Raw genomic sequence first — 71,516 nt, forward strand, 5'->3', positions numbered from 1 at the left:
CAAGACACATTATCTCATGATAACAAAGTCAAATAAATACTGAGGATGCATCCCACACTGCAGCCTTTCCTTCTCAAGAACACATCTGAAGAGATACCTCAAACTGAAACATCACTAGAAAAGATTTTCAAACAAACTGATAAAATGAATAAGACCAATCTGCAAGACCGGACAGCATTCACCCAAGAGCTCTATGGAAATCCAAAGAGGAAATTGCTGAATGGTTATCCATGGTGCAGAGCCAGCCAGCTGTTTGAATCAGCCTATGCCAAAAGAATAGAAGTAAATGTGATGCAAAATGAAAAAGCACTTTCCAGAGAAGGACTGAATAGAGACAAGTGTGATTCCATGTAAGACAAACTGATAAACATTCTAAAAAGAACATTAGAGACATCAGAGAGCAAGGTGTAATGGGGAAGAGTGAAGCATTATATCTGTAGAACAAAATTCTGATTCACAAATTGAGTTTCTTGGGGCTGTCACTGAGAGTATTTGATGTGAGTGATGCCATTCACTTGGCTTTACAAATGTGAGAACCTATGAAAAATTTCATGGTAAGAGCTACCCTGGATGATTTTCTAAAAATGAGAATATAGTGTTCCATGGGAATTTAAAAAAGCAAAGAGGAAATTAAAAATTAGTAGGAAAATGCTTCAGAGCAATATCACAAATTTTTGCACATAGCTCCAATGCACCAATCTCACAAAGGATAGAGCAGAACTACAAAAGGCAAGACAGGGCAACAAGACATCAGAGACAGGGAACAGTTTCCAGACAGAAGAGGCAGAATAGGCTGAAACCCTTCATCTGGGGAGAAAAAACAGCAGAGGGGATCTGAGAGAGGTCTGTGAAGTCATGACTTGCATGGAGAAGGTGAACAGGAAATAACTGCAAATTATTATCCAAAATAAGGGCACCATTTCTCAAAACTTCAAGGAACAGACAGACACTAACTAATGAAATTATGAGACACCAAGTTAAGAACAGAGAAAAAAAGGACATTACTCTCACAAATGAGTTATGGGACTGTCATGGGCACTAAAAATCACAAATTAGTACAAATGGGCTTAAAACAGTAATGGTGGCTAGCTCCAGCAGGGCTGTTACACACCCTAATCCAAATTCAACTCAGGAGATCCCCTAGCTGCTGACTGCCAGAAGTGGAATGATGTTCCACAGGTAGCACCACTCTGCACTCAATGTGCCTCTTATTTTCTAAAACTATTTTTCCCAGTTTCTTAGAATCTTTCTATTTTACGATTTCAAGATAAGCCACAGCAGCATGACCCTGGACCCCATGTCCTTATTCACTAATATGCCACTATGGAAATGTGTCCCAACATGAAGTTCAAACTTAACCAGAGACAAGGTACCACATGAGATTTTATGGAAAAATACACAATTGGTATACTCAAATAATAAATTCAGCCTTTCTGATGAGTGATTAATAGAAGAAAATAATGAACTTTAGCAGATGGTAAGATCTCAATGAAGAGGAGCCTCTCTAAGCATCCTCTACCTTTCCAAAACCTCAATTTCTCCACCATGGTGGGAACAGCCCAGTGGATATGTGGGCACATTAGCTCATGTAAGTGGAGCTGTGAGTGATAGTACTCTTCCTTTTTCACCATTAAAAACTCTTTTACACTGAGAGAATCTGACCAGGATTCTCCAGGTGTAAAAGAGCTTTTAATGGTGAAATAAATATGGAGTAATAAATAAATAATTTGGAATGAATACGCCTCTAATTGCACACTCTTTACATAACCACTAAGAGTCACTGGGAGTTCTTGGGACCTTGCAGACCACAGTCAACAGCCACCATTGAAAAATCTGGCAAACAAATGTTTGCATTGCCCTCACCCACAAAAGTAAACTTCCACCCAAAATTTATGGGTTTTAACTAACAGAGAGTCTGTACTGCACCTATGTCCTATTTAAGGTCAACTGTCCTTTTTCTAAAACAAAAGAGTAGCAAGTGAAAGACTTTAATATGTTCAGACCTCATCATTTTCACTTTTCTGCTTGTTTTTTTGGTTGTGTTTTTTTTTTTTTTTTTCAGGGGACCTGAAACTTCAAAGGAGAAAAGCCTAAAGAATGCTGTGTGCACATGGGGTAACTGACTTTGAGCTAATGTTGATATTGGGCATCTTGTTGGGGCTGTAGGGGCCTGGGAGCACAGGGAGGAGGTGGGCTGGGAAGGAAGGACAAGTTACTGCTGCTTGCCAGGATCCAGGAGACCAGGGACACTGCAGGGAGCAGCCCACTAGGGGATTTTGGCAGAGCTGGGACTACACCTCATGTCCATCTCCACCCACAACCCCTCTCCTGACCACAGGAACAACCTCCCAGCCTCAGACAGGTCCTAAGCAAACAAACGGGAGGATTTTTATTGGTTTTAATGATGTATGAGGTCAGATGGAGCTGAAGCCAGACCAGCTGCCAGTGCAACTGTGCATAAATCAGTGCATTGGCTCACAGATGCAGAAACACTTGAGGTTTCTGCAGGTCCTTACCCAGCTATTCAACCTCCCATACATCTCACACCCAAGCAATTTCGGAGCCAGCACTGCTCTTGCAGAGCTGTCCTTGGCCTCGATGGCCCCAGGGTCACTGGCAGAGCTGGCACAGCTCACACGTCACTGGAGACTCTTCTGCTGCCCTGCCTTAGCTGGAGGGACACCAGTTTGGGTAACTTCCACTAGGGCTAGGATGCTTCTTCATAAAACTGAGCCTCTCCACCTGCAGCAGCATCCAAACTGATTTGCAGCACTGCCAAGGACCCAGTATCTCCCACCAAGGAGTTTGGTGATGCATCAGTGACTTGGTTTAGGGTAAATTTGGGAGAGAACATTTTAAAGCTTTTTTTTTTTAAGCAGATTTAATTGGTTCTTTTTCTTAATTAGTTTGGAAGAAAATACTGTTTTTGGAGAAGAGTGGAAAAAATGTTTATTAAACAATAAAACCTAAATAATATTAAACAATTAAATCTTTTGTTGTTTTAAAAGAGATTATAAACTTAGAAAAGTTTCTTTTTTGGGTTGTAGCTTGGTTTATTTAGTTTTTTATTAGTGTTTAGTTTAGAATAGCTTTAAATAGGTTTAAAGAAAAGGGGGGAAAAAGTCAGATACCTGTTGGGGATTCAGTGATAGCAGGGCAAGAGGGATCCTGTATGATTGTTTAGTCCAGCTTTCCACGCAGATTCATACAGTAACTCCTGCATCATGTCCCCAGCTTAAAATGTAACATCTATTTTTGAAATGTGTCCAGTTTTTATTCATACAATTCCAAAAGTATAGACTCCACTATTCTTTTATGTATTGCATTGCAAAGATCATTATGTTTGGTACAACTGCATTGGTCTTGTCACAAGGCTCATTTGTTGTGCCTGGGAATCATTGCACTTCCATCTGATGGACAGGAAAGCCATGGCACAGCAGCAACATCCTCTTCATGGGGGTGTGGACAGGCAACAAGAGCATCTCACCCTCTGCTCTTTGCTGAAATGAACTGACAAAAGAGATTTTTCAGACCTGAGATCACTGCTACAGCCGAGGAGAGGAGAGGAGAGGAGAGGAGAGGAGAGGAGAGGAGAGGAGAGGAGAGGAGAGGAGAGGAGAGGAGAGGAGAGGAGAGGAGAGGAGAGGAGAGGAGAGGAGAGGAGAGGAGAGGAGAGGAGAGGAGAGGAGAGGAGAGGAGAGGAGAGGAGAGGAGAGGAGAGGAGAGGAGAGGAGAGGAGAGGAGAGGAGAGGAGAGGAGACTTAAATCTCATCATTCAGGCTAAGAGAATAAAATTAAGCTGCAGACTGTCATAAGCACTTTTTTCCTCTAAATGTATATTGACTGTGTCAAGTAAAAAATAAGCATTTAAAAAGAAATACAATTTCAAGTCAATGACAGATATGACTCCAATTTACATTGTGTGTGAATAAATCTCATTTCCTATCTCATTTCACTATCCTTTCTCAGTTTCATTTTATTCAAGAGGACTCCCATAATCCTGCCCATGCACATTTGCCAAGTCTCCAAATAGCTTTTATAAAACCCACTGATGAGAGACCACCAACTTTACGGGTTCTTACAACTCCCACTGTACATTTTATGGGTATTTAGAAATGCTACAGGGTTTTCATAATGCTGGAGAAATTTCACTTCTCTTCACTAATAATAGACATGTGTTTCAGCAGCCTTTCCTCACTTTTCCTCTCCTCACCTCCCTATATTCTCAAATTGCTGCTTTTTAGGATGTATTTTTCATAGAACTATAAAACCAGAGACACTTTTTTTCTATTTCTTTTCTTTTTTTCTTTTTTTTTTTTTTTTATCGTCAGATTAAGGACTGGACAAAACTTTCAGCCTGCCAAGCTTATGCTTTCTTTTTTTTTTTTTTTGGTTGTTATTTAAATACTTCACAATAAAAGAATGTGCTCCCGATGGAATTTTTACTGCAAAAAGAAAAGTTCTCCCTTTCTTCTTTCTTATATCTTGTACATTTTGAAACACACACTGAAACTCTGAAACCTCCTGAGGAAGACGGCTGCTCACATGCTGTCAGACTATTAATGATAATGTCAGACCGCAGGACACATATTTAAACATTAAAAGAAGAAGGATTAAGGCTGCATCTCAGCCTCACTTTGATGATTCAACTTCACATTGATATCCTCAACATGCCACTTGCAATCAGACTTCTGGTTTTGCTCTTCAACAGCATTTTAAAATAATTCCTCTTGCCTAAGGAGGATGTTGGAAACTGTACATGAGAGTAGATGTTTCTTTTTAACAAGTGCAGAGCTATGTTTTTTCACGGGGTTTGGAGTGTGTTCTGGTTTTCAGAAGTGCAAAGCTGTCACCAGCTGAATGTTCAGGATGCTTTCCTGGGGAAAATGTCCTTTCCCTTGGACCCTGCTTTTGAGACATCTCCCAGGCACCCACCTGCAGCATGTTTTTCCTGGGCTCTGAAAACAAGCCTTTCCAACATCCCAACTGCACCTACAACTAATTATTGCCACCTAGTAGATTATTTCCATTTCCTTTTTCTTCCTATTTTTTTTTTTTGAAAAATATATTGTCTGAAAACACAATCTGGGGTTTCACAGTAATTTCTTACAAACACATTTGTTTTATCAGGGCAGAGAGCCACCCAACAGGGTGTGTCACCCACTGCCCAAAGGCAGAGTCTGATTTAGGGGATGGTGCTGTGACAGGGAGAGCTTGACCCTGTATGGGTGGAGTTAACCCTGAGTAGCTCCCTGACAGAGGATGCTGGGAGGAGAGATTAACAATTGTCCAGTGATTTTTACTCAGGACTCTTATGTTCTTCGCAGGGGACTGGCAAAGGGTTTGTCTCCTTATTTCCAATGCCTGACAACCCTTTTGGTCACAACATTTTTCTTAATATCCAACATAAATCTACCCTGGTGTAATCTGAGGCCATTGTCCTTTATTCACCCTTGAAGGCAGAGGTAGCAGCATGGCAAGTGGTGCTGGTTCTTATGCTGAAGTTATTTTCTTAGTTGGTCTCAAAACAGAGGAGCAACCCCTTTCCCACCTCACCAGTGTGTAGCCATGGCCACATCACCACATCAAAAAATGCCAGGCATATCAAACAGGGCTGGGCTGGGTTAGCTTTGCTCAGCCAAGCACAGAGAACCTCAGAGCTGGCAAAGGGATGAAATGGGAGCACAGCAAGAAGGACAAAGAACAATGGAATAGGACAGTGGCACCATCAGCTTGGCTCTGGCAGACATGAAATCTTCCCTGGAGTGTGTCTATGGCCTGCAAGCACCTGCTTACCCATATCTGTAAAAAATGGACCCACAGGACACAGCAGGACTGCTAAAATGATACAGCTCTGAGTGCAGACAGGGCTGACATAGTGTGCAGAAAGGAGAGGTCAAAAGTTTCACTACAAGTCATAGCCATGGCCCTGTCACTCTGCATTACTCCTCCACAGCCAGGTAATTCCCTCCATCTGCTCTTCACCTCTTGCCATCATTTTGGCATGTAGGCACTACGCAGCAGAACGAGCTGCTGCATTCATATGGCACAGAGCAGTCAGCTCCACCTGCAGATTTTTTTGCATTTTCTCCCAAAAGCCACATTCCTCTGGTGGCACTGCACGAGGACACACTGCTCCCAGCCCAAATTCCAATGCCAGCACAGCCACAATGCTTTTTTTCCCAGAGGCCAGGTGGTGAGCTCAGGCATCACTGCCCATCCCCATTGCATGTGGAAGGCACACCAGAGGCTCTGGGGCTACCATGAAGGGATGGGTTTGCTCTCCAGGAAACTCACCCTTGTCTAATTGAAAGAGTAAACCTTCATCTAAACAGCTTAAGCCAGTAGAAAAAGTTGCATGAACTCTTTCACTGCAGTTTAAATCTCTCTCCCTTCAGTCTAGTCCCAAGCACGTCCTAGTTTCAATCTCTGTTAAGGCAAACAGGAGCAACCCAACTGGATGGTGACAGAGAGTCCCCACCCAGTTTGCCCTGCTTTAACTATGGAAGCAAAGGAAGGTGAGCACGGTGGGAGCAGGTTTGTGCTCAGGCTGTGCTCTGTGGCTGGCAGCTGTCACTGCTGTCCCCTCTGGGAACGGGGACAGGGACGGGCCGCGTGCGCCGCTCCGTGCGTCACGCTGAGCGACGAGGCCCATCGTGACTCAGCCCTGGGCTGGGCCACCCCGGCCATCCTGTGACACCCATAACCACCAGGATACTAAAAGGAGAGAAGGGGAAGGTCTGACAGGGGGTTATGTGACTAGGGACACTCAGGTTTAGGTTTCTTCTTGGAAGCGCTCTGTAGCGCAGCGACCGCCAAGGGAGCAGCTACATAACCAGCACTGAGAAGATAAACATGCCTTAGGGGCAAAATGAGGGGGGAAATGGTGTAAATGGCTGCAAATGCCTTTGGTTTTAATGGTCTTCATCTGTTTAGTGCCCAAATGGATTTGGTTCATTGAGTCAAGCTGGAAGAGTGAGGGGATTTTAGGGAGGCAGAATTTAATGGCTGAGACTGCAATTTAGGGCCAAGGTGAAGACCTTGTGAGAAGAGCCACCAAATGTTCAACAGAGGCTCCCAATGAAGGATAGACCCTGCTGGAGGGGCTGGTGCTACTGCCACTCACTGGGATGCTTGGAAGAAACATGGTCAACTGAAAATCCCTTTGCTGGCTCTCAACTTTGAGAGTTAGAGGAACTAAGACGAAAGATGGAGAAAATAGTCATTAAGGCATGCCCTAGCATTAGCAGCAATAATTCACAGGCTCTAGCTGAGGACATCAGGGCGGTTTGCCAGCACCACCACAAGGCAGGGGGGTGCTGCTACCCACACTGGGCAGTCAGGCACTTCTGAGTTCAAATGACTCACCTAAAGTCCTTCTGCAAAGGAAAATCAAACCGCAGGGACATGGGATGTAATGGGGGAGGCAGCACCGCTGTCACAGATGCGGTGCTGAACCAGGACCCAGCACATCTTCTCCAGCACTTTCTCCACAACCTCTGCTTTCTCCACATGAGGAAACCCTTTCAATGTTTGCTCCGGGGCAGCCTGGCCACAGTAGCAAGAGGAAATTAGTCATCGGGCAGAGCTTGTCTTGCACCACGGACCTACACAAGGTCAATAGAAGCTCCTTCTCCTCACCCCTCACAGTGCTGATGGCTGCTAGGTTGGCATACCTTGGGAGGAAGAGGAGGAGGAGGAGGGTAAGGAGCTAACATCCCTTTCGCTGCTATGAATTCAAGCATCTCACAGCTTGCATCCCATTGATTCTCAGTACAACTTAATGTCTAAGGGGTTTAGACGGCTTGAAAAGCACTGGCTTGAAAAGCCAGGTGCCTAAATAACAGAGATACCTTTAAAAATTACAAAGGATCTCCTGAAGCCCCTTCCACCCCAAAATTTTCCTACAATACCAATAAATTCAGTTTATTCCCAGCTGTGCCACAGCTCTGACTGTGAACTGCACCTCTCCATCCCTCCCTCCCACCCTGTCTGCCCACTCTGCAGAGACCCCTGATTCCCCCGAGGCTGAGGTAAGGGGAATTGAGGGTTTTTGGGCGCCAGCAGAAGGCAGCCCAAAGCTGATAGCAGTTACCCACGCGTGCAGACTCTCTTGTTAGCCCTGTGAAAACCAGGGCACACTGTTGCTGAGGAATAATTCTTCCTAGTGGGTCCGAGTCGGTGGCGGAGCAGCAGCCGAAGGATTCCGCGAGCGGCGGGAGGGATGTGCGAGAAGCTCCCCAGTTTCCCATCCCGCCGCGGTGCCGGCTGTGCTCCCGGGCACATTCAGGAAGGCAACGTGAAGTCAGGCACCCCACGCCTCGCAGATGAGGGTCTTGACGCGGAAAACCAGTGATAAGGGAGGAGAAGCGGAATGAAGTGGGTTGGAAACCAAAGCAAATCCCAGATTTCCCTGGGGAAGCAAGGCAGGGGGCTGGGGGAGAAGCGCACACGGTGGGTCGCGGCGAGTCTCCGGGGGGCAGGATTTCTCTTCCATCGCATGGAAGAGCGAGATTAAAGAAGAAAGTGGGAGTGGGGTGGGAGGGGAGGGAAGGGAAGGGGGGGTAGGGGGGGATGAACAAAGGAGATTGGCAGCACAGCTGTTTTGGGAAGAAAAAAAAAAAAAAAAAAAAAAAGAGGCCAGCCTTCCTGTTTCTTTAAAGCCGCTCATCTGCGCGGCGGCCGGCTGCCGGCGGCGGGAGGCGGGCGGGCTGCGCGGAGCTGCGCGGAGCTGCGGCCGGGCGCACGGCTCGCAGGACAGACAGACGGACGGACGGAGCCGGGCGGGCGCAGATGGGCGGCAGCGCGGCGGCGGCAGCAGCGGCACCAGCAGCATCGGGAGCGGCGCAGCGGCGCGGCTGAGCCTGGCCGCGCAGCGCCCCGCGCCATGCGCAGCGCGCCGCTGGCCGAGGGCGAGCCCTGGCCGCGCCTCTGCCCCGCCGAGCTCGGGGGGCTGCGGCGGCTGCGGCGGAAGCACGGCGGCGGCTGCAAAAGTTTCCGCGTGGAGCTCAAAGTGCTGAGCGGGCGGCGGAGCGCGCTCCGCGCACCCCCCGCGCCGCCCCCCGCCGCCGCCGCCGCCGCCCCGCCGCCCGCCTGGGAGCCGCGCAGCGCCGCGCTCGGCCCCGCCGCCGCCGCCAGCGCCTTCCCCGCCGCCCCGCCGCCGCCGCCCGCCGCTTCCCCGCGCCCGCGGCCGGGCGAGGCGTCCGGCGTCTCGCCGGAGATCAAAGCGCTGCAGCAGACGCGGCGGCTGCTGGCCAACGCCCGGGAGAGGACCCGCGTCCACACCATCAGCGCCGCCTTCGAGGCGCTGCGCAAGCAGGTACCTGCCGCCGCCCGGGCACCCGACAGCCGGCAGCGCCTGGGCGGCCCGTGCCGGGACCCCGCCGGGGCTGCGGGGACGGGGCAGCGCCCGCGCTGCCCCCGGGGCCAGGGGAGGTGAAGGGCAGGAGCCGAGCGGCCGGCTGACAGGAGGGGAAGTCGGTTCAAAATGCCTGGAAGTACCAACCCTAGAACTGTGCTAACACTCAAGATAAATAAATAAGGGCTTCTAATTTGCTTGCAGTTAGAAAGTTTTGGACTTTTTTTTTTTTTTCCTCCTGGAGGGAGAGCGGTGTAGAGAGCGAAAAATAAGACAAACCCGATAAATCCTTCCAAGGGAGAACAGAGTAGTAAAGAGGCACTTGGTCAAGCTGGGAGCTGGGGTGATGCTCCTGTACCTAAAGCACGTGTACTGGCCAGCTGTCCTGCTGCGGTGAGCTGCCCCAAAGGCATCACCGGGAATTTAGGCAGCACCGTCTCCTGTTGACTTTGCTGCAGGGTGCCTGATCCCTCAGAGCCCCTGGGGTTCTTGCAGCAGCCTCTGAAATGTTCTATGTGCCCTGTGTGCTAGGGACAGCCAAGCTGAGCTGTGGTCCTCTGCCAGTTAGCTTCTCATGGTTTTTACTGTCATGTGTTTGAAGTGTGTCTGGTGCTGGGCTTTCTTGCTGGGAGGACTTGAAAATCCTCATGGTTGTCAGAGTGACACTTTTGAAAGGTAAATGAAGAGTTTTGGTCAAAACCCTTCCATTACCTCCCCAGGGTGAGGTGAGATTCACAGAAGCTGCAAAACTCTTTTTGCACAAGGATAAATCAGTGCCCTGGCCCCTGCACTCAGCCTTCTCTGCATGTAGGCACCATGTAGAGTGCAGTGATAGACAAAGATGTGCTGTCACATTGTGCAAGCCCAGCTGTGCTGGCTTTTCTGCCTTTCTGTTCAATGTTGATGGGACTGTTCCAGGTGTGCAGGAAGGAGGAGATGCACAGGGCTCAGAGGGTGGTAAGCTGCAGATGAGTCTGACTGTGAGGGGTGTTAAGCATCACCTTTCCCAGGATGGTCCCTCCAGCCTGGTGGAGCAGCATGCTCTGCTTGCAGGGGAACTCACACACAGGCTTTTCCCTACCATCTTCTGGACATTACTAATCTGAGACATTCCCCAAGTGGACTCACTTTAGGACTCAATCCTCTCTCCTGCTTGGAGGAAATCTGTTTGTTCCTATCTTCAGCATGCTGCCTGGAGCCCTTCTCAATGACTGCTGTGTCTTGGGAGTTAATCCTTTCCCATCATCTACTTTGACAAACAGATTTCAGGGGCTGAGACCAGGGCTGCATGTCAGCAGAGAATCCCTGATGAACAGCTAAACTAGAGCATTTTTTATCACTGTGCAGTGGTGGGATCTCACTGCTCCTGTTACAACCCCTGCTGGGTGCTGTCCCCTGGTGCTGAGAGGCCACCCCTTGTAGATGCAAACTCCAGACTTAGTATATTTTGTTTCTGTGAGCTGCTTCCATATTTCAGTTGTTTGGTGACTGTGTGTAGCACGCCTGGAAGTGTCAGTCTGATTCTCCATGGACAGACATCTACACCACCAAAACCGCAAGGGGAAGTAGCACTGATTTCCCAAATCACTGGCAATCTTGTTCTAGGCTGAGCCTCAAGCAGAAGTCAGGCAGGCAACAAATTAAAGCTGCACTCTTTTGGGAAATGGGCAACTCTTGAAAAGCCTCAGATTCCTGGCCTTGGCCCTGTCTCTATAAATCACTTCAGCTGTGGACTCAGCTGGGAGCCCAAGGAGCCTGGAGAACAAGTTGCCATCCTCTCTTCCCGGGAAAGCTGTCTCTGGGGTCAGCACAGGAGCGTACTGGCAGAGCTGTGTTCACTCTGCAGAGAGAAAGAAATCATTCTCTGGGAAATGTTTGCCGCGAGGTTTTCCTAGCAATTTGCTGAGGGGTGGGCTGGCTGTCCCGACCATCATTGGATGACATTTGTATTCATTTCTTGTTGGGCTGCCAGCGGCGTGCCTGGTGCCGTACGTGACATCAGGTGACAGTCAGCTTCATTGCACACAGCACGGCGCTGCCTTGTCACTCACGTCATTCGCGGCGGTGACGGCACAGGGGTTTCTGGGGTGCAGCTCAGATCAGGGGACGCTAGGTTCCTTTCTGTCACACCTTGGCCGGCGGGAGGGAAGCAGGGGTATGGAGATGTCCTGCTGGACGTACATGCAGTAGGGAAGCTTTCCCAAGCCAGCACCCTCTTCCCACATGCCAGGCATACAAAGGGCCTTCAGCCCCTTGAGAGAGGCAATCCCTGTGTGCTGTCTGCTGCAGGCCTCCCTTCTTGTTCCTTGGTTAGTCCTCCGTCCTCTCCTTGTCATCACATATCAGGCTCTTAAGCAGCTGGGAGGCTTTTCCTGAGGCACTGAAACTGATACGTCCCCGCAGACAGGCGGGCGAGGAGCAGGGGATTGTGCCGTGCTTGCACGCAGCCCACCCTGGCCCCACGCTCCTTGGGGTGCTGGATGTGGAGCTGCTGGAAGCAGGAGCCTTCCTCAGCCACTGGTACCCAACACCCACAGGTGTCATCCCCATCTCTACCCATCCTCACTGGCACGTGTGAGATAGAACCCCATGGCTTGCAGGATCACTGTAGGGAGCCCATCCATGCTTGCTGAGGAGGAGCAGGAAAGGGAAGTGAAGCCTCTCTGCAGGACACTCTCCCTGTCCCAGCAGCCCACCCGAGGGCAGGCGGCTGGCACGCAGCGCGCCGGACAGATGGGCTCCACAGCTGCCTACATATGGCACACACGTTTTGGCTTGTGTCGACTAACTCTCCAGATGGCAGGAAGGGGTGTGGGTGCTTTTTTTTTTTCTCCCAGTTCTTGGTGGAGGAAGAGCCAAGCACAGTTGTTTCACACAAGGAGAGGCTAACCCAGCCATGTCCCTGAGGACTGAGCTGTCCCCAGCTTGCCTCGGAGGCCAGGGTCACCTCAGAGGTGGGAGGTAGGCGGGCAGCTGCCAGCTCTGGGGAGCTGCCTGCTGTTGGGAGAGATGTGTCCTTGCCATTGTGTTCACCCTTGGTGTCACAGCCACCAGGAACAAGGATTTCTCTCCCTCTCTGCATTGAGCCTTTGCCATACGGCCATAGCACTGAAGTGGGACTGAAGAGCAGATGCTCCTGAGACACAGCTTCTTCCCCCTGGTCCTGGTTTGTGGTCTTCAGCTATTAAGTCTGGAAGAGATTTCACCCCCTTAGTCCTCAAGTATCATTTGTCCAAGTGATCCTTCCACTGACAGCAGACTCCTGAGGCAAGCAGTGTAGTTCTCCTTGGAAAACACTGACCTGCTCTGAACCACTACTTGGCTGTCCCTCTGCTGCTTCCTTTCTGGTGTCCCTGCTGGGGGCTGCTCCTGTCCCTGTGACTGGGCAGCTCCTGTCTGGAGCACTGGGATCCTGCCCTCAGATGTCCTGGGAGCTGCTGCTCAGTGAGTTCTTGCACTGCCGCGGCTGCTGCAGGACCCTCCACACGTGACATGGGGGATTGTCACTTCCATCCTTTTCATCTTCCTCTCCCTGCCATGGTGGGTGGTCAGCAAACCCAAACATGTCTGATGCAGAGACATAGCACTGAGTTCACAAGGACCTGGGGTCACCTTGTCCTCCATGTGAAGACTCCTACCCATCCTTTTGCTCAGATTCATGGAGTGGTGCAACTCTCTGGAGGAGACAAGATGTGACAACAACATTGCCTATCTTCAAAGCAACTGTTCTCCAAGCAATGCAATTCTGTCTCTTTTTTTGTCTGCAAATTCCTATTGGCAGCAAGAGACTCATCCTCCAGCAAATCCCAGCTGTGAAACGGAACCATTGTAACTTTTATTACAGTATGGCCTTAGCCACCAGGTTTCCTGCTGGAGGCCTTGGCCAGAAGGGAATTGTGCTCTTCACCATGAGACTGCATGGACAGCCAAGCAAACCAGTTCCCAGGAGCTGGGATTGAGCTTCTTAGCTGTGCTGACAGACCCTAAGGTGGCAGCAAACTCTCCCTCGATGGATGGAGACAACCACAGCAGCCTTCCTGATCTGGAGCCTGCCTGGGCTTGCACATCTGGTTTCTCTCTGGAGCACTGCTGTCCAGCTCCTCCTGAAGAAAGTGATGCATCGAGCCACAGTGAGCTGCAGTCTGTGCCGGGAGCAAATGTGTCCACAGACATTTATCTTCCCTTGAAGTGCACTGGCGTTTTCCTAAATCTTTTCACCACCACGTTGCCAGGACATTCTCTGCCTCAGCAGCTGACAGCCTCGCTCTCTGCACTCATGTGGGTTCTGGAGATTCTTTAGGGTTTTATAGGGCTTTTTAGCTGCTGGAATGGAGGTTTTCCCCACACACACACCAGTATCCTTTCACTTTGTGCCGCCGGCATGCACATGGCTGCTGTGGCTTGGTGTTAAATCAGTGCAGAAAAGACCCTGCTCGCTCCCATTGGGAGCGCGGTGGGACATCAGGAGCAGAAGGCTACAGGAGATTTTGTGGCTGCGGGGACAAACTGTCTGCAGGGGTTTGAAGGGACAAACCAGGCAGTAAATGGAGGCAGGAGCTGTTCTGCGGATGCGTCGTTCCGTGCTCGCCCTCTTTGTGTGTCATCCCAAGGGTGGCTGTGGTTTGTCACCTCTGCAGGCGGGACCCTGCATGTGACCAATGTCGCTGACGTGTCCTTTCTGTGTGGTGGGGAGGCTGAGAGCTATCCCTGGTCACCTGCTGGCATCTCCCAGCCCTATTCCCAGTGATTCATCCCTCTGTGATCCCACCAGCAGGAAACCCTAAGATGCCTTAAAACCCAGCTCCTGAAGACAAACCACCCATTAAGCTCTCGGGGGGTGAAGGCTGAGCGGGAAGATTTGGCTGTTGGAGAGATGCAGCTGGACTTCAGGAGAGCAGGAGCATCTTCCAGACACAGTGTGCAGGGCCACTGCTGCGTGCTGTCACTGAACAGCCCAGTGTTACCCAGAGCATCTCCATGGCTGCTGCCAGCCCCAAATGACACTGATGGATATTTAGAACCCAAAGTGTGGCAGCCCTGTGGTTTAACAGCTAAAGAAGATGACAAAATACTGGCCTGAAGCAACACAGGAGGAAAGAAAATAAGAGAGAACCAAACAAAAGGACAAAAATCCTGAAAACAATGGCTGTGTGTCACCAAGAACAGGGCTTTTTTGCTCCCATGGCTGCTGTCTAGCTGATTTTATCCTTTTCTACAAATCCTGCTCCTGTCGGGAGGTATTTGCTCTGCCTGCTGCAGCCACCCTGAGTTAACCTCTGTGTTTTCTTGTGACTCCCACTGAAACTGGAGAAAAGAGTCTGCTTTTCTCCATCAGGCTTTGAATCCAGCCTCTGCTCCCTGCCTTAATCCACTGTCAAATTCCTTCCCAGGCTGCAGTGGGGAGGTGGGACACTTTTCAGTACCTTGCAGCAGAGCTCCCCGGGCTCCTTGTCCCCAGCCTGCATCACCTTTGGTCTATGCCATGTGTATTCCCCAGGTGATATATCCCATCCTGGTCCTGGTTTGCACTGTCCCCTGTGCCATGCAGGGATGCAAGCAGAGCCACGTGTGTGCTGTGGGAGGTTGTGCTCCTTTGCAGCTGCCACGGGCTCATGACAGCTCCTGGGGCTCAGCAGTGACAGCGAGGGAGGGGAAAATCCCGTGGTGTCCAGCAGTGGCTGGTGACTGAAGAGTCACCGAGGCCAAGCTGGGGTAATGCCATTATCTCCAGTGGAGTTTGCTCTTCTATTTACCAGGGGTTTTGGATCCACTGGACTTCAGAGATGTAGATGGCCGTAACAAAACTACCACCCAAAAAAAGTGTTTCCCCATTATAGTGTTGGAAGGCATCCCCTTTCAGTGGAGATTTTCTGTGCCCAGTAGCCCTGGGATTTCTCCTCTGATAATCCCAGTAATTGTCTGTCTAGTTACTATTTTGGGAAGTGGTTCAAAGAACCAGCAATAAGGTGAGAGCATTGCTGCAGCCCAGCAGTGTGATATTTTTCAGGCGTGATACTGAGGGGGTGTGCTGTGTGCCCTGAGGATGTGCAGGAGGCTTTGGGGGCGCAGAACCTCTGCGGGAAGTGCAGGACAACTGTCCAAAAGGGAACAGAGCCAGGCCTGGGGCAGCATTAACCAGACTGCCATTTGGAAGAGATTCCGGGGGTGAACTCACCCAGCACCACACCTAGGTTTTGTTTGGAGGAAGCCAATTCATTCGCTCCAAGGAGTGAACTCATGTTTTTGTAATGCGAGCGATGGGGGAGCCAGGAGCTGGGAGGGAACCAGGAGCTGGGTTGTTTGACAGCGTGGACCCACCCAGGAGGCAAAGGCACCTCGGTCAGGACTGGGGCTGCTGCCTGAGCAGTGCTGCTTTTGTTCTTGTTGGCGTTTTTCAGCTGGGTTTGGGCCTGGGCTGAGCACTTTGCTCCCCGTGGTGAGGCTTGCTTTCAAACTGCTGGGATTGCAGTTCTAGCACTGGGCTGCCCCTTTTTGCCACTGCATTCTGGGGCAGAGAAAACAGAAGCCTCTCAGACTCATGGCACTGGCTGGAATGGAGCTTTGTGGAGCATCTGACACTGTGACACCTCAGATGGTCAGGGGAGGTGATTCTTCCCCTCTGCTCTGCTCTGGTGAGGCCCCACCTGCAGTGCTGCATCCAGCTCTGGAATCCTCAGGACAGGGAAGATGTGGATCTGTTGGAGCAAGCACAGAGGAGGCCACCAAGCTGATCAAGTGAATGGCTGGGAAAGTTGGGATTGTCCAGCCTGGAGAAAAGAAGTTTCTGAGAGATTTTTTCAGCCCTCTCACCCCTTCCCCTTAGTGGAGGACTATAAGAAAAAAGAGGACAAGCTGTTTAGTACACCCTGTTGTCATAGGACAAGGCATAATGGTTTTAAACTAAAAGAGGGTAGATTTAGACTAGATATAAGGAAGAAGGTTTTTGCAATGAGGCTTGTAAAGCACTGGCACAGGTTGCCCAGAGCGGTGATACCTATCCCATCCCTAAAAACATTCAAGGTCAGGCTAGACAGGTCTCTGAGCAACCTGATCTGGTTAAAGATGTCCTTGCACACTGCAGGGGGTTGGACTAGATGACCTTTAAAGGTCCTTTTCAACTCAAACTATTCTGTGATTCTATGGGGCCCTTTTCCAGCAGCAGTCCCCTGGGAGCCATGCCATGTATCCACACAGCAACATCTGGGTCCAAACCCAAGGGTGCTGCCCCAAGGGTCCAGGTCAGTGCAGTGAGCACAGAGGAGCCATGGGTGGATCCTGGCTGCTGCTGTGGAGGGGTATTTGGGAATCCGCTGTGAAAGGATCTGGCAGGGCTGTGAAAGGATGTCCCAGGAATACTTGCAGGCTTTCCCGTCATACAGCTGTGTAAGTCATCGTTGTCCCACCTGGAATAGTAGAAGGACTCGGGGCCTGCAGCTGCTGAGAGCAAGGTAGGGAGGCCAGGTCACCTTGCTGGTGAACCTGAACACCCCAACCAAGTCATCAAATGAGTCCTGCAAGAAGGAAAAGGACCCACATGTGTTCAGAACTGGGTGGAAAGAAAAAAAGGCTGGCTCCAAACCCTTCCCAAAACCACTCTACAATGTAACACACCTTGAATGGAGGCAATGATTTTGTGGGCAAGGCCTTCAGCTTGTTAAGGATCTTATGGAAGGGTATGGGTGGGAGGGCACCTTAAAGATCACCTAGTTCCAACCCCACTGCCATGGGCAGGGGCACCTTCCACTAGCCCAGGTGACTCAAAGTCACATCCAGCTGGGCCTTGGGATGAGGCACCTTTCAGGGATGAGGCATCCCCACATCCACAGCAGCTCTGCAGATGCCAGCCTGGAGATAATTTGAGCTCATGAAAGAGGGGCTTCCCCTGTGCTCAGGGCTGACAAGCAAGGGACACTGTCAATCCTGCTGCCCCACCCTGCCACTGCTCCCCCGAGGTGCCTTAGCCCCAGGAAGTGTCTGACTCACCCTGGGTTAGAAAGGGATGTGCAACAGCCAGAACTATTAAGTACTGGACATTTATATGAACCTCTGGAAATATTTTTGGCAGGAAGCACAGCACAAACAATGAGACAGCGCCGCTGGGCTGCGTGTTGGGATGCAGGGGAGAGGCAGCCAAATGTTTTCCTGGGGGGGGGGGGGGGCAAGGAGAGGGGCCCCGATGTGTTTTAACTCCCAGCGTAAAAATAAACCAGATGAATTAGCAGACAGGTAGATTCAGCAGCTTATTATGGCGTGTTGAGGAACTAGCTGTCAGGAGCTTATGCTGCATCACAAACACTGCCTTAGAGCTGTCCCATCTTCCCTGCTGTGCCCAGGGGGCCCAGTTCTGCCCTGTGTGGCCTTCATGTGGAGGGAATCTGCATGTCTGTGCTGTAAATCACATTTGGAGCACAGTAACAGAGACATCTGGACCCCCAGCACTCAACACCCTTCTTTACCCCAGCATTTTCATGCAGTGTAAAAGCAGACTTGGTTTTACAGATGTTATCTGCACAGGTCCAGAGGGTGTTTGTGGAAATGGTATCCTTTCTATAAGGACAGAAGCTCAATGATGTGAACTGGCTAAATGCTCCCCAAGTGCACAGGATGCTCCTGGTTGTTCCCTGCAGACCCATCAGGGTGAACATACTCCGTACCCTCCTGTGGCAGGGTGACACTTGCACCCTTTCACCCATCCCTAGCTGTTCCCCAGACTCATCCTGCAGCCTCCTCTCCTGTGCCATGCCAAAACCAGCTCCCATCCAGCTTTGGTGGATGGCAGTGATGCTCTGGGGAGTTGCAGTGGATCCCTGCCCCCCTCAGGAGGGCTGGCTGCAGGTCAGGAGCACAGCAGACTTCCCACGGACTTCAAAGGGAGCATCTCTGGTTTTCCAAGGGCGCTGCCTCTGAGTCTAAGACGTCAAGGATAGAACAGACCTGTTAGGTCACATCCCTTTCTATTTTCCTGCCAAAGAAGGGCTCTTCTGCACAGGAATATGTCCCAGGAGCATTCATATTGCCTTGCTTCAACTCCTGCCAGCCTGGGGATCACTGATAAGACCCATGAGAGACTGCAGAGCCCTTTGCAGACACGACTTACAAACATCCTCTGACTGGAGCTCTGGTTCCTGTGGTCCCAGCTCACTCTGTGCTGATGTCCCGAAGCTGAGGATGGTGCTGGTGTCCTTGCCTTTTCCAGCAGACAGCTGCATTCCTCAGGATTGGTGTGAAATTTCAGTTGCAGTTCCTTCCTAATTCCTTTTAATCATTGCAAATATTGCAGGCAAGATGGTGAGCTGTGCTGCTGCTGTGAGGTCAGATAAGGGAAATATTTTCCTTAACTGCCCAGGAAGTCAAGCCTGGTTTCCCCTGGCTCTGGATGGACCTGCTCAGCTCACAGCTGCCCCATTAAAGCACTGAAGTCTGCTCAGTTCAGGCATGAGGAGCAAGAAGGTGACAGAAGGAAAGGGTTTGGTCCTTGCCAGGAGCATGACAGATACCTGCTCACGTTTCTGCCTGCCAAAGATCTGTGTGGAGACTCTGTGGGAGCTGGGAGGGTTACACCTCCAGGGCCACACCAGCCCCAGGCATTTTTCCCACCTCTAAAACACTCTCTCTGTTTTAAGTTGGATTTTGAAGATTTCTTGGCATCCAGGTGTGTCACTGACACCCTTTACTGCAGTTTGTACAAATCTGTCCTCTCTTTCCTGTAGACTTTGTGTTAAAGAAGAGGCAATACCAAAGTTACACACAGACACACTTGGGGAAGTTTTGGCTCGGGATTCGAACTAAGTGGCTCATTCCTCTCCTAATTTCCCATGTTTAATTCAAAAGGAAACATTAAAATGGCAGGAGCTGAGCCAAGACAGGGAGGGTTCCTATTAAATAGTTTTTCTAACTCTGTTACCATGGCAAAAAAAACTCTTATCTCTTAATGTTGGTACCCTGCACCCATCACAGGAGTATCTGAACACCTCAAGGTGAGCCTCTTCCCATGGGCATACAGGGCAGCTCCAGTTTGGACTCGGCTGCAGTAGTGTGGGAAAAGTGCTGTGTAATCCCAGATGAGGGTTTTGTCAGCTGCGTTAGCACTGAGATCTTCCTTGCCTTTTGTAGCAAACACGTCCTACAAAATAGTTTGGGTTTTGTTTTGTTTCTTTTTGTTTCCTTAAAAAAAGAAAAATCCCAAAACACAAAAGAAAGAGCAAAACAGATGAGGAAAAGAGACATTAGCCTGCCTTCTCATGTTGTAACTGGACAGCGTCTGTGCATCAGCCTCAAGGATTTCATGGTCTATTTTCCTTCCACTCAATTTAACTTCCTTCTTGCTCTAATTCTGAAATTACTCCCACATTTCACTGAATCCTTCCATTTTAGTTTCCATCTTGCTTTGTTCTTTCCTGATGCCTTTTGATCTGGGGTCTCTGCCGTTTTTGTTGCGTTGGCGTCAAAAGAAACTTGGGTGTTTCTGCTGCCTGAAGCTCTTGCTTTCAAAATAGTTCAGCTCATTGCATCTGGGGACCAGGTACTGAGGGCTGGGGCATTGCTGGGAGCATAATGCTGGCAAAAAAAAGTGAAGGCAGGGATTTAGGGAGAGGTTTTGTCAGACAAAAAGAGGCTCTTAAACAGATTCTCTGCGATGTCCCTCCTCATTGCAGGGGGAATTTGGATTAGGTGACCTTTAAAGATCCCTCCCAAACCATTCTGTGATTCCTTGTATTTTTAGGGGTATCAGCAGTAGATGGTGCTTATGAAAAAAAGGCTATTTGAAGTTCTATGGCTGGTTTCCTGAGAGGCACCTCGGCCACGTCACACTTCCAATCCTGTGTTCAGTTTTGGGTCCCTCTTTAAGGTGCTGCAGCATGTCCAGAGAAGGGCAGTGGAGCTGGGGAAGGGTCTGGAGCACAAGTTGATGAGGAGCAGCTGAGGGGCTCAGCCTGAGAAAAGGAGGAGGCTTGGGGGGACCTTCTGGCTCTGCACAACTCTGTGACAGGAGGGTGGGATATGGTCTCTTCGCACAGGTAACAAGTGATAGGACAAGAGGAAATGTCCTCAGGTTCTGCCAGGGGAGGTTTAGATTGGATATTAGAAAAATATCTTCACTAGAAGGGTGGTCAGTCATTGCAATAGGCTGCCCAGGGAGGTGGTAGAGTCACCATCCCTGGAAGTGTTCAGAAAATGAGTAGGTGTGGTGCCTGGGGACACGGTTTAGTGGTGGCCTTGGCAGTGCTGGGTTAATGGTTGGAGTCCATGTCCTTAGGGGTGTTTCCAGCCTAAAGGATTCTGTGTGTTGTACAAAACATGGCCCATAAGGTCAACAGTACTAAAATCCTTGTTCTCTTGGGAAAGGGTGAGCCAAGCAATCAGTTTGGATTTCCATAAGCACCATGGCAGAGGTCTTCCCCAGGAAAGAAGAAACCAAACAGTTTGGATGGGAGTGTGACTGAGTGATCAGTGTAGAGGCAGGGAATGGTGGTAGGGAAGCAGGACTTCCTGCAGGGAGGGACATCATGAGTGGGCAAACCAGGATCTGACTCTGAGCTTAGCTCTGCTTTAAAGAGGGAATGTCAGGTTCCACCGCCTGAAATTGTGACCGTGTGAGCTGTGCTGCAGTTCATGACTCTGAGTGATTAGGTAATCATATGGCAGATGAAATAAATACCACACAGATAAAGTGGAGTGATGCATATGGAAAAAAAAAAAACACACCAGAATCCACATATGAAGTGATAGACCCTGAACTGACCATTATTTCAGAGAAGGGAGACCTTGGGGTTTCTCCAGATAGTTCAAGGAAAATCTCAGGTCAGTGTCTGGCAGCAGTCACAAATCAAATCAGGAGTTGGGAAGAAAGGAATATTAAAAAAAGAGAGAACATAAGCATCTGTTAGATTATATACATCCACAACATGAACACTTTTTGTTGTTCTGATCATCTCATCTCCAAAGGGACTAGGAAAGGTTCAAGAAAGAGCAGCAAGGGTCATCAAAGATATGGGATGGCTTTCATAGAATTGTCTGCTAAGGAGGATTAATATTTTTCTTTTGGAAAAGAGGCTGAAAAGATGATGGTGAACTAAAAAACATATGTCACACAGGAGGTGAATAAATATCTGTTGTACTCTCTTCTAATACAGAACTGTAGTACCTCAAGGGAAGACAGTAGGAGCCAAGTTCAAAATAAGCAAAAAGAGAAAAAATTTATATGGAGTGGAGAGAACGCTTTACAAAAAGATGTTGTGGCTCCTCAAAATCAACAGGGTTGGTTCAGCTTACCAGACCAAGTTCATGGACAGAAAAAATCTATCATGGGTTGCTAAATTTGGGGATGGCACACCTAGCTGAAGTGATGGAGGTGACGGTAGTTGGAGCCTGACAGAACACTTGGGGATATCCTATATATGCATGAGCTGTTCTGCTCCTCCTTTGGCATCTGTGTGTGGCTGCTGTGGGGTTTGTGGAGGGGCTGAACCCATTTTACCTTCTGTAAAGTCAGGGAGAGCATTCCGGGGGTGATCCCATCTTTGTGTCCCTGTGGAGGAGAGAGAAGCTGAGGCATGAGCATGGCAAGAGGAAATAAAAATCTCCAGCCCTAAGCTGAGTGTGACACCCTAGAGGGCTGTGGAGAATGGAGACTGCTAGGGAGGCAGGTGGTAGAGAAACATTGAGGTGTTCCAATGATTGATGACCATGAAAACTTTGACAGGTGGTCAGACATCCTGAGGGGCTCGGATGGATTTCAGATGAATGCACAGCTTCAGTTTCTTGTAGGCAAGGGACTCATGTTCATTAAAGGCTGAGTGACCTTCAGCAATTTAGAAAACTAGAAAATGGGGTGCCCAAGCCTGTCGAATTCAGAAGACCTCTGAATTTGAGGCATACAACTTCAATATGTCCAGCTCTCTTTAAGCTAAAAATGCCTAAAATTGAGTGTACATGTAGTGTTTTTCTAGATCATGACTGAAAAGCAACTCACCCTTCTGCAGCAAGAACCATATTCTGCTCAGTTATTGAGACACATTTGGGTTAGTTTGAGTTGTTCAAATGTTTCACATCACAGTAAAAATCTTTAAGGGTGAAGAAATAAATTACATAAGATACACCCAGGTCCCTGAAACAGGCTCTGTTTAGGTCTCTTTTGTGGGGTGAGGTACCATGATGGAGTGTTTAAGGAGGTAGAAATTACTGCCTGCCCAAGGTCCTGCTACTCAGCCACATCGTGTTTTTGCATGGGCTGAAAGCCACAATTGGTGATGTTTGAGCACAAAAACAACAGGTTTTGATATAGCTGCTCGTACCTTCTTATTGCCTAATTCTGATGGCATGGGAGCTAATTGTGGGGAGTAAGTTACTCAAGGCAAGTTACTGGGAGAAATGGGGATGCAGGGTTCTAAGAAACAGGGCCTCCAAGAAGTGAGCTGAGCAGCAGGCAGATGTCCCAGGCTGTATCCTGCCATCACATTTTAAGCAGAACTGCCCTGCTGAAATCAAGAGGCTTCGTGCTGCTTTCATCCCCATGGAGATCAGCGGGGGAGATCTTCTTAAAAACCTGTTGGGACCATATGGCATTTTATCACTAGAGTTTCTATTTATGTTAAAACTGCTAAGAAAATAACTCAGAGTTGTTTTGTCATGCTTCAAGCAAGATATTTTGTTTATCTGGCCTAATTTTTAATTATTTCTTTTTCCCTGTTGCCCTTTCTAGGTTCCCTGCTATTCTTATGGTCAAAAGTTGTCCAAACTGGCCATCTTGAGAATAGCCTGTAACTATATCCTTTCCCTGGCCAGACTAGCAGACCTGGATTACAGCGCTGACCACAGTAACATGAGCTTCTCTGAATGCGTGGAGCAGTGCACTAGGACCTTACAAGCAGAAGGAAGATCTAAAAAAAGGAAGGTATGTTACAGCCTCTCCCCCAACTCACCCCCTAAAAAATTGTAAAAGTTACAAAAGGGAGGGGAAAAAAGAAAAAATCCAAAGTGGTTTCCTTCCTTTCTGAACCTTGTGAAATTTGCCTGATATTTTTTATCCCTCGCCTTTCTCTCTCTCTCTCTCTCTTTTTCTCCTCCATCCATCTGATCTTGTAATAACCACATTCCTCCCTAATCAAAAGCTTTTCTCTCCTCCCCGTCCTCCGCGCCAGGCTCTTCCCCTCGTTAGTCGCCCATCGTGTGTTTCAACACGAGCGTGATCCTATTAAGAGTCATCTTGGGACTGTTACTTGTTAAACCAAACCAACCTTGAGTCGCCTTTCCGAGCCTGTAGAACGCTGTCACCCGCCTGTGTTTTCTGTTTTGTTTAATCTCACACTTATCTCTGAGAAAAATCACCCGACAACAAAAAAAAAGGTAGCTAATGGAGACATTATATGTATAAACACATTAGTAAGATGTATGACCTGAAGGACATGTGTGGGTATCTTGAGGAAACAACGTTAAATCTAATTATGCCTTGCATTCCTTTAGGTTACTTAACACTGAACCAATTAGGTGAAATCATCGTCAAGCGGCGGGAGGAAGAAGCAGAACGTTCTGCCAGTTTTCCTCTCAGAGAGTGACATGGGTGAATTAAAGGAGTGATTGATGTCTTTGTTCAGGCTTTTATGACAAAAAGAGTTTTGTAAACTTGAATTGAACTTCCCCCTGCTCTCTGAGCTTGCTTGTCAGGCAGGATAATAAATCAGCAGGATTTTAATGGATGAATGGGCAGCTAAGCTGGGGAGCAGGCTCCTTCCCCGGTGTTGTTAAGATCTGCCTCTGATTCGGGCAGGTTTCCTCACTTTTCCTCCTCTTTAGCCCAACAAATCATCCTGCAGCAGTTCAGTTTATAAATAAACACAATAGCACACTCCCTGTTGCTTCCTCTGGCTGTCAGGGGCTGTATTTATGCCCAGGAGCAGCAGTGCCAGGCGGAGATGCGGCACCACTTGCCCACAGCTGACAGCCCTGCCTGGGACTGGGAGGTGTGGGGGAGCTCCTGGGCACAGCCCCAAAGTGGGGGTTCACTCTGGGCTCTCTAGTGCCACAGGCAGTGGTGTCCCAGGGGCACTGAAGTGGTGCTACCAACCCTGGGGCAAGATGAGAGTTGGTTCTTGGGTCTCCTCTCCAAGTTAAGATGGGGGAGGAGAAAAGCATAATTTTTGGGGCTGCAGCAGGTTGCTGGTTGGGTCTTGGAGCCCCTCTCCATGTCAGGAAGAGGATGAACATCCTTTGTGAGGCTTTAGTAGATTGCTAGTTAGGTCTTGGGTCCCCTCCCAAAGTCAGAATGGAGGGAAGGAAGAGAATGAGCATCCTTCATGGGGCTTCAGCACATTTCTGGGCTGCTCTTCAGGCTTTGGGTGCCCAGTGGGCTGAGACCCAATGTCTTGGCATATGTAAACCAATGCAGGCTTAAAGACAGGAAACAAGGAGCCAGATTTTAAATAGCTCCAAATCCCAGAGTGTTTACATCTGGGGATCAGAGCTGGGCCCATCCTTAATTTAAAATATAAATTAAGAATTAAAAGCCTTCCATTTACGGTGGTTCTCTTCAGAGTGGATGTGTGGAGAAAAGCCCCAAGCCAATCAAGAGTGGAATTCTGAACAATGGAACTGTACCAGGGCACCTCCCACCTCCCAGGCACCACCAACCCACAGAAACAGCATCACCAGGAGAAAATCTGCCTTTTCTCCACGTTCTTGAAGGACACCCACCCTCAACCTTCTCCAAAAGCCCTCTCAGAAAATAAAGCCAGGCTTGGTACCCAAGGCAGGGTCTTAATTCCTGCTCTGCCTTGCTTTTCTTGCTGGGAATTATAGTTCTTCTGCAAGTTTAGGGCAGCCCCAGAGCACATAGATTCCCTTATGGATGACAAGTACAGTTTTTTTTCCAGCAGTATTTCCTCAGGTGATGGCAAGAGCACATCCAGCTGCTGATGAAGCCAAAACCAGCAGGTACCACTGAGTAACTCTGGCAATTCCCAGTAGGTAGGAGTGGGGATGCAAAGCCTGGGTTGGGAGGACTCGTCTTGCACGTCTCCCTTTCTCCTTGAGCCAAGCAAATCGTGAGCACAGAGGAGGAAAAGGCTGTTGTCAGAGGGAAATTACCGGTCCAGGATGGCTGTGCAGGCTGATCCAAGCTCTGGATATCAGGTGGTGTGAAGGGATGTCTCTCCTGGGGGGTCTCACACAGGCAGCTGGACGAGGATACAATGGCTTGGCCCAAAATCGCCGCGCCCTCGTTAATGTTGAAATCGGCACGTTTTTGTGAGCTCTGTGTGTTTTTAATCAGGTCTCTGAAACCACTACTCACTGAGCAGTTCCTCTGAATTATCGACTTTGGGGTGGTTGTTATTTTGTTACTGGTTTTTTCTGAGTTTCCTTTTATATTCTCTCTTTAAAAAAATCCTGTACACAGACCTCCGCTCCTTGAGCTCCACGTTAGGTCCACAACACCCTTATCTCCTGTCATCTCCATTTTATTGTGTGTCTGCCTCTCTCACTCTCTCAGCTCTCTGGTTGCGATGTGCTGTGGCACCGTGATCTTTTCACACAAAAAAGTAGCTGGTTGGAGTTTGTTTTGGCAGGCACAGACTCCAGATGTTGCATTTGCTGGATTGTGCATTGCCTTTTGCTTTGTTTTTGGGGGTGAATTATCCTGTGTCCCTAACGCTAGGTTGTTGTTCATATTTTGCTGTTGCAATAGGAAATTTACTGAGTGGTTTTACCCCCCCCCCTTTCTATTCCCATTTTGTTAATTAGAAAAGTTGGCTTTAGTCTTTCAAAGTTGACTAGAAAAAAAAAAAAATCCCCTTTCTGTCCTAACTACAGTTATAAGGTGATTTTAGTTCTTGCATTTGAGACTTGACTGAGGGTGTTTGGTGATGGAAGATCTCATTTATAAGCAACAAAGGAGGCTTCAGATGCCTTTTCTTAAAAAAGAAGAAAAAAAAGCTGACTGTGGGGGGGTGGTGGTGGTGAATTCTGATGATAGTTTTCATTCTTTAAAGCTGCCTCTTGCTTGGTTATTAATGATCTGGACTAAGCCTTGTCCTTAACCGTGCACCCAAGAGTTGCACCACGTTGGAGATCTGGGTTGCAACACCCTCAGCAGAGCCCCAAGTCCTGCTGGGGCCACACTGATGTCCTGGAAAAAGGGGGGAACTGCCTTCAGCTCCGGCCAGGAGCATTCTCCAGCAGCACAGAGAATGCAACAGCAAGAGAAAGTGATATCCAGGTTTTCCTTACCCCCCAGGTACCCTGTTTCTGCATGGCACATGGTCCTCAGTGGCCAGGGGTTATCTGAAAGCCTCACAGGGATTCTGTAGTGTTTGGGGTCCAGCTTGCTGGTCCCAGAATCTCTTTTTTCCAGCTTTCCTCCCGCAGGGCTGAATTCTGGTGCCCTGCAGGAAAGCAGCTCAGGGTCAGGATAAGGCTGTAGGGTGCACGGCTGGGGGCTCTGCCTGGAATTTGTAGGGTGCAGAGCTGTGCATCACAGCCCCACAGGATCTGGCCCCAAAGCTGTGGGGCAGAATTTATTTCGCCAGCAATCAGCACAACCACGGTCAGTGTACACAGAGCAGAATCCGACCGCGGGCAAGCACACCCAGCACCCAAAACCCCAAACCCCCATGGCAGGGCTCCCTTTCTTCCCCTTCCCTTCCCTCGTTGGTTGGATTATCCCCGTGCTAGGCGGCAACATCGCCGCGGCCACGGGAGCTCAGCCGGAGCAGGCAGGGATGGGTGAGGGATTTTTTTTTTTTCTCTCTCTCTGCTTCATCCTCCCCCCGTCCCGGCTCTTCTGGCAGTCGCAGACTCCAGATGTTCGGAGCGCGAGCTGGGAAGTCCTGCTGGCGCCACTTGGGGCAGAGGGCAGGGGAAAGGCACGCGAGCTGGAACCCGGAGTACTCAGTCACTGCAGGACTTGGCGCATTCCCCAGCTCGCTGCTGGCACATTCCCCAGCTCTCTCCTGGCCATCTGTTCCAAAAAAACACTTTCAGAACCTCATCATCACTCAGGATACAACACTGCGAGCAGCTGTTAGCGAGGCAGAAGGGGAAAAAAAAAAAAAAAAGAAAAAAAAAAAAAAAGAAACACACACATTAAAAAAAAAAAAACCAAAACCATGCGAAAGGTCTCTTTGTGAGAGAGGAAACTGGGTTATGAATAACAGGCGAGCAGTTGGAGCTCAATAAAAGTTTTCGGCTGGAATTTAGTTTCTTGTTTTTGTGCCTGTGTGTGTGTGGATGAGCACAGACACAAGGAATTAAAAATTAAAAATAAGCTGTATATATATCTTTTCCCAGATAATTAAATGATATAGAAACATATATGGAATGAAAAGCTTCTCTGTTTGTTGCAGCCTGCTGCACTAAAAGGGCTGACATTATGTATGTAGTTATTGCATTATATAAAATAGTTATTGTAGTGTTGTGCCAGGCCTTGATGCCCCCTCATTGCTACTTTGCTAAAAGCAGAGCTCCTGCTGTAGGTAACACTTATTCCCACTGAAAAAATTAGAAGGAAGGCGTTCTGCAGGCGTATTTACTTGCAGGAGTGAACAAGTTAAGGGTTTATATTATAAAAGAGAAATGGTAGTGGCAGACTTGATTTGTACAGCACTGAAACCATTTGCTTGGAGCATATTTTTTTGATAACACTGTATCATGACTCGTGATTTATTTAGACAAAGCCCCAAGATAAAGCCACAGCTCCCACCCCCTGGTTTGTGCTGATGATCCTGGCTGCAGGGTCTTGCTGTTATTGATCATCTGATATTGATTATCAGAACCATGCAGAGCCAGCACAGTAAAACCTTGATGATCTGCATGGCATTTCTTCCTCATGGCTTCCCATCCTGTGTGGGGAGGAGGGGAGGGGGTCTCATAATGAGATTCGACCTCCCTTTCCCCTGCAGTTTGCCTTAGCAGAGGTTCCTCTTTAAAAATAGCTTCATTTCCCTGCTAGGACTTGCCGGCGAGAGCGGGCAGCCAGCCAGTCTGATCCCCACGGCCGCCAGCTCCGCGGGCTCCAGGGAGGAGCTGGACCACAGGAGAGCAGCAACCCGCCCCGAGCTGCCTGTCCATCTGTCCATCTGCCACGGGACAGCATCCCTGGGGGCATGGAGGGGACCTGGCCATGAGTTATCCCTGCTGCGTGCTGGCTGGAGCATTACCCACCCAGGGACCCGGGTATAAACAAGGCAGTGAGAGGGTAGTGAGATTAATTTGCTTCTCACTTGTGTCTTGTATGTCCCCGCAGCTCAAAACAAGGATTGCAGGTGGGGCACGGGTGCTAAGGCTTGTGACAAGTTCATGAGCAGGATCACCCAACTCTGCTACCCCAAGGGCACTGCACACCCTTCACCAGCCCACTGGGGCACTGAGCATCAGCGGCCCAAAGAGCAGGGCCCAAAGCTTTTCCTTGCAAAAGGATGTGATGTGGGACTCCCCTGTTGCATCACAGCTCCCCAAAAGCCCCTTTGCTTTGAGGGGTGTTGGAACAATCACATCACAGCACAGGGATGGGACCATGATTTGCTCCCATGGTGGGAGCAGGATCCCAGCACAGGGTCCATCCCCTTTGTAGCAAGGGTGTTGCCAAGAATAGGGTAAGATCCACCCCACGGATATTGGGCAACTGCAGCAAAAGGAAGATGTGAGTAGAAGAGACAGGAGAAGCCCTGGAACAAAGGCTGACTCAATTCCAGAAGTGCTTTGATTTATAGAGATTGAAATGCTCCAGGATGCTGCAAACTCACCAAGGTCATTGGGCCAGTTGTCAAATTCAGGAGCCATGGGAGTTCTGATGTTATTAGTTTAAAGCAGACCCAGGCTCATAAATCTGTCTTCGGAGCTCCTGGCTGAGTGAAAAAGGGTGGAGGGGGAAATAAAAGCCTGTTCCCACCAAACACAACCCATGCCCAAGCATTGGGCAGTGCCTGGGGGCCGATCAAGTGGTGCCAGTGAGGTGTGCTGAGCATCTCCATCGTGTTGCAGGGGGATCTCTCCATTCCCCTTTCCATTTCCTGAGCCTGGAAGGTACAGCACAAATGCCCTTGTCTGCTTTGTGCATATTGCCTCTTGTCCCCCCATGGTTGATCTTCCCAATTGCAGAGACTTCAGAGCAGAGACCTGGCCCTGAGACTCCTCTTCCTGAAGCCATCCTGCTTCCCCAAACCCACAAATGCTTTTGATCTCTCTGCTGTCTTTTAAAATTAATGACAGCAGTCATTCCTTCCCTTCTTTTACATTTTCTTTCCATAGGTGAACGTGGGATAAATTAGACAACCAACTTTTCTATTACAGGTTATGAATATATATTAAATATTGTTGGAGGGTCCCAACAGAAACCTTGGCAGTACACAAGGCTGTTTGTTATTCTCCCACCTGAACTTCATTTATTCAAAATCCCAAATAAAGCCATGAATTAGAACAAGTTCCTACATCTTCTCTGAGCAGCACTAGGTAGGATTGTCCAGAGACAACTCCAGGAATCTGGGGTCCAGCAGATACCAACATTTATTGCGCAAAGGATGACCTGGGTGCTTTTAGTGAAATATTCTTATCAAGAGAAACTGCCAGATGGTCCTGGGGCAGTCCCTGGGTCTACACTTGACAAGAGGGAGTGAAAACGTAGATTTTAGGCTCCCCTGTCCCTTAGGCTGTCATGGATGATCAGCTCTAATCACTGATCTCACAGCAGCTGCCCTAATGATAGTCATAAATCAAATAAATACCAGTAGGTTACTAGTATTTTATGCCCTGATGTTACAATATCCAATATGGAAAAGGAGAGGCAGTACAGAAACAAAGCAGACTGGGGAAGAAAGTTTTTCAGGCCAGGCTTTAAGGAGTTTGACCTTCTTAAGACTGACAGAAGTATGGCTGACCTGTTCAGGGAATTGGTGACTGTGTCCAAAGGACTTTCAGAAGCTGTACTGCACCCTGAAAGGTTCTTAAATCCACTGGCAAAAAGCAAGAAATGCTGGTAGCACTAGCTAAATGTGATCTCATTTCCAAGTTTCTAATTCCTAAGTTATTTAAAAGAGGATTTAGAGCCCACGTGATGAAGGCAGTTTGGACAATGGGGATGTGATCTCATGAAATCCTCAGGCCCTGAGGATTTTCCTCTGTTTTGAACTATGTTAATGATTGTTTGTGGGATATTTGTGGGGCTTATTTTAATGCTGAAGGGGGTTTAGATGAGATTTCCTCATCTAAAGCTGCCATGGTTTGGAGTTAACCATTTTCCTATGGATCTGGCCATAATATTCTGTAGCCCAGTGTAATTTCCCAAGTAATCTGTCACAGCTGTGACTCACAGGAGATGCACAGGCACATGGGACAAGTTGCAGTCCCACAGACTGAGCAGCCATGCCTGCAGAAAACTCAATGCAACAACTAAAATGTGGAAGGAAAGCCCATCTCCTGCTTAAATCCATCTAGTTGCAACTCCTTTGCTTTCTGAGATCAGCTCCTGAACTGAAAATAGCAGGTATTTGCCATCACTTCTATTTTTTTTTTTTTTTTTTGCGCCAGCAGTTGGACCCAACACCAAATTACTGTGCTGTTTTTCTTCCCCAAGCCTTCCTCTTCCTGTCTGCCACTCCCTGTCCTCTGTGCAGGCTCTGGCCTCCACTGTGGCACCTACAGATGGTTCCACTGTGAGCCCAACTCTTAAAAATTGCAGCTCCACGGCCAGCAGTCCCCAAGGATGGTCCCGCGTGCGTCAGCGACGGTCCAGGCAAGGGACCATGTGTTCACTGTCCTCATGGTGCATCTCTCTCTTTCCAGGAGTAACAACCAGGAAGGGAGGATTCAGAAGAGCTTCCAGCCAGAGTTACATCTGGTCTTGGCAAAGGTTGCACGATCCAGATGAAGACTGAAAGCAGCTTTTTTGCAGAAACCCCTATTGGAGATGACGATTGGCCAAGGAACTTTCTTAATCTCTGGAACAGAAAGGAAAAAAGGAAAAGAAAAGGAAAAACAAAAGGACAGGGATGCTTCTTATTGTTGTTAAGCCAGCCACCTTTTCGTACGTGCAATTTATTTAGCACTTTTCCCTTTGCTTAACTGGGAAATGTTACCCTCTCAGCTCATGTGTACAGTAATTTGTTGTTGTTGTTGTTGTTGTTGTTGCTGTTGTGCCAAAGATTTGATGGAGCTTCTACACTGTGTCTTATTTTTGCCTTAATGTTAAATCTTTGAGCCAAAGAAAAGTCAGAGGAGCCATTCAGATCGTGGCAAGCAGGCCAGCCAGCTGTCGGTGACAAAGCCCAATTTCTGTCCCCTTCTGTGAGTTACCTCTTATTTCTGCAGCCTGCACTTCCCTGCCTGCAGCCCTGGAGCCAGCATTTGGTGTGGGCAAGAGCTGGGACAGCACCAACCCATGCTTTGGCGTTCAGGTTTGCTTCTTCCTTTGAGCTACTCTGTAGTTCTGCCTTTTGGGCAATTTCCTGATGTTCCTGCCTGTGTGACACATCCACAGGGTAGAAATACTGACACAAAGTGAGAGCTGAAACAGGAGCTATGAATTTATTTTTTTTTAATAAAGAAATAAAATTAAACAAGCAAAAGCAAAGTGCCATGTAAAGCAAAGTGAGAGAGAGAAAAAAAAAACAGAAATCATAAAGAAAGTTCAGCCAGGCAGAAAGAAGTGCAGCAAAATGATTCAGCTGGTGTTTCAGGTTTGTGAAGTCGTTTTTTCCATGGGGTTTTTCAAGTGGTCAGAAACCCGTGTAATGCAAAAGCATTTGAATCCTATACTGTACCTTTCACTTCAAATTGAAGTAAAAAAAAGAGAAGAGATGGAGAAACATTTGCTTGGAGTAAGCAGACTTTATAGGTAATGCAGTTCATATGCAGGACATCTGCTAATGATGGAGGGACAGAGCTCTGTGTTCAAGTAAAAAAAAAAAAAAAAGAGTTTCCAAACCAAGAAGATTAACATGTTTTGTTAATCTCAAGGGGAAATATTATTTGTGAGGCCAGATTCACATCCTGGCATTCAGTGTGAATCAGGTTCCTGTGTGTCTGACTTACTCCAGTGTGGCTCTGGCCAAGCACTGCCAGGCACTGGGGCGGGTGAGGGGATGGGGCAGGCAAGAGTCACTGGGCAAGGGAGGGATAGTCTCTGTTTTACTGACATGAATATACAAAACTTGAACTCCTCTGTGCCTGCCTGTTTATTTCCCAAGCTGAGCAATTGGCTGGTGAGCTCAGAGCTGGGGAGCTGCTGTGCAAAACCTGAGTCTGGGGTGCCAGGCTGCTCAGTGCCACGTCCCCTGGCTCCCAGTGAGCTGGAGATGTCTTCCTGCAGATTTCTGGGGCACGTGGGACAGCTGTGTCCAAACCCCCTCCCAGGAGCTCATTATATTGCTCCCCCCTCCACTCTCACCGCTGGTCATTATTAGCAGCCCAATAAAATACATTTTTAGATTGTCATTTGTATTTCTTTATTAAAGCACAGTTTTTAACGATGTCTTTTATTATATACATTAAAGCCAGCTTTTTAGCTTGTAATGGGGAGAGGGGCTGAGCTCACTGACCGCGGGAAATTCTCCAGGGCTGTTTGCACTCATGTCAAAGGACTGGGTTTAAAGTGCATTTGCTTTCAAGAACCAGCAAGCAACTGGACCTCGTGTGTGTGGCCCAGCCAGAGGAAACAGTGAGAAAAAGGGAAATGGAAGGCAGTAGATAAAAAAAAAAGAAAAAGAACAAAACAAAACAAGCTCACAAGATGACCTAAAGGGAGAACAGTAGGTTTTGCGATGGCCATGCTGCAATTCTCCCATCTGGGTTTTGAGCAAGAGCAATGGGGACAGCCCCAGGTAGTCCTGGTACACACGGGAAACCCCGTGGGCATTTCTTTCTTTGAGCAGAGTGAAACATTCCCTGAGCATTTTTAATTTGAGAAATACCATCGTATTTTAGTTATGAGTTCTGCAATGGCTCTCTGAGTTAATAATTATCAGTAAAGCAAGGTCTGCAGGGAGAGTCAACGATACAATACTGCTGATAGGCTTTATTTACCCTTTTTTTTCCTTTCAATGCCTGTTTTAGATAAGGAATTTGCTGCAAATATGCAAGTCACAAGCTGGACAGCATCACTGGGTTGCAACTGGGGCTTGAGGTCACACTGTTTTTTATCCCCCTGATTAGGGAAATATTAACCCTTGGGATTATGTTGCTCACTTAAAAAATCCCAGATTCACTTTCCTTAAATATTCCCTGCTATTCCCACCCCTCAGTACATGATGGCAGAGCAAAAGTCCCTAAAAGCTAAAAAACCAAACTGGTTTGCCTGATTTAAGTGAGCAAGACTCCAAAGAGGCTGTGTGGGTGCTTTCCAATCACAGGGAGGTCAGGCGAGGTGAGAGGAGCAGCAATGCCACCCCTGCCACTGCCCCTGCATCTCAGCCCGGCTCCACCAACCAGCCCTGACAACAACAAGAAGGATAAATGTTTACCAAGGGGTGGGAAACATGTGAGTTTGAACACTGTCATGGAAGCTTTCATGGCTGGGCACACAGTGGTGTCAGCTGAGGTACAGAGCTGACCTTGCCTCACTCCTCCCCTCCCTTCAGAGAGGTCTCTCTCTGAAGATAACAAGGGAATTATGTTTGTTATCATGCTGGAAAAGCAAAACAGCCCTCGTGCCATCACCTCCCTGGGGTCAGCAGAGCCAAAACCTTTGCTCCCAGTTGGCGCCGACTCCCAGCTCCACGTATTGGATGGGAGGGCACAGGAACCTTGGAAACACAGCCCCCACAAAGGATGGCAGCTCTGCTCAGCTGACCCTGACCCACTCTGAGACCGGGGGGGGGGAAGATGTTCACTATGTAGAGGGGAGATATTTGGGTTTTTCACGGATGCTGAATGACTCATTAGACCCAGATGCCATATTTAATCAGAAATCACACACCAAAACAGTAATATTGCCTGGCTGTAAAGCACTGCACCCACTGCTCATACTGCATCCATGGTAAAGGTGCCTGTTGTGGTGGGTGAAGGGCATCAGCTCTTCCCCTTAATTCTGATTAGCAATTGCTGAAGGAATTCAGTGGCCAAGTTGATACCAAACCAAAGGATACCAAAGGATCCTCTTATAAAAGTGACAACACTGTCAGACTCATTTGAAATACTGCACAGGATTTGCAGCAGCAGTCACCTTTTACCTGCTCATTAAATAATGTCCTTGCAGCTGCCAAGTCCTTTTTGCACAAGGAGCTCTGTCCTGCAGACACTTCTAAACCCAAACTTTTTCAAGCCAGGTTTTGTGTCACCACTTATATAACACTTGAAGTTGCCAGGGGTTGAAAGGCAGTCTGTGAAGGATGTCTACGAAGTCTCAAAGATGTGTGGAATAATCTGCCCCATAGAGCCAGATTCCTTTCTTTTGAGGGTTTCATGTTGCTCATGGTTGCTGGGATTAGTTGAGATGCAGGGGAGTAATTTGACTTTTTCTTACCATTTCTATCCTTGAACACTGAGCTCAAAGTGGCTTTCAGTGTTGGATGTAACCACTAGGACCTGAAGAAACAGCATGAAGTTGTGTCAGGGGATGTTTAGGTTGGATATTAAGAAAATGTACATCACCCAGAAGATGCTGGGAACTGGAACAGGCTCCCCAGCAAAGTGGCCACAGCAGCAAGCCTGACAGAGTTTGAGGCATGTTGGGATAATGCTGTCAGGCACACCGTGTGATTTTGGGGCTTCTCCTGTGTAGGGCTGGGAGTTGAGCTTTGAAGATCCTTGTGGGTCCTCCCCAGTTGAGGATATTCTATGATTATATGATTTCTAGACCAACACAACCACATTTGCACAACAACCCTCGCCAGGCTCAGCTGAGCATCTCCTCCCTCTGCCCCACATCAATAGAAATACTCCCACTCAGGCTAACCCATCAGTCTTTGCATGGCTGGGTAAAATCACTTTGGCAGGCTGGTTCTGGCTGCCATGGTTCCCATTCATCATCCCTGCTCTAACTGGGGTATTTCCATACCAAAACAGGGTGCCAAAACAGAAACTTTCTGCCCAAACCAAGGTGGCCAAGTGCAAACTAGGTGCTGTTAATAACTCCCAACAACGTGCCCCCAAGGACATGCCTCAGGGCAGACCCAAGCATGTTGGTTTTTTCTCCTTCTGTTGTCACTTTGAAGTGCTCTGGAGACCTGAACAGAATGAGAGTGGCTGACCCTTGTCCTGCTGCTGTGGAAAATGGGGGCTCAGCATTGTAAATCCAGGTTAGTGTTGGCAAAGGTGCTGGTGGGCTGCTGCAGACAGACCCCAGAAACAGGTTAACCTGTCAGCAAAGGAAGCAAATTTCAGCCTAAACTATGCAGCAGATATAAATATGTAGATGTTGAAACAAAAGTCACTGCCTGAACTTTTTGATATAGTAGTACAGGAAAAAGAAATCTCCATTGTTTCCACCCTCCACCAAGCTGCCCTCGTGCCAAGGGCTGAGGTGGTGCATCTTGGAGTGCTGGGACAGCAGTGCTCAATCAGCCCAATAACCAGTGTGCATCAACCCAGATCACTCCTAAAGCCTCATAAACCCACATGTATGAACACAAATCCCTCACAGAGCTGCATGCAAAGGTCAGGACTGGCCTTGAACCCTTCCTGTGTCCTTAATCCCCACCCAGGGCTGGCTGACAATACCAGCTCTAACACCTTATCCCTACAAGCTACATACCTTTGGCAGGGATCACCTTTTAGGGGAGGTCTACTGTGACTCAAAGCACTTTTATTACAAATCCTGGGCTGAGCCCAGCTTTTCCAAGCTGGAAGGTGAGACACAGCATGTGCACAGCTCACCTGGTGACCTGCTGCCTCAACTCTTTTTGCTGCTGCATTTATAGGATTCCTTCCCTCCCTCCACAATTCTGAGGTCTGAAAAACCATCTTCCCCTTCCCATTAATAACTAGGAGATTCATCATCTAAGCAAGAAAATGTGGATCCCTCTTCCTGGGAGTTGATGGATCAAATTCTCATATATAAACTATAAAGAGAGGGTTCCCACCTTGGTTTTTGGATGTGGTATTTCATGGACTCAACCATATTTCAGTGGAAGTTTCCTTTCTCCTGCCCCTGCCCTGCTTCATGTCACAGTGGCACCAATTACACTGCAGCTGTAAGATGGGTATTGTCATTATTAGTAATTGTATTCACTCGCTCCACATAAAAATATCAGCACAGGAACATGAATGATTTGTGTAATGATATATTTGCTGTTATTAGGACCTAATATGTTATGCCTGTAATTACATACTATGCCCCATATAATAACCTTGGAATTGCTGTGTAAATTTTGGGTAATTGAGGAAAACTATGCTACAAACAGGTCCCCCTAGACCAAGTTCAGCATGCACTACCAGGAAATAACCATTATTAAAGGCTCTGCAATAGACAAACCAATAGACTAAGAGCTAAAAGCCTTTTGAATAAGTAGCAGCAATGAAGATAAACAAATAACCTGTGCAGGAGAGCAAGAGAAGCACCAGTCCAGGTAGTGTCATGCCTGGGGAATATTTCTTCTAACTGTGGTTTCAGGAATACTCCAGCAAAAGTCCAAGGAACTTCCAGTGGGTGCAACGTAAGCTGCAAGTAGCATAAACCCATTCAGATGCAACTGTTTCAAAGGATTTAGAAGGCATGCTCCTCATTACAAAGGAAGTTAAAATGCTCACATCTAGATTAAAAGTCTGCCAGAGGTCATTACAGCTTAATGCATAGTCAGGCTTTTCTGAATCGGCAGGAAACATTGACATTGATTAAATTTATCCTCTCCTTCACAGGCCCAAGAGCTTTTCCAGATTTCAATGCTTTTTTTTTTTTTTTTTTTTTTTGGTGAGGCTGATCTTTCCTGTCCTCACTGCAGTATCTGCACATCTTCCATCTAAAATCAATAGCCATGGCATGCTCCCCCATGGGCTCCCTGCAGTTCTGAGAGTTTCTGCTGGGGATGGGACGTGATGGGAAGCAATGAGATCAGCCACTTTTATGGCCCAGTGAATAGTTATGGGCTTCAAGGGCTCTCCCATGGTCATGAACCTCCGAACAATTTCTGATTGTTCAAATTTCACTGCAGCCTTCCAGCTTCGTCATCTGCACTGCCAACTTCTATTAAGGTTCCATTAAAAGGCAATGAAACACAGGGCCTTTTACAATACCCTTGACAGAACAATTTCCCTTTCTGGATACAGTAAAAAATTTCAGCCAAAAATACAACTTTTTGGTTAAAAAAAAAAAAAAGACAATGTCAAGCAGATCAAAATATTTCATACAATGTTGTCAGATTGTCTCAGCCAGAAATAACAATCCAGAAAAGGCTAATTTTCAAATCAAAACATTGATTTTTCTCTCTGCCTATCATAATTACATTTGTTTCCACTTGCTTAGGAAAAGGCCTAGGTATCAGACAATATTTCATTTTGTGTAGAGCTAAGTGTTTTATTCAGATCAAAGTGTTTTCCACAACGCTTTGTCATTGATAGGTATTTGGTAATTTAATTTTACTGTTATTAGTGTACCTTTTCCTTCAAGGATCACTTTAAGTGTAACCACACTTAGCAGCAGAGCACAAATGCTGCCCTCAGATATAACCAGGTGCATTCAAGCAAATCCTGATTGAATCAAAATGTGTTATAAAAGTTAAGGGCTGGGACGGGTATAAAATTTAACCCAAAGTGACACATAGAATAAGCTTGCAAAGACACTGCTTCAAAATTTTTAACCCACAACACACCAATAACTTATAAAATTGGTGTCCTTTTGTACCAGTATTGAAACAAGTGTGATTTGGGGACATCAATGTGCTGGATCTTTCTGAAGCCCAAGGGATTTCTCATAGCATTAAGCTAAATAAACCAGTTTGGTGTCCCAGTGACAGTGTCAGGGATGGGTTTTGTGCAAGGAAAGATCATTTACTTCAAACACTGGTAGGTATTAATTTGAGGTCCTGTCCCCATGAGCATGTTCCCTCTGATAAAATCATGGAATCATAGGATCATTAAGGTTGGAAGAGGCCAAGTCCAACTTTTGACCAAATACCAGCATGAGCCAGATCACAAAATGCCACACCTACTTGTGTTCTGACCACTTCCAGGGATGGAGACTCCACCACTTTCCTGGGGACCCTGTTCCAGTGCTTAACCACTCTTTCAGTGAAGAACTTTTTCCTAACATCCTGGCCCCCATCCCAAATGCATAAGAGAGTGTAAACCATGGGCTTAAGTTTAGGGGTCTCTGCAACGAAGCAGAAGATCCCACTGCTCTGCCCCTTTCTGTGACACGCATTTTAATAGTACATAACTCATTAATTACACCATGAATCACTCCTGGGCTTGCTGTACAGAGGAAAGCAAGGGAGTTGCTTTGGAAGAAGGCTGAGAGGGCTGAACATGAGACAAGTTGGCAAAACCCATGGACAGCCTTGAGACAGCAGAAGAAAGGAGCTGTGGGGTGAGCAGGTCCCCAAGCAGCCAAGGCTGACAGGGCAGAGCTGCCCCACCTCACTGGCAGCACACAGGAGCAACCCCAAGCAACCCTGAAATGATGAGTGGGTGCTCCTTGCAAGAGCAGTGCCTCTTTGGTGAGCTGAAAGGAGCAGATCCTGCCCAAAAACACAGCAAAATGGTCTCGAGTCCCCCACAGACATATGTCTGTAAAAGCCAAAGGAACACTGGAGAGCAAGCCTTCACTCTGGAATCTCCTGATTTCTCCGGAGTTCATAGCCCCAGGGTGGCTCACAGACATATACTACCTCTGCTCTCCAACACTGACCTGAGTTTTACAGACTGCACATTTGCGGGTCTGCAGTTCAAATCTAATTGCTATGACCTCACATAAAATAGTAATAATCAACTATCAATAATACTTTGGGAACTGGGGGAAAAATGAAGGGAAAACGTTCATTTTTAGTAAAACCTGGTGCTGACGGTCAGGAAATTGAACCTTCTGCAAGCATTAGTCACAGGAGCCAAAAACATTGCTGCTGAGTGTTTCTGGGGAGCATATGCTTCATATACCTGAAATATATTCTTCTATATCAAGTCTTTGTAATTATAGAGACATGGCAAATAAAGGCAGAAATCATAAAGATTTCCTTTTCCTCTGGTAGATAATCAGTCCAGGGTGTATTTATGTACAAGCAGAGAGCTGTCTCCATCCCAGCCTCTCAGCTCCCTGCACCTCCAGGATGAGCAGTTAGCTGGTGTTCCCCTGGTGAATCAAACCATTCGCTGCAGAAACACAAGATGTAGGGCCAATATTTTCAAAAGCTGCCTTTAAAACTCTGGCAGCAATTTAGTGTGGTCATGTTTCCGAGTGTGAAGTTCTCCATGTATGAATGCTTGCACTCAGGATTTATTTGCTTGGACTGCACTCACATCCGTGCAGGGAGTATGACCATGAGCACAAAGTTTTCCATGTGCTATCTGCTAGATGGGGGAAAATGGGTTTAAAGGATTAAAAGCCAGGTAAGGACTAGAAGTCTGGTAAGGATTTGTAGTTCCAGGGTGGTGTTTAGGGCTTTAGGGTAGTCAGTGAATTAGAGGAAAGGAAAAAAATTACATTTACAAACCCAACAGTTTTTCTACATTCACTCCTACCTTTCTTTCCTTGCACTTCCCTGAGTGGAGGAGCGGTGTCTTTCTGTGGACACCTGGAAGCACAGCAGCACAGAGCAAGGTGCACAGATCCCAGAGGTGACCTCAGAGCTGGAAATGGTCTGGCCACATCAGCGTCATCCAAAATCAAAACTAATTAGTCCTTCTGGGAGCACATCAGCTCCAGTTATGTGATGTTACGATGACATGAGACTGCAATCAGGACCTGAATGGGGATCTGGTGTTTGGGGGTACTAAACCTTTCTGACTTTGCTTGGGGGCTCCTTGCACACCTCTACCTCACACCTCATTTGCTATCCACTGTGCTTAGAAGGGAAAGGCCACAGCTCAAACAGAGCAAGATGTTTGCAATGTGTATTTTTGAATGTTCAGTGATGTGCAGTGTCTCATCCACAGGACAGGACCACACCACATTGTACAAACCAGAAAGATGCCACTTGCCCCAGCCCACAGGCAAGTCCACCCTATCTCTGTATCACCCCCATTTTAAGCCTTTTCTACTTTTAAGGAAAAGCTAGATTTAATACAGAAATAAACCCACGTAGAGTCCTGCAGTTTTCATGGAGAACAGTGTGCTTGCTCAGGAAGCGTGAAATTAAAAGCTCTCGAGCGTGCATTTGCCCAGCTCCACATCACATGTACCTCGTCAGCTCTGCAGCAGGGCAGGAGCTCAGTCACCAGTTTGCTCCATGGCCTCATCCTGCAAACATGCACCCCTGCAAGCGAGGCTTACTCATGGAAACACTATGCCTGCATTCCCAACAGCGAGCAGCTCAGGAGGAACCTGCTCCCTGGGCTGCCCTGGGGACACGGCTGGCACCTGGCACTGTCCCAGAGTCAGCCTGGCACCATCAGCAGGGCTCCAGCAGCACAGCAAGCCACCAAGCCCGGCCAAGAAATCCCACGTGCTCCGAAGGACACCCTCTGGCCGTGATCAGGACTCACTTGGATGTTTTCTGACAACACAGGACACCAAAATCTCTTCTTGAAATAAAGTGCCTCCAAGCAGCTTCTAAGAGGCTCCAGAGACATGCCCAGGAGTTTTACTAAAAGCAGCTTGTTTGCCTCTCCATCCCTGTGTTTCCAGAGCTTGCTTTGTGCTGTGCCTTCCTTCTCCTTATGAAAATGTGGATGTTGGAACAGCCCCCTTCAACAGCCTTCATGTCCTCAGGGCTGGGCATGAGACACACAAAATGGACTCCTGAGAGCTGAATCCCAAACTGCAACAGCATCTCACGTGTTTTCAAGGCTGAGTGATGGCCAGTGTCCTGCTCCCCAACAGCTCAGACACAGCAGGGCAGGAGAGCCTTCAGTCCACAGAAGTTTTTTCTGGGGCAAGACTGGACCACACCAGGTCTGGAAGCTCTGTCACCTGTGAGGGTTCTCAGCTCAACCCACGGAGGCTGTAACTGTGTGCTGTGACACATGACCCTGTGTCCCTCCCTGTGCACCCTCCCATCCCCTGCTGGGAGCCTCTTCCCATGTGGAAGAGAAGAAAACCAATGGACCTGCCCTTCTTTGAGGGATGGGGGAGCAAAAATGTCACTAATTGCAAACCCAAGAGGGTTCAAAAGATATGTGACCCCTGGAGAGAATCCCCCTTGGGGATGAGGGGTTGAGGTGCTTCCCAGGACCTCATACACGCCCCATGGACCACGGTGTCTTCACTGGGGTTCAGGGAGCCCCTGCCGTGACCCCCTCCCCACGGCTCCAGCTCTGTTGGTCACAGTGCACCAAGGCACACATAACACATTCCAGACTCCTCCGCCTTGACAGATGCGTATTTTGACAGCTCAGAGAAAACATTTTGCAAGATGCACAGTCAAAGGCTCTTTCAAGCCGAGTTGTTGTGGAAAGCCGCGTGAGCTCTCCAAGGCGCTATCTCTCTCTCTCTCTGCCAGCCGCGCTAATGAAAGCTCCCTGCGCAGGCCAGAAGATGCAGCAGGGAATAATACAGTCCTTTAAATAGCATCCTAGCTGGCTTGAGGAGGCCACGAACGTTTTAACTCACTTATAATTTTCCTGTGGTTCAACCCTCTCTCCCGCAGCAGCCTGCTCCGGGCGCTGCGGCCGAGCAAAGGCATGGGGAGCCTTGGAAATGGCATTAACCAACAACCCGTGACTGTTCTGGGAGCACTCGTGCTCCTGTCCTTTCCCAAGCAATACCCGCCCTGGATGTGCTGCTCAGACCTTCATTACCTGGAGGAATTTGGCACAGGAAGGCACAGCACTGAGATCAGCAGAGGAGACCTTGTTCTGCCCATGGCTGAACTCAAAGAGATGATTGCTTCAGTGACACAAGGCACTGGCCAGAAAATGCTCTCCTAACGTCTTCCATGTGACATTTTTCCAGAGGCAAAGCCAGCTAAAGAGGTCCCTGAAATGTTTTCCTCCTTAGGACTTGTTCAACCATCTGTAAAGCAGGTCAGTAAAAGAAAACACTTGGCACCAAAGGTGGGGAAACAAAATAAGTGAGATTTAAAGAAATTGCACAGACCCCATTTGCAGCACGACCCATGAGCAGCTGTTTTGGCATGGCTGCAGGACAGAAACTGCCAAGCAACAGAAGGAAAATATGTGGGGCTAAGAAGCATTGGGAGTCCCTTCAAGGAGATTTGCTCAAGGACAACCTTGAATAGGGGACTGAGTCCTGAATGAGGAGGAGAAGAAGAAAGATGAGGGCATCATTGAGAGGATTAGAACTTCCATATAGAAAGAAATATTTAAATTAATTCCCAGTCTCATGCCCCACAGGAAATGTTGAAGAAAATCTTGAGATTCAGTGGCAACAGCAGCCTAAATAAAAAATAAAGAGAGGAAAATTTCTTTGGGGAAAAAAATATCAAAAGGATCATTTTCTCTGCTGAAAGCTGAAATTCTCCCACAAAAGAGTCATTTTGCCACTCCCAGAAAACCAGAAAAAATACCAGCATTTTCCATTTTAATGGTTGCCTCATTGTCTTCAATGTTCCTTCTGCAAAGCCTCCCAGCCCTGCCCTGGCCTCGTGGTGCCCATCAGCTCTTCAGGACAGAAGGTTTTTCTTTTGTGCAGTTCACAGCACACAGCAGCAGTGCTTTAATCAGGTTATACTACTGATGGCAATACTCTGACACTGCCACAGCTTCAGAGCTTTGTGATGCTGAAAGTGTTACCAGAGCATGTCCAAGGTTCTGGGCTTTCTCTCTGTTTTAATTTCTTCTTGTTTCTCTCTGCCACTGCTCCAAAATATGTCGACTTCTCATCCCAAAGGTTTGATGCTGTGGAAATTACTGGAGGCACTGTAATATTTTCTGTGAAGCAAATGGTGTCAAACAGCCTTAACACAAGTGTCCCATATTTTACAGGGGTATTTTAGGGACTGTCCCTAAATTTTATTAGGTGTTTTACTTTGCTGTGCAGGCCTACAAAGGATATTTTAAATCACCCATCTTGTCATTATTTTTTTGCAGGTCTGAATGATTTGTCTTGCATAGATCTATCAGCAATCTGCTCAAGTTTATTATATTAGAAAAAAGGTTTATGGAAGTGTCAGCAGAACCAGATCTTCTTCTATCTGGAACATCTGGTTTATCCATGAGCCTTTACCCTGAGAAAAGCAGTTCTTTGTAATTTTTACCAAAAAAAATTTGGACTCTTCCTCATTTTGTGTTTGGGAACAGATAATTTGCATTAAACAAACCATGGTCAGGGTTCCTCAAACTTAAAGCACAACTCTGTTTGCTACAAATTCATCTCCATGCAGCACTTCCAGCACAAGAAAAAGACATCAAACCAGTTTTTTGTGCGAGCTGGACAATTTTCACACCTCCAGCTGCAGCTGTGTCAGAAGGAACCATTCTGAAATACCATGGCTCTTCTGATGACAATGAGTACAGGGGGCTTTCCATCCCCTGCCCAAACTACAGTTGCAACAGCTCCAGTTTTCAGGCTGTAAACCAGCCCTTTGGCAAGTGTGTGGTGAGGGTGCACCATGCCCTGTCACCAGCACAGTGGGGACCAGGGCACGCTGACAGCACTCTCCCATGGGGAGTGGACCTGTGCCCAAATCAGTGCCAGCACCAGGCATGGACCTGCTGCTGTAGGACTTAACCTCGACTGCAAAGGTTTGCTCACAAAAGAACAGATTTTGTGCCTGGTTTGACCTCCCCCAGCTGTCTAAAATATTTAGTGTTCACAGTACTCAAAAACAGAGTTACTCTGCACACAAATTTTGATGAGGCCATGTCATAAAATCCTCACATGGTTTGAGTTAGAAGGGGATCTTGAAGATCATCTCTGTCCAAGCTCCCAGCCACAGACACGACACCTTCCACTAGTCCAGACTGTTCAAGGCCAACTTGGCCTTGAGAGCTTCCAGTGATGGGGCAGCTGTCATTTCTCAGCTTCTCTGAGAAATCTGTGCCAGTGCATCACCACCTGCAGAGTAAACTATTTCTTACTCATACTGAATCTAAACCTGCCCTCTGTCAGTTTGAAGCCATTCTTCCTTATCCTGTCACTCAATGTCCTTGTAAAAAGTCCCTCTCCAGCTCCCTTGAAGCCTTTTTAGGTACTGGAAGGTGTAGCCTGCCCTTCTCCAGGCTGAACACCCCCAGCTGTCTCAGCCTATCTCCACAGCAGAAGGGCTCCAGCCCTCTGATCACCTCTGTGACCTCCTCTGCACTCGCTCCAGCAGGATCAGATCCTTCTTATTTTGGGGGCCCAGAGCTGGACACAGCACTGCTGCTGGGGCCTCATGAGAGCAGAGCAGAGGGGCAGAATCACCCCCCTGACCTTCTGGTCACGTTATTGTGATGCAGCCCCGGAGACAGCTGGCTTTTTGGGCTTCATGTGCACACTGACAATCTTCTTCGGGGGCTATGTTGAGCTTCTCAACCACCAACACTACCAAGTCCTGCCCTGTGGAACCCCGTGCTGCTACACTTCTCCCCAGGCTGGTCTCAACCCATTCTCCACTCAGCATGTGTTTGTGCTTGGGATTGTGCCGGGGCTGGCATGTATGGAGGTGCCATCCAGGGACTTCACTGACATTTGTGACCCCCATCCAGGGACTTCACTGACATTTGTGACCCCCAGCCAGGAGGAAGCAGCCTGAGAGCACATCCACGGCTCAGCTGCTCGAGCCTGCAGCCCAGAGAATTAAGCATTCAACAACCACTAAACTCAAAAATAGACAGTAGGCGCCAAAATCCTCAGCTGCGGCTCCTTGGACTACACTGGATTTACGCTGATTTAAGCCAGCTGAGGATCCTCACCACCGGGCCAAGTCCTGCTGTCCTACCTCAAGCTGATGGCCAGTTGACGTGACTGATGACTGAGATTTCCATTTAGCCTAACTGGAAGCATGAGCAGGGCCTGTGTAGTGCTACCATTGTTGACTCCAGCCTTTTGTCTCGGGCTGTAACCGATAGGCCTAATAACCGAAATCATACTGCATGCATTCATTCACCCTCTTCACAAACAGCATGTTATTGAGCTCCGTGGTGAAAAGGCATGCACAAACACAATGGGGCTGGGATTAAGCCCAGCTGCATTACCAAAGTAAATACTTTTGCTGCTGACAGTTTGTCTGTGGGGATTTGGAGAAAAGTTTTGTGCATCTACTTAGGCAACATATGGTTTTATTTTTCCTGTTAACAAAAACAGTAGTGGTCAAAAGTCAACACCCTCTGATGACTGTTCGGTGGCCAGTGTGGAATGGGTTTGGTGGTCTAAGTCCAGTTCCTTACATGTCCACAAAAAAAAAAATCATCCTCTTCCTGCATTCCTCTCTCACTTGGCGCTGTGGTTTGCAGGAAGCCAGGGGGGTTTTGAGGTTAATCTCATCTGTCCTCCTTTCTGATTGAAAGCAATGGGTGACGTGGTTTGGGTTAGGATACTCCGCTAGCTTCTTTCATTCCCCTTGTGATGAAAACCCCTCCACAATCTGTTTCCTTGAAGCCTGAAGAGAGTCAGAATTAATCCGCATTAGCTGGCGGCCGGGGCATGTCAGCCAGTCAGACTTCTAAAGCAAACACACAGCCATGAGGAGGAGCAGCATGCCAAGAGCACAAATGGTCTGAATTTAGCCCTTCATCTCCAAGCTGAATGCACACTGTTCTCCGAAGATCTCTGCAACACTCAATCAACAGCTGGTCACCTCCACATCTGAAACCAAGAAGAAAACCCACTAGGGCCTGGCTTTATATTTGTCAATGACTTCAGCAGGCTGGTAAAGGGCAAAAAGTTGGCTGAGCTGCCACAAGTGCCCATCTCACATAGATCCAGTGAAGGAGCTGGCAGATGCTGGCAAGCAGCGTTTTTGGGAAGAAAAAAACACCCCCATCATCAAACCCTCCGTAGGGATTCCCCTAAAAGATTTTAAAGCTTTTAAGGTGCAAACAGGTCTTGTCTACACTGAGGTAATGAGAATTACAGCAACTAGAGCACAACTGCTAACACTTAGCATCTGCAGGGTCAGCTCAGAGCTGGAAGGAGTGTTAACTAGATCCACCACATGAAGTAATTGTTTTTAAGGGAGTGTATCCAAGCTGGAACACAGCGATGCAGAACATGCACACTCAGACAGGTGTAATCCCAGGCACAGTGGGTGGTAAGCAAGGCTGAAAAATCACAATTAGGAAGCCAAGACGTGTTGCCTAATCCGGGCTTGCCCACCAAGATGAAGGTAGATTTTTGAGGGCCAGATCCTGCATAATGCTCAGCTAGTCCTGTAATGTGTTTGCAACCCTCAGATACTCCTGACATCTCTGGAAGCTCAAGGCTCAAAGCGTTTTGCAGGGGATGCTCAAACCTGCCCACGACAGCCAGAAATGGGCAGACAGCCAGGGCTGGAGGGATTAAACCAGGCAGAGAAAGTGCTGCAGCTCAGGCTGACAGGCAAATGGAGCTCAGAAACTGAATATCACAGTCCCACAGCCACACACATCCATCTACAGAGGAAAAAGGGAAAAGGCAGAAATTGTTTCTGCTCCTATGAAAGACAATCGGTGAAAACAAAAGCTTGTCTTAACATTTTTCTGCAGAAGTTCAGGGGTTTTCATTCAAGAAGCAAAAACTGAAAAATGTTTGGTTTCTGGCAATCAAAAACTGGAAACATTTTGGCCAGAAACCAAAACAATTTGGGATTTCTGGTTTTTGGTTTTCATTTGGTTTTTTGCCAAACTCCTTAGCTTACTTTTGCCAAAAAACTGCACATTTTTCAAGCTTTTTCTTCCTCAGTGAAAACCTTAAAATTGTTGTTGAAATTGGACATTTCCCACAGATTTTTGTTTTGATTTTTTTTTTAAAGGCATTTTCAGCAAAAAGAATATTTTGAATGAACAATTTCACCCAAGAGCTCTGTAAGCAGCTCCATTGGAGGGACTATCATACCCTCGCCTTTATCTCCTCTCCCCTCCTCTCTTCTCTCAGCCAGGGGACTCAGGGTGGTGATCCTGGTCTGGTTTTGGTCACCACATGGCCAAGCTTTAGAGCTGTGGAGCTGCCTTGGAGGACAGAAAACTCTTGAGCTTTTTCTGAGATACCAGCTCTCAGGAAACAAGAAATGCAGCAAAGGAAAATAAATATCTGGAGCCTGGATTCAGCAGTGTTTGTACTGGGAACATATTTGGGCGTGTGGCTCTGGGAGAAGAAGGTGCTGGTACGTGTCCTCTAAAGTGCCTAAATGTCAATTACCCACAGGTTTGTTAAAGCTGCTGGGCCTGGGTCTACCACAGAGAACTGGCACAATCTGCATTGATGTTCAAGGTTTGGCACAAAAAATGTGGATGTGAAAGATGGATGAGAAAAATTAGATATTGTGGACTCCTGACATAAATACAGTGCTAGGGACTAAACAGAAAATGAAAAACACTAATGTATGTCTGCTCTGAGCACTGAACTTGGAGGTGGAACTGACAGCAACCCCATCTCAGAATGAAGAAGTTGTAGGCACCCCTGTCTCCAGGGTTAGCTTTGATCTGACCCAACACTGAAACCAGAAACTGCACAGAAGAGGAGGAAATCTGGACTGGAGTCAGAGTGCCAGAGTTTCATACTACACCTTTACAAAGCAAACTACAATAAAAATTTGGACTGGGTTTTGAATTTCAGTCATCCAACCAAAGAGATCTTGGAGCCCTTGTAAGTAGAGCCATCTTATGGCTGCATTCCCCCTTTAATACCCTATTTTTCTTGCTTTCAAGGCCTGTTTGGGTGTTTTCTGTGGTTGCTATTTGATGCCCTGCCAGAGCAGGCAGAGGATGACCAGGAGAAGGAAGAACAGCACAGGGAAGGCAATCTCACTTTAGATGTCAGTGGTGAGTGGAAGAGCGTGCCAGAGAGAGAAGAGTCTCAAATTTAGGCAAAAATGGGATTGCCACACAGCAAAAATGCCAACTTGGAGGACTTGGAGCAGGATGTTTGGAGAGATCAGCCAAGACAAGAACTGCTGACAGAAGGAGATGGATTTGGGGTGGGTTGGAGAAGGGGAGGAATAAAGAATGTGTGGGTGAGGAGGAGAGAGGTCATCAGCTGGTTATGAGGATGGAGGTATTGTCAGGATTTGGGGATGGGTCAGGGATAAGGAGGAGGCTCTGAGGGGCTGGTAAATTCTCATAGTCCAGGCAATAAAGGAGTAATGAGGGATTATCAGGGGGCTGGGTGGTCAATGAGAAAGAGGAGCAAATGAGGGGTTTTCTTTTCTTTTCTTTTTCCACTCTGATTTTCAGCAAAGTTTATTTAAGCTTTGACACAGTGCAATGCTGTCAGCTGAGCCATGGTTAACAATGCTGTCTCCCAAGCCCAAGGCAAGCAGGGCAAGGGGAATATATCAGTTTAAACCTCTGCAGAGTTTTCCCAGTTGCAACAGGGTGAAAGCACAGGCACAGTAAATAACTGCAATTCAGCTCGCTGTTAATTCAGCGTCTGAATTCTCCAAACACAGAAGAGACACTCTGTCATTGATGCAAACCTAGAAACAAGCTAAAATAACAGCACAGGCTGGTTTCAGAGGCACTGACATGGAGCAGTTAGCTTGGGTGGTGAGCTGGAGCTGCTTGTGGTGAAAGCTTCGCAGATGGAGAGGTGGGTGAAATGCCAGACAGCCCTGGGACAGAAGGAAATGTTTATGTTGATTTATTCTGACATTTTGAACTTGTTATGTCCTTGTAATAAACCACGCCCCAGGCGTGGGTGCTACTTGGGCTGTCCTGACACGAGACAGCAAGAAAGGCAAGAAGGGGAAACTGAGGCAGGGCAAAGAGCTGACACCCAGCTGCACAAGCCCCTTTTGTGGCCCTTTTTCAGGGCTGTTTTCACCCATTGTGTACTCACACAGTTAAGAGGATCTAGGAAGCTGCGACTGCTTTGCTTCCCAAAGCCTTTACTCAGGAAAAGACTAATTAAGTGGCTGTGTTATTACAGCAGGTCCTGCAGTCTCCCAACACGACCAGCGGCGATTAGGCAGGCGTCAGCTACTGGGCGGGATTTCCCACTGCCCAGCTGTGTAATTATCGCCGCAGCTCAGCCAAAATCCTCCGGCAAAGAAAGCCAGCTGCAGGCTGCGGGGCTGGGAGATAGCACATGTCCAGTGCAGGGGGAAAGAATAACCTCCTCTCTGTATTTTTCCAAAAGGAAGACCGGTGAAGACAGCGCACGCATTCCTGCGGAGGAGCAGATGGCAATAATGATTTTTGGGGATGCTCATGGAATGGGAATCAGGGGTGCTGCGCAGCTTGCTGCACTTTTTTTGGGGAAGTGAATATTTGCTGCCTTCCTGATTTAGGGGCATGGAGGTGGCAGATGAGAGCTGTTAAGGAGGGAGGGTCTGTTGCATTGCTTTGAGATGTGGACCCCGTGCTGCAGCATCATCCCTGCAGAGAGGGGCTGAGGGCTGTCTTTAACAACCCCAATAAAGCACTGAAAGCACTTCACAAAGTGCACTTTGAGCTATGGAGAAGCTCTGGGTTAGTTATAGAAAAGATTAGATTTCTACTGTCTTTTCTTTCTAGAAAAGATTAGATTTCTGCTGTCTGTGACCCTGACAGGCCTCCTGCCTCAGTGTCCCCATCACTAGGGTGAAGGTGTCTGTGTTAGGTACCCCACAAGCTGTCCCAGCCACATCACAAGCTGGGCAAAACCCAGACCACCACTCAGGAGCTTTCTTCTGTCAGCTGGTGCCACCAGATGCACCTTCAAGAGATGTCTTCCTTGTCTGTGGTCACAAGGCTTTGTCAAAAGCCAATGCACAAAATATTTATGTGTGGCAGCTCCCTTGCCAATTTCACATCATCATTGAAAGCTTTCTTTTCGCTCCCATCTGGATTTATTTGGAGCAATCCTCTGCCTTCCTACAAACAGCCTGACAGGACCTTTTCAGCAGGTCCCTCACAAACACTGTTTGCTTGGTGGAGCCTGCAGCAGGGACAGATCTCACCTGGTCTGCTGCATGAAGAGCTCATCTCGTCATAAACGTCCCAGCCCCAGCCTCCCACTGCATCCTCAGTGTCTGTGCAAATCTGCCAACCATTACTAAATCCCTTCTCAGAGGGCTCTTCAGCCCACAAATCCATTTACACTGAAATTGCCTGACACACGGCCTGGATGCGTAACGGAGAGTGTGACCTTCCAGCGATCAAGCATTGCTAATATCTCAACTATTTCAAGTGTTTAATAACCAAATTTAATGCAGTGAGAACAATTTGATTGAATGCACAATATCTGTAGCAGCTAATTAACCACAGTAGCCCAGAGAGGTCTTGGACTTCATACAACCTTTCAATATAATTACAAATTTTTAACAGCAAAATGAATTTAAATCCAGTCTGACACAGCAATCCATCTTCATCTCCAGATAAAAGGTAGCACATGCGGTATTAACATTTAAACAAGAGCCATGGGCAGTGGAGAGAGACAAGGAGCATTAGCAGATGTGCTGAATTAATTACTAACAGCACCACAGGAGTGGGGGGGGGCAGGGGGTGAGTACTTTGCGTTTTACAGGTCAGACTTGCAACACAGCCACTCATTCTGCTGGCTTTGCCTGCAAAAATTAGACTTCATGCCAAATGCAAGGCCATTTATGTCTACCTGTGTCTCCTCCACAGCTCCAGGTGTGTGATTCTTGACTCATCCTCCTCTTCAATGTGCTGCAGAGCTCACAGCAGCAAGCACAGATCATCACATCCCTGATTTTATTAGAGCTGTTCCCCAGAAAAGTGGGTCTGAACACAACCCCCTTTCCTCTGTGCCTGAGTAAGCAAAACAAAAAATCCAAATTGTCTTCTTGCTCCTGTCTTGCAGGGGAGCATTCAAAGGAACAATTTACTCTCCTGTGAGCCATGCCTGGAGCTTCTCCTGAAGATTTCCTCCTATCCCCTCTTCCTGGACATGTTCCATGGCTTGCAGGGTCATAGAATTGGAGGATTTGGGTACAGACCTTGCAGGCTCAAAGTCTGAATTCACTTGTTGAATTCATGATGGCAATTAAACTGGATTTTAGGACAGTAGGTGGGATTCATGATTCCCTAATGGAGCATTCCAGGTAGGCTGGCAAATTTTAGTTTCTGTGTTCCTCTCCATTGGATCTAAAAGATTTCAGATGCAATACAGGACAGGAGAGGGTTTGGTCTATTCCACAAGCAGAGCATCTTGGAGACCAAAACTGTTGCTGGCATTGATGGAGGGCACAGGCATGGGGTAACTTCCATGCAAAGCCCTGACATTCAGCAGTGTCTGACCTGAAAACTCAACAACCACGGGACACCTTCCCAGCCAGCCCTCAGGCAACAAGAACAAGAGGGGAAGAATACAACGTTTGCTGTTCTAGTTTGCTTTCTTGGTTTGAGACTTCTGCATTCAGAGAGCCTCTCCTAAAATCCAGGAAGGCAGGAGCCAGATTTTAAGTGAAAGGTGAGATCTCTACTTCAGCAAGCAACCACTTGCCCTCAGCTGCTTGGATGAGGCATTTTCAGCCTTTCTGGAGCCTGTACTACTGTAAAGCCAGCACAGTCAATTTTTGTGAATGTGCTCCCAGTTTACACTGGTGTAAATAACATCAACATTAGACTCAGTGAAGCAGACAAAAAACCCAATGAGAATAAAACACAAACATCCTACAGTCATGGTAGTGAGCAGCACTGGTGAATATTTGTAGTTCTGAATAAATAGTAAGACATGAAGGAACTATTTGTTCATACTGTTGGGAACCTTTTAGATTCCTACTTAGCTTGTATCTGTCAGAGACATTTTTCCCCCAAGAGCTTGGGAAGCATTACCATAAAATGTAGATTTTTAATTGACGAGTTCAAAACCAGGATGACTCTGCCAAATGTGATAGCATCAGCTGGTGGCGTCATTTGTCATTGTTACAGTCAAATAAACCAGTGAGTTAATCAAAGGGGATGAAAAATGAGATGGTTTCAATTTTTGGAGTCCTGAATCCAAGTCCTTCTCCTTTCTTCTCATCAGTCTAGACCAAAATGCCAACAACACCAGCTGCCCAGTAGGCACTCATTCAAAAATCCAGTGTAGACAACACATAGGCACATTCTCAGTTGTTAAAATCAAGGGCAAACAGAAGGAGATGTTACTAAGCAGGAGACAAAGAGAGGGAATCAAAGAGTTCTCTGGAGAGTGCAGCTGCAGGAGATGAGCAGAGAAGCAGCCACTGCTTCTCAGTCCAAGGCCCCTCAGTGTCAAACATGACACGAGGTCTCTCTGGAAGGACAGAGTGATGAAACATGTTCATTCAAGGACCCCTTGGACTACTGCATAAAAACAAGCAGAGATCAAAATCTGAGAGTTTATGAATCCTGCTTGTCAGCAGTATGTTGCCTGGAAGCTCAGTTCTGGGCTTTTGCTAATCCTGTCAGATCCCAACCATCAGGTGTTGTTCCACCCCACAATCACTGCCCTTTGCTTGCAGACAGGAAGATTTTCTTTCACATCCTTGCTCTTAATATGCCAGTGCTGATGTCCAGCAGAGCCAAAGTAGGTGAGAAGATCTTGTACTTGGTCCAAAGGCATCCTGCTTATCTCTCTTAGATCCCTGTGGTGGAAAGACAGGAGTTATTTCCCAGATGAAGACCTGGTGTATTTCATGTGGCACCTCAGTCTGCTGGAGCAGGCTCTGTAATGCACAAGGGATTCAGCCAAAGGGTCTCTAATCTTCTACAGACTCTGACTTCCCTGAACCACTGTGAAGAAATGATGCAGCCAACATGTCCAAGCCCATGGAGGTGTACAGGCACTCCCACATGAATCTCCACAGTGATCACAGAATCATGGAATATCCTGAGCTTGAAGAAACCTGTAAGGATCAATGAAGTCCAGCTCCTGGCATAGGACAGCACCAAAAATCCCAGAGATGCCTGAGAACATAGTCCAAACACTTATGGAGCTCTGCCAGGCTGGTGCTGTGAGCACTGCCCTGTGGAGCCTGTTCAGTGCCCAGCCACCCTCTGGGAAGAGCCTTTTCCTAAACCTGTTACAACTGCAAAGCTCATGTTTGAGCTGAAACCTTTGCATGGTGCCTTGTGGTTGACCCCAGAGCAAACCCAAGGTCCTCCAAGCCCATGGCAAACATCAGCAAGAGCATTTCTCCTCATTCTGAATATTTTGAAGGCATCATCTTATATTTCCCCCCTCCAAGTCCATCCCCCACTACTTCTCCTGGTTCACTACCAATCCAGTCCCAACAGTCCTGAACTTACATGTATTTGTAGGGAAGTGAAAGACTAAAAGTAAAACAGCATCTCCTGCACCTCTCTGTCCTCATCCTCCACCCAACTGCCCTTACTACAGCCACAAAAGCCCAGAAATCTGTAACAGTTCTTATTCCTCCCACATTTCCCCCTTTCTTAATTTTCACTCTCTTTAACATGAAAATCACACTTTACTTTCACTGTCCCTTGACATGAAGTTTGTTTATGCAGGATCAGAACAGATAATGAGGGAGGATCAGATACTTCTCCACAGCCAGCTGTGACTCCTTTAAACTCCCTATTCCTGGTATCCTCACATTCAGAGATGAGCAAGTCTGGTCTGGGCGTTCAGATGGAGCCAGGTGAATGGCTCAGCTCTGCACATTGAGATGCTGTAAGAAAAAAGCTGTTTTCTTCAATATATGTGGAATGTCTTCCTCAATAGATGTGGAATAGATGGAGAGGACAGTGATATTGTCTTTGCTCAGAGCTTCCACAGTTTTAGGACTTTAAAGCTTTCCAAAGAAAAATAAGTGAAGACTTAGCCCAGAACCCAACAACATCTGTGAAAAGAACACAAAATGGTAATTCAAACAAAAACAAAGCCATCTCTTCCAGGACTTGATCTTATGTTCTCTGGATTTGACCTCCTCTCCACTAATGTGTATGAAAATACCCTCGACAATGAAACATTTCTTCATAGGCAATTATCTTAATTTTTATTACACAGGAATTCCTTTTCCTGTCAGACGGGGTTTGGGTGAGCTGAGCACTGCACATGGCATCTCCAGTTCCTCCCAGCAGATATCACAGTGGATGATCTCACAGAATGTGCATTTCCTCTCTACAAAATTTCAAAATGGGACCACCTCCCTACAGATTTCTTATAGCCTAGAAGGAGATTTACCTGATTTGTCCCTCCAGCTCAGTGAGAGCAGTGGCTGGACTTGCTGCAAGCTTTTAGGAAGTAAAGGTTGAGCCAGAAGAGAGAAATGCTGCTGCAATAAACAAGCAGAAAGCAAATACATGCTGGAAAGAAGAAATAAACTGCAAGAAAGAAGCAGCATGAAGGAAATTTGGTATCATAAGTGGTGGAGCAGGTTTTGTAGTTAGTAGGTATGAGCAAGATGTTTTTTCTTTGCCTAAAATGCAGCGGCCTGCAGTGGCTTAGTGCATACAACAGCAATTGGCCCCAGAGATCAAATCATCCTACAGGGCTCAAGGTCACCTCCTTTACCACTGAATATCTTGAGCTGGTGTCTGTTAAGGGCTGTCTTTGTATCCCCAGATCTGGCATCACAGAGCACTGGTCGTGGTCTCAGACCCCAAGTGCCCTGTGCCAGTGGCTCAGCACATGAGCTTGTTCCCATTCTGAAAGCAGAAACCAAACCCAAACCATGTGTCATCTTGCCAAAACTCACAACTCCACCCTAAATCTCATGACCTTTGGAACCTCAGATCCTAGCAGCAAGTCTTTTACCTCTACCTGGAAGGAATTCCTTGGTGGAGAGCACCCTGTCCCATATGCCCCTGCAGAAAGGGAAATAGGGCATGTTTTCATACCAGTGAGCTCTCAGCCCCACTGAAGAGAGCCATTGTGGAGTGACTGCATTATAAAAGTTGTTAAGACCTCTTCCAGACCATAAAATATGCAGCAAAGCAGAGTGCCAAATACCAGTCCTCTCCATGGCCCAAGACAAAGAGCTGCTCTGCAAAGCATTAATCCCTGCAGCTGCCTTGAACTATTCATGTCTCTTGGCTTTACGTAAGGAGCCATTCCATTCTAGCTACCAGTCTCTCCAAAACAGAGATTTGCAGAGCCTTTAACACAATTAAAGGTCATTCTGTCAACAGAAAACCCAAAGATTTGAACGGGAGGCTGTGACTTAGCAAAGAAGGCCACACTATTTATCTTCAGTGGGGAGTAAGTTTACCCAAAACTGCAGTTATGATTGTTTCTCCCTTACACACATCAACACCCCTTTCTTCCATCCAGCAGCTTCATGGGTAGTACATTCACTTGGGCTACAAGGGGCCTTGCAGTAATTTCCTCCTTTTCCTGGGGCCATCTGAAAATCTCCCATCTTCCTGCCTCAAACCACGAGACCACAGGACAGAGCTTCACAATTAAGCATTTCCAAAGCCCCATGGGTTGAATTATTGAGGTCAGCACTGCAGGGGCACCGTGCTGTCCCCTGAACCAGCCACACACCACCTCCTGCTGCTGGGGATGACAGGAGCCAGCCTCAGCTGCCCCCAGGGCAAGGTGAGCTGTAGGAGACACAAAAGCAGCTGCAGAAATGTGGGAATCATCATGGTTTGCTGATCTCTGTGCAAAATATACTCCCATCTAGGTACAGGCTGCAATGTGCCATCTGAGCCACCCTGTTAAAGGCCTCTGGTGGGATTTTTCATTTTCTCTTACTGACACTATTAAACCTTTCATACATCAACATGAATGTGCCATGGACAGGGTGTCCCTTTCCATGGCATCCTTGTTGGTGGCAGGGAAGTTGGAACTACATGATCTTCAAAGTTCCTTCTAACCCAAACCATTCTATGATTCTGTGAATACTGAGAAATTTAATCTACAGGCTGGAGAGGAAGCCATGGACTCTCCTGTGGCAGAAAAGATTTTTAGGGTTTCATCATACAAAGTTCTAGAAGGAGATTTGAAAAACATCCTCTGCCTGAAGATAAAACATTTTTATTTAAACCCAAGGAACATTTTGTCTTGACACAAGAATGGGTTTTTTTTATTTCTTGGGTTATTGAAATAAAGCTACAAATTTTAAGCTTGGCCACAGGAAGACGTAAATTTTTTACAAATGTTGGGTTCTGTAGCTAAGACACAAACAAACAAACAAACAAACAAATATCTGTTTCTCACAGCTCAGCTTCTCATCTCAATAAAATACCTTTCTCCAAACGAGTAGTTTTTAGTGGTATGAGATGCCACCTCTGGTGTTTGCTTATTCGAAGGCCAGGGGACCTCTGCTTAAAAACAACAAGAAGAAATTCTTGCTAATGACAAGAAGCCCATGTTTCTGGCACAAAAAGCAAAGGCAACAGGTGCATAATTGCACCTTCAGCTGGCAGCTTGTGACAAGATTTGTAATGTGAAAGTCATTGCACCAGCATCCAGCCCTCATCTCACTTATTTTAAATCAAAAGGAGGCAAAATGTGAAACTGTGATGCTGCACTTCAGCTGGAGCAGGTTACATGAAAGGGCTTAATAGGCAAAAGACTCTCTGGAAGAGAAATCCTCAGCTTCCACCCTGCATGGTCCCTCTAGTTTGCCCAAACCATTCCCCACGATGCCCAGCTCACACCTTTGGATGAGCATTGAAGACTCCTAGGATGAAAAACAAAACAAAACAAAACAAACAAAAAAGAAAAAATAAACCAAAACAAAAAAACAAAAGCCACTAAGAGCTGGCAAGATTTAACTAATTTGTCCTTCTCTGTGAGTCATTGAAGTATTTTTAAATGAACTTTGAATAACAGAGCCCTCCTCTCTTGTTCTGCCCGTGTGGTAGATGAGAGCTTCTGGCCCCAGGCAATGTCTTATGGGCATCCTTCTGAACAGGAAGCAAAAATTAAGCTGCTCCATTAGCAAAGGCACTTGTTTTCCCCACCACTCTGGTTTGGGCTGTCCCAAAGCCCCTGATGGCTCTGGTACCTTTGCTTGCAAATGCTCTGACAAAATACTGCCAAATCCTGGCTCCCAAGCCCATCCCACACCGGTTTTATGTGGCAGCAAATCCTCACTTTAGAGGCTCCCAGAAGTTTAATGTGCAGTGACTGAAATAACCTGTCTGTTTGGTGACCCAAAATGGCTCAGACAATTACACATCCTCTGGGATTCTCAGAGCTGTGGGGTGCATGGAATCCAGTCTACACTGAGCCATCAGCTGTGAAAGCATTTTCACTCCTAAATATCTGAATGAACCAGGGGGGGGAAAAAAAAATTAGGTCAGTGTTTTTCCAATTATTATGGCACTTTCAATTCAGTTTTTGGGTACGTTACTGACAGCAGCTGGACACAACACTAAAATTTCAGGCATGTTGGTGCAGGCTCATCTTTCCTCTGTGCCAGCTCCAGTGGGGTTAGAGATGATGTCACTTCAAAGACCCCAAAATAGGGGTTACTAACTGGAGAATGCTCTATACTGTCATGTGTCAGCACACACAAGTGTAACAGTTTATTATGTAACCTGGTCTTAGAGAGGAACCACACCTGGGATTATACATCAGCAATTTGAGAGAAGCATCTTCTGGAGGCCTTCCCCAGCATGGCCAAAGAACTACTGGAAAAAGGAAATAAAAAACAAAACAACCCTCCGGACAGATATATTTTAAAATGTACTGCAACAATGTATTTTGAACTGCACAGAATAAAAAAAAAAAAAAATGGAGTAGCAAGCCTAATGAAACCTATTTTCCTGGAGATTTTTCCCCTACATCTTTTTCCAGGACAGGAAAGATGTGGCCAGCAGTACACTTTGCACTGTCCAGCAGTGGAGGGGGCTGTGGTCTCATTCTGGGGACCAAGTCACAGCTCTCCCCACCAGCAGTTTTCACAATCCATTAAAAACCCAAACTATTTATGAGCCCACCTACCTTTGCCAAATTTTGTTGACCAAGTGATTCAGGTGAAAGTAGTGGCTGGATGGCAGAGTGTTGGTTGAGGAAAGAGAAAGGACCAAAGGTGGAATGAAACACACCCAAAATGCTTGGAAAGGCCCTTGGTCTTTGATCTGGCTACCAGTGAAAAACCACAGGCAATGTGGCTTGTGCAACAGGCTGCTTGCAAGAGCAGACAACACTGAAATCCATGGGCAGGGACACATTTCAGTAATGTTTCACTGCTGTGCAACCCTCCAGCCTGTTCTATCCAACTTACAGGGATGCAGGACTGAATTGTTCTCAGCTACAAGCCCAAACCCAAACTCTGTTAGCAAAGGCACTGGAAATCAGGAGCAGATTTGGAAATTCCTGGTAGCATAGGCTTCAGTTAGGCAACTTCAAGTTGAGGTGTAAACCTCACGTGGTGGGTAGAGATGTTGCTCGTCTGCTCCTATCTCCTGGCTAATTTTCTGATTACTCCAGAAATGCATCAACCAAAGGCACTTTTTAAGCCTCTGTTGTAGAGAGTGAATCTCAATCCTCCACAGCCCAACTCCCTTGGGTTTTGGGTTTTTTGTGTTTTGGGGCTTGCTGCTGAACACCTGTTAAAAAAAACCTATGGTGGGGAAAGCAGAACTTGAGCTACCCCTGGAAATACAAATGCTGATTCCTGCTGGAAGAGAGCAAGGATGTAATCCCCATGGATTTTCCACCTGATCCAACCAATTCCAAGGCAAAGTTCAACCACCAAATCTCAGAGCTGGAAACATTTCAGCTGATCAGATCTCTTGGGCTTAAGGGCTGTGTTTTCCTCTCCTTGGCTTTACCTCCTGCCCTCCTTGTTCTTGCTGCCCTTCCTTGTGTTTCCCTTTCCCAGCTCTCATTTTTGCATCAAAGCAAGGAGTGCATCCAAAGAAGTGTGACCAGGGAGGGGATTCTGCTTTTGTGACACTCCACTGGAGTGCTGTGTTCAGCTCTGGGATCCCCAACATAAAAAGGATCTGGACCTGTTGGAGCAAGTCCAGAGAAAGAGATGCCCAGAGCATCTACCCTATGGAGACAGGCTGGGACACGTGTGGCATTCACATTCTCTGAAAAAATCCCTTTGCCCAGGATTTTTCTACTGGGAAGCTGAGAGACCTCAGAGAAAAGGAAAACAATTTTGATATCGTTTGCTTCTCCTGTGTTGTGCTCACACATGGAATGTGTTTGGAGATTGTTTAACCACAGGTGATTGTTTCATTGGATTCTGGTGTGAGTTGTTTTCACTCATTGGCCAATTATTGCCGAGCTGTGTTGAGACTCTGAAAAGAGTAATGAGTTTTCATTATTATCTTTTTAGCATTGAGTATGTCTCTTTTCTGTAGTCTTTAGTGTAGTATAGTATTCTATAATATAATATAGTGTAATAAAGTAATAAATTAGCCTTCTGAGAACATGGAGTCAGATGCATCATTCCTCCCTGCCACGGGGTCATCTGCCAATACAATAGCACATGAGCTTGTTCAGCCTGAAGAAGCCTCTGGGGAGACTTTCTAGAACCTGCCAGTACCTAAGGGAGCTACAGGAGAGCTGGAGAGGGACTTTTGATGAGGGCATGTCGTAACAGAATAAGGGAGAATGGCTTCAAACTGAAAGAGAGCAGCTTAAGATTAGATATTAGGAAAAAAAATCTTTACTGTGAGGGTGCTGAGACCTTGTCACAGAGAAGTTGGGGATTCTCCATCCCTGGAAGTGTTCAAAGCCAGGTTGGATGGGGCTTGGAGCAACCTGGTCTAGTGGGTAGCATCTCTGCCCATGCCAGGGGCTTGGAGCTACAAGATCTTAAGGTCTCTTCCAACCCAAACTGTTTTATGATTCTGTGATGTTTATCTCTCACCTGGATCTTTTTCACAGCCTTTCTTGACCTGGAAGGGAAACTAAAGCTTTTACATCCAGTCTCTGGGCTCATTCCTGCATGGGAGACAGCAGCAGTTCCCCCAGAATGGGCTGTTCTCCTCTCCAAAATCACAGCTCAGCCTCCTTTTCAGTAGGGGACAAGATCCCTCCTCGGGGTGTTCAGCCCAGCCTCACGCTGCGGGGTTGATGTGAGCATCGCTGCCAAACTCCCGACCCAGTGTCACTCTGTCAATAAAACGTGCCTCACGCTCAGCCAGCAAAGTCCTGGGTTGTTTTGGGTTCCACAGTCATTGCTGATGCTGCTGCTGAGCATTCTGCAAATGTCTGATGATACGGCCCCTCTCCTACAGGCACGACGATATAATTAGTCAAAAACGTGATGGAAGCAAAGATAAAGAGAAAACATGAGTAGATCTGGCACAGAGCCTGCTGCTCTCTTCCTTTGTTTATAATAAGTGCAAGGGAGAAAAAGCAGAGGAGAAGGCAGGATTTTGTGTATTTGTGGTGCACGCAGGTCTCGCAGCATTATTAAAGGCTAATTTGATGATCTGTAGTTTTACATTCTGTTCTTCCCGAGATCTGTGAAAAAGCACATGGGATATGCAAAAAACACAGTGCAGGGGGACTCTAAATCTCTCTCCAAAGACAATTAACTGCTGTGATCATTCAGTAATAATGAGTTCATGTTTGCAAACTAGCCTGACCGCAGAATGTGCTGAACACGTTATCATCAGCCCCGAGCTCCCTGAAACCTGATCGTGCTTCAAAACACTCCAGGCTCCTCGAACTGAGGAGCGCCGCTTGCTTTCTTATCCTCTGCCTCCAAATTTCAGTATTATTTTAAAACTGTAATTGAATTTCAATCCTCTGTGTGTGTGTGTGTGAAGAAAGGAAACACTTCTCCCAAGATTTACTGCATGTCTGTTACTGTGTGGGCTGTTTTGACTCTGCAGCGTAGCACAGACCATGCAAACCGCGCACTATTGGAATCGGTTCAAACTTTTACAGTCCTTCAAATTGGGGCTGGAGCTGGAGAGGAAATACTAAAATCCTGTATATACAACTTCTGTCTGTGAGGGGGAGAGAAATTCCATGAAAATTAAGAACTCAATGATGTATAAATTTATATTCTGTTTAAAGGGTGGGTAGAGTTTTTTTCTTTTTTTCTTTTCTCTTTTGAGTCTTTCTTTTTTTCTTTCTGTTGAAAAAACAATTGAACTCTTATATAAGGAAATCCAGGATCTTTAAATAACACTGGGTCCTGTGAGCTGGTGGCAGAATAGGGGCTCAATCTTTTTAAGCCATGCCATCTAATTAGCATGTGAGCCAAGTTTTATGAAGGTGAGTCAGTTCAGATGTGTTGCTCCTGAGAAAGCCGAGCCAATTTCTCTTAATGGCATGTGCTGTGAGTAATTAAACCGGATTCTGCAATCAGCATATTGTCCTTCCTGGCTGCAAACAGCCACCAGCCTACAGCCAACAGGCCCATCCCCAGCAGCTCCTGCCTGGCAGGGACTGGGAATGTCCATGGCCAGGATGGGAGGAGGAGAGAGTTCAGGATGCTTTTATCACCCTCTGATGGCCTTGCCCTAAAGAGCATTTCAGTACAAAACCCAATTCAAATATAATAACCTCATCCTGGGCTTTTCTACCCCACCAGAGTAGTGCCCAGTGCCTGGTATCCAAATAGCTCCACTCCACCAGTACAGTCCTAGCACAGTGCTGATTTTGGAAACAAGGACACCGTGACCTGCCCTTGCTGGCTTTCCAAAGGGACCTCACAGCCTCCCCAGCTACTGCACGTGGCTCTCATCCACAAGGAAGCTGCTCTAACCGGGACTATTCCCATATTGTTTCCATTATCTTTTTATGACTGTCATGTGGACAGGGGAAAAGGGGAGGCGGGAGGAGACAAATAAGAGGGAAAGAGAAGCAGGATGTCAAGTTCTGCCTTTGAGGAGGGAGCTGACAAAAATGCAACAGCCAACTCCCTCTAGCACTTACTTGCAGAGACTGAAAATCTGGTGAGCACAGGCAGCCCCACAATGGGAAAGACCCAGCTCTTCCCTCAAATGCCATTTTACATTCTCCCCGTGCAAGCAGGAAGGTTGTAACCTCCATCCCCCTTCATTTTTTCACTTTTTTTGTTTTGTCCCAGGCAATTTGCTCTTGATCACACAGGTCAGGAGAAAGCAAGCACAACAGATTGATAAATTGCTTTCTGCCTGGAAACTCTGATGTGGCTCCAGCAGGACGCGGCGCTCAGCCCGCCCCAGCCAGTGCCACATCCTTCTGCCCCAGCAGTGACACACACAGCCCCGTGGGTCACAGCACCACAATGGGCACCTCACAGCAGCCCCCAGCACCGTGGGTGTTTGCAGCTCACATCCTCTGCACGCCCCTGCATGTCCCCAGGCCCTCACAGGCCAAACCATCCCCGTGACAAACGCCTGACCCTGCTGAGTGCTGTTTGGAAAATAGGATTATTTTATTTTATTTCATTTTGAGTGGCTCCCACTGGTGCTAATGTGTTAAAGTGCTGCAGCTTGTCCTCGTGTTGATGCCAACAGAGTGGAGAAGAAGAGCTCATCTGTCCTACCCCAGAAGGGTGCCCACACCACCAGGCTTTGGCTCTGCTGCACCAACCTCCAAAAATCCCTGCTCTCCATTCACATGTCAAAATGTTTCTGAAGTTCACCCTCCTGCTAAAGGAGACTAAAATAAATCACACAAAATTGGACAGTGAACAAAAGTTTGCTAACCTGGTCAGGGCAAGAAAGGCAGAACTGCAGAGTTCTGATCTGGTGGAGAATCGTGTGGTAATATCAGACTGGATGTCCAAGGAAGAGATGGGACACAGATGAAAAAGGGAAAGCATCTTCTTTAAGTACTATTCCTAGCAAAAACTCTGCACTGGTGAAAGCTTTTTCTATAGCTGGTGTTTACTGTGATATTTGTTAGAGCTGTGTGTGACAGCCCCACCTGAACTCTCCAATATATCCTGGAATAAAGCATGTAGAGTTACTGCCTTTGTATTAGAGCACAGACAAATCTCAAAGCAACACATCACATGCAAAGTGATTGCATCCAATACTCCTACAACATGGCAGCAAATATTGGATGCACATAACTAGGGTGGATTTTCTTGTCCATGTATGGTCACATTTCCATTGATGTTTTAATCTTCCCTCAAAATAAATAATTTTTGTAATGGAAATTTTTTGACCACAGGAAAACCATCAGCCCTAAAATGCACATTGCAGTGCTTTATGGGAGCTTCAGTTTCCTCCTGGGGTTTCCATTTTCTGTAGGGGAAAGATGTGCAGACTGCACTGGAAGAACAGTTTGAGACCAAAAAGGAGACAGCAGGATGGGCAACCAGGTGGCTGAAACAAGCTGGATCAGGAAAAGCAAATTTCTGCTGTCACCCTCAGCTGCAGCAGATTCAGTTCTGTTTTGACAGACCCAAGAAGATTTTTGTTTTCATCAGAAGTGTCTGCAAAAGAAAAACCACTTTCAGGCAAGGACTCATTGTTTCCTTCCTTTCTGCTGAGTGATGACAGATCTCACAGAAGCCCTAAGCATAGGTGAAGGAGGAGAACCACATAAATACAAGCTAAAATGCAGCTCTACTTCCTTCCTGTGGAATACCATCAGCCCTTGTAAATTCTGCAATGTGAGCAGCTGGTTCAGAGGCAGAGGGGAACAATAACCAACGCAGGAAGCAATTGCTGGCATTGCTGCAGAAGGCCAAAGGGAGCCCAAAAGCAGAGTCCCTGTGGTGCTGTGGGCAGTGGATGCAGTCCCCAGAGGGGATACAGGCCAGAGGTGTGGTGAGAAAGCAATGAGAGGTGCAGTAGCTGTCACAGGGTCACCTAATGCATCAGTGGCAAAGCCATGCGCTCCATCTCTTCACAGCCTGTCTGAGGAACACCAGAATAAGTAAAAGATGGGCAGAAACCTCTTGTTCCCACAGTTTGCCTCTTTTTCCACCCACCTGTCCCACCAAGACTGTAGAGAGTGGGACAGGCGCCAGGGCATTCTTTTAAAAGCCATCTGGAGATAGAGAGTGCACCACAGCTGAGTGACATGGGAGGAAGAGGCATCTCTGAATAGAAATATCAGTTTAGTCTCATGCTTGCACCACTTGTTAAACTTCTTAGAGAAAAAGTAGAGCAGTTGGTTTTGGGGACTCTCACCAGTGGGTCGTGCATGGTTCCTGAAGCACCAGCACAGGTGTTAGCCACAACTTCTGGGCACAGCAGGGTGACTCCAGCACTGCTGCCAGCAGGGACATCAGCTGCTCAGGTTGCCCTGCAGCTCTTTGTTGGGTCAGCTCACTCTGCCCTGACACCCTGGGGCTGCCATGGGCACCAGCCACTGTCAGGCCAGCTGAGATGTGTCTACACATCCCTGCTCCCTAGGTAGCCATCTGCCAAAAAAGCTCATTTAGGCCACAGAAGGAAAGCTGAGAGGAGACACGGTTGCTGTCTATAAATACATTGGGGCAAGCATCAGAGAGGCAGCTGAGCTATTGAAGCTAAAAGACAATGTTGGCGCAGGAACAAACGGGTATGAAGAGGCCAGGAATAAATTAAGCAAAAAATTAGAGAGAGAAAACAACCCTCTGAGAAGCTCTTGCCTGGAACAGGCTTCCAGTAGGGACTACATGACAAAAAGTGGTTTTCAGTCAGATGGATCTGACTAAATTAATGAAGATGTGGGGTGGGCGTGGGGGTGGCTGTACATCACTGCTGTTTGAAACACCAAAGGTCACAGCTTGCATCCAAGTGATCCTTCCTACTCCTACATCCCACATTCTTGTATGAATGCAGAGGTGTCAATATGCTGGACACACAGGCAAATACAGAGACGTAGATTTACATGTTAGATTTGACCTAAGATGTCCCAAAGTCATCACAGAATCACTGAATGGCTTGGGTTGGAAGGAGACCTTGAAGATCATCTCATTCCAAGCCCCCTGTCATGGGCAGGGACACAACACCTTCCACTAGACCAGGTTGCTCAGAGCCCCATCCAGCCTGGCTCTGAACACTTCACGGATGGGGTACACTGTTCCTGTGTCCCTGAGCAGCCTGTGTATTCTGACCCTCAGAGCAAAGAATTTCTTCCTAATATCTAATCTAAACCTGTTCTCTTTCAGTTTGATCTATTACCCCTTGTTCTGTAACTACATGCCCTTGTCAAAAGCCTTGCCCCATCCTTCCTGTAAGCTCCCTTCAGGTACTGAAGGGATTTAGGTCACCCTGAAGCTTCTCTTTTCCAGGCTAGACAATCCCAATTCTCTCAGCCTTTCCTCGTTGGAGAGGTGGTCCATCCCTCTGATCACTTTAGCTCCTCCTCTGGATTCACCCCAGCAGCTCCAGCTCCTTCCTGTGCTGGCCCCAGAGCTGGACACAGCTCTGCAGGTGGGGTCTCACCTGAGTGGGGCAGAGGGGCACAATCCCCTCCCTCACCCTGCCCACGCTGCTTTGGATGCAGCCCAGGACAGGGTGGTTTCTGGGCTGAGTGCACATGGCCAGCTCATGTCCAGTTTTCCATCCACCAGCCCCCCCAAGGCCTTCTTGGCAGGGCTGGTTGTGGTCTGTTCATCCCCCAGGCTGGATTGATACCAGGATCTGCCCTGACTCAGGAGTAACCCCAGCACTTGGCCTTGTTAAACTGCATGAGATTCCCATGGGCTGTGTGCAGTCCCCAGGGCCTGGGGGAGTCCCTCTGGATGACATCCCATCTTTTAGGTGTGTCAACAGCACCAAGCTGAGGTCCCATCACAGTGTCCATGGTTACAAATTAGGTGAGGGTGAAAATCCCACTACACATTTTTCTATGAGTTTGGCCATTTTTTAAAACAATTTTGTGCTCATGCCCACCAGGACTCTGCTGCAAAGAGATTGCAGAGGTGGATTTGTGCTTGTCCATGATCTATAAACATGTATGAAATACAGGTTCCCTGATATCCCTGAGATACCTAAACCATGCTCACGTTAACTCAGGAGCTGTAACTCAAATTAATTCTGTAAACACTTCTAGGCTACATTATCTTTCACATCTACTCCAGCTGTATTATCCCATTCATCCCAAATGAGGGCAAATAAACCCTTCCCACCACACCCCCATAATATTTGTCCATACTTTTAGGTTCAATCTTGGGGGTGCTGCTACCAAGCATAGCACTCATTACATGTATTTTTTCAATAAAAATTCATGGTTCTCACAGGCACAGAATCATTTTACATAAAACCCCACCATACAAAAAAGCTCTTCTTCCATTCCATGATCTACAAGTCTTTTTAGGATCTTTTTGACCATTGGAGTCTGGAAATATGAGGAATTATATCAGATTTAAGAGAAGGTGGACTTGGAACCATCAGAGATAAATTGTTGTGTGTCATTCTCCTGATTCCAAAAGAGCCATGAAAAGCTCCACCACATCTACAAGTGCATCTAGAGGAAAATAACTGTATTTTATTCACTTTGACAACATAGAGAAATGCACTCTTGCAGCTGTGCAATAACCCACCATGCAATAGCCCATGTCTGACTAGCTTAATATTTACTCCAAAAACACTTTCCCCTCAGATGTACTTGGTTTGCAGACTTCAGGAACGTGCTCCCACTCCTCTCAAGAAAGATGAAGGCATGGAATATTTGAAAGTCCTCTCCCTTCTGGGTTGCCCAAAGACTTTCTCCTCCTCGTCGTGTGCCCTGGAGAAAACAATGTGTGAGGCCAGGAGCTAACCCCACACTTGTGAATTGAGACAATTTTCCCATTCCAGCACATGGCTCTTGCACATTTTGTTTCAAAATGAAATGGTGTTAAGGAGACCTTTGGGAAAGGAAATAAAAATGGCATTTTATTTCCTTTTTTGGTTTTCTTTTTTTTTCCTGCTTTTTGCCCTATCCATCAATTCTTCTCAAGACCTCAAGTCCCAGGACATCCTGCCTGACACAATCCAGAGCTGGCCCCTTCAGCCTCTAAATAAAGCCACAGCTTTGGGTTTTCCAGGCAGAAAGTTCACTGGAAGGGCCACAGGAGGGGTTTTGTCATTCCTAAGGAGGATGCGAAATTGCAGGAGAAACCTGGATGCTGGTTGCAAAGGTAGGAACTAAACTCTTTGAGCATCAGGACAAACCCATGAATTTTTTTCTTCTTGTGCCCATGTTGATGGTGTTTTAACAAAGTATAATTTAATTTCAGAGTGTTCACAGCAGCTCACAATAGTGACAAGAATAAATGAGCCATGACATTTTATTCCAAGAACTGTAGAAGGGGAATTCATAGATGGGATATAGTGAAAATTATGGGCTCCCTACAGGTTCCTCCTCTCTCAGTATTCATCTGAAACATTAATTTTTCAGCCCCCTGTTCTAACACAGGAACTGCCTGCCCTGACTCACCTGGGAGCCACAAGATCCTCAAATATTCCTGCATGGGAACGTGTCCTCTGCACCCAAAGGACATCCCTTTCTCCAGACCCTCCCAGAGAGGATAACAAGCCCCAAATCTGCCCAAAGAACTGTCTCAAGAAGGAGGAAAGGAGGTGATCCCTCCAAGCTTTTCACATTCTGTGAGTAAAGGAGCATGGGAGAAGAACACACTGCAGCTAAATTTGCTTCTATTTCTGGAGATGTTTCTCCACTTTTATGATCATGTGTCACGTTGCTGTGACTGTGCAGGCACCTCAGTAGTTAGAATGCCATGTCTCCAACCACAACTCTTTAAAGCCACATGATGACCCAAAAGTCCCTCAAATTCAAAGCCAGTTTTTGTGCTCTGCTTGTCTTTCAGATGCAGTGAGAAAGAGGGATCCACCTTGGAGCCCAGTGACAGCAAATTGGCCCATTTCATCCCCACTCACAGCAGGCAGGAACATGCAATCTGGAAATCATTGTCACCTTATAAAAGTGGCCACTTATTTTGAGGACCCAGTAAGTCAGAGCCTGCTTCATATGTGGAGCTTGGCACAGCTTTCCTCCCAACTTTCCTATATGAAATTTTAGGCTTAACACCTTTTTTTCTGCAAAATTTGCTTTTGAGTGTTGAACTATTTTCCTGCTAAAGTTTGCCTCATGCTGAGATCTAAAAAACATAGCATTTTTGGCTAAAAATGAATCGCTGAGGTCAGAAAGTTTCTACAGACCTCATAAACTCCGTGGTCCTAAGTGATTTAAGGCTACAGCCCTAGGATTGCTTTTTGGACGGTCTTTGACTGAACCAGAATTTGGTTGCCCACTGGTCAGTTCCCTCTGGAGACTGTTATTTTAGGAGGTACTTTACAATTTCAGGTGTATTTCAAGATCATGGCTCTGACAGGAGCAACTACTGTGTTGTAGATGGACTTTAGAGACAAAGGTGACTGCAGCAGGGCAAGAAGGAAGGAGGAATTCCTTCCTAGACCTCTCTCCTCCATCCCTGGCCCTCAGCATCCTGTTACTGACTTCCCAAGCCATGCTCATATTGCTCCTCCTCCGAGCACTGCAAGTTGATTTTTACAAATCTTCCACCATTTGCCTCTAAATCCCCCTCCTCTCCCAGCTGGAAGGTGACTTCCTCACCTCCCACACTAGGATGCACCCACCCCACCACAGCCACCTGGGAGCCAGCAGCCACTCAGGATGCCAGGGCCGTGGTTTCCAGCACAACAAAAATAACATCAGGGCTATCAACCTATTTCAGGACCCTTCCCTCATGCAGGGCTACCCAGCCAAACTATTCCAGGCTGCTACTGTACTGGCTGCCTGTGCCCTGCATACTGTACATTCCCTTGTAAGGGCTTGCCCCATTCCCTGCTCTGCTCTGAGGTGTCATCTGGCCTTTTGCCCCACACCTGCTGGCAGAAAGGTCCCCACAACACCCACTCTTGAAATCCCACTCCCAAGGCTTCCCTGGGAGCTCCCGAGCAGGATGCAATGGCTTTGAACAAAAGAAGGTGCTCCCAGGGCAGAGCTGAGATGCTGGGTTGTGGTCCTGTAGGTGTGGTTCTCTGGTCATGCAGAAGCCATGCTTCTCTATAGGATGTGTTTTAAAACCCACTTTTCTTTACTAGGTCTGTCACTGTCATATTTTCTGGAAAAATCCCTTTGCCAGGATTTCTCTCCTGGGAAGCTGAGAAGCCTCAAAGAAAAAGGAAAGCAGTAATCATCTGATTTGCTTCTCCTGTGTTTTGCTGCTTTGGGATGTGGTTTGGAGATTGTTTATCCAACAGGTGCATGTTTGATTGGTTTCATGTGAATTGTTTTGACTTGATGACCAACGAGGGTCAGGCTGTGTCAGGATTCTGGAGGAGTCATGAGTTTTTCATTATTATCTTTTTAGCTTTCTGTCTGTATCCTTTCTGTATTCTTTAGTATAGTTTTGGTATAGTATTCTTTAATATAATATAGTATCATAAAATAATAAATTAGTCTTCTGAGAACATGGAGTCAGATTCATCATTCCTTCCTTCAGCAGGGGACTCCAAAAATACCACACTAGATCCTCTGCAGGGCCTGGAACTAGGATGAGGGAGGAGGGAGGGTGGCATGAGAGCCAGGTTCAGCACAGGTCCCCAGCTCAGCTATCCATCACAGACCCTAGAGGTGGAGTTTTGCTCAGGGTTTATCATCACTGGTGTCAGCAATCCATAACAGCAAACCCAAACCTTTACAAGATTCACAGGGGCACTTTGATCACCTCTGAGGAACAGGATGGCAACAAGCTGTGTTGGTGTCACACCTTGTGAGATGGGATTCAGGGCCTCACCAAGGCCTGCAGGGATAAGCATTATTAATGATGTAGTCTTGAAAGAGAAATGGGCAAAAATGATAAATGGTAGGATTTACACATGTCAAGAGTGCTGAGGACTGGGGACTGGAGTCATCCTATCCCTCTGTATTTTTAGTAAGATGTCTCACTGCTCTGTGTTTTCTTTACAGCCTGTGGCAACAATTCAAACTTTAGGTCTACAGCAACTCATCTCTATTGACTTCAGAGGGAACTCAGGTGCTGCTTCAAAGTTAAGGGCCTGAGTTAGTGGGTGAACCTAAGCTGAAACCTTCAGTTTAGCACCAAAGAGCTCCTCCATGAGCATCCCTGTAACACAAAGATGTCTGATAGTGCTGACGTGTGGAAAACACCTCGAGACCAGGGAGGAGCTGCAACCTCCACAGCAAACGAGTGGCAGGTCATCTCTGTTGGATGGGGGAGTCATATCCAATATCCCCACTGCCCTGGGGAGCCTGTTCAGTGCCCAGCCACCCTCTGGGGGAAGAACCTTTTCCTGATATCCAACCTGAACCTCCCCTGACACAGCTCCAGGCCATTCCTTGGGTCCTGTCACTGTCACCAGAGAGCAGAGATCAGTGTCTGTCCCTCCTCTTCCCCTCATGAGGCAGCTGTATCTGCACTGAGGTCTCCTCTCTGTCCCCTCCGGGCTGAGCAGACCAAGTGCCCTCAGCCTCTCCTCACACGCTTCCCCTCAAGGCCCTTCACCATCTCTCCCAGTTGAGATTTCCAAGGGAACATCTCCTCCCACAGTCTGCATCCACCAAAGATACTGAGCACCTGATAAACACACACCAGGAACTTTCAGTGCTTAACTCAAAATTCACATTAACTCAAAATCAAATCTGCCCAGCTGCTGTTTACTCCTGGAAATACCTGAGATTTGCACAGACATGTACAAATCTCCCACGAGCAAGGTGCCTTCCTGCCTGATAGTGGGCAGTATCTTTCTGTGAATCACTGTTTTTTTTTACTTCCCTTTTACTCCTGCTTTAATGGAATAAAATATTTAAATATCCAATTTAAAAAAGAGCGTGGTTCTCACCATGTGAGGCACACCAAGAGCAGAAAGAAAAGCATACTAAAAATGTATGGTTTGCCTATTCACAGCCACAGTCCTTGCAAAAGACTCAAGACACATTTTCACATTGTTCATTTCGGCACTGCTCATTCCTCACACTGCACTCAAAAAAAGTCATGGTGCTGGAAAGTGCTTGGGTTTTGTTCTGGAAAGGGATCCCTCATCCATGGCACAGCAGCCGTGACAATACTTGTCACAGGAGGCACTAAACACCTGCCAAGAGCAACAGGAGCAGATGGGGCAGTGTGCAGGGCAGCCTTCCTGCTGCTCCAGCCAGCCACCTCAGTCAGCACTCATGTCTGAGGAGCTGGCTGTGTGACTAACCAACCCTGAAGCATGATATTTTATACCTGAGGAGCACCATTTGCTGCAGAACCTCCTTCCCTTTTCCAATGGAATCACAGGTTGGCTTGAGTCAGGAGGGACTTTAAAGGTCACCAGGTCCAACACCCTTGACATGGACAGG

General features: G+C 47.3%; 1 protein-coding gene across 1 annotated transcript; it reads left to right on the forward strand.

Annotated features, from left to right (window-relative positions):
• Positions 1-8,615: 8,615 nt before the first annotated feature.
• ATOH8 (atonal bHLH transcription factor 8) lies at positions 8,616-31,881 on the forward strand. Its single transcript, XM_064418970.1, has 3 exons — positions 8,616-9,319; positions 23,061-23,252; positions 31,130-31,881. Exons 1-3 carry the CDS (start codon positions 8,888-8,890, stop codon positions 31,133-31,135), a joined length of 630 nt encoding a protein of 209 aa, XP_064275040.1. The 5' UTR covers positions 8,616-8,887; the 3' UTR covers positions 31,136-31,881.
• Positions 31,882-71,516: the final 39,635 nt, after the last annotated feature.

The sequence above is a fragment of the Passer domesticus genome, chromosome 4, assembly GCF_036417665.1.
Source record: "Passer domesticus isolate bPasDom1 chromosome 4, bPasDom1.hap1, whole genome shotgun sequence".
Classification (NCBI taxonomy): domain Eukaryota; kingdom Metazoa; phylum Chordata; class Aves; order Passeriformes; family Passeridae; genus Passer; species Passer domesticus.

Bases quoted from the DNA above. Each gene is read 5' to 3' on its own strand.
- ATOH8 (XM_064418970.1), top strand. From the start codon at position 8,888: ATGCGCAGCGCGCCGCTGGCCGAGGGCGAGCCCTGGCCGCGCCTCTGC. The intron at 9,320-23,060 runs GTACCTGCCGCC...TGCCCTTTCTAG, and splicing joins TCGAGGCGCTGCGCAAGCAG to GTTCCCTGCTATTCTTATGG.